Below are 72,089 nucleotides of genomic sequence, written 5' to 3'. Positions count from 1 at the left end.
CAGGAATCTTGCTAGATCTTGATTGAGAATTGGGGAATTCTGGGATCAATGCAGGAGCAGGGTCTAAATCCAAAACTCCTTTGTAAAATTCATGGTAGATAAGGAAAGATGACATTCCTGATTTAATTTCAATAGGTTTTAAAGTTTTAACACTAATATCCATGTTAATTATCATTACATAGTTCGAGTATTTCCTATTTTTATCACTAATATCTACAAATTTACCTAAGTGATTACCTATTTTCCTAATAATTTCGATGTCCATTAATTCTACCTGTAAGTTAGGGATCAAAACTCGTCTATCTATCTTAAAAGATTTTAAATTGTTAGGGTTAATATCTAAATGCCAATCTGAAAAACTAAAATCAAAACCTTTGAAAGTTGGAGATTTACCTATTAAGAATTCTTCCTTATGTCTTGAATTTCCACAATCAATGTACAGAAAGCCCTTAGTCAAGATATCTATACTTACTATCCATTTGAAGGAAGGCATAAACCAGTCTGCAATAATCTCTGATGGAATTCCAAGTCCCCACCATCTAGCAAAAATCCCAAAGGCTTTACAAGACTTTTGAATCCTCTTAACCAAGTTATCATTAATTTCTAAAACATTTGCCACATCTGAATTAGGGTTTCTATTTGTAACTTGCTCAACCATTGAGGTTTTAGGAGGCATCACAACTATCTTTCCCTTGCCTTCAGAAGCCCTAGGTTTTGGATTGAATATCAACTGACCTTCTGTGATTATTATTTATTCTTCTTCTAACATTATTGGAGTGAGAGTTGACCTAGGGAGCTGGTTTTATGAAGCCTTCCTCAATATTCTGCAACTGATAAAACCTATTAGAGATGGCTGACTTATTATTTCCTTGGCAGTCGTCATTGCCAGTCACAACCCTCGGAGAGTTTTTCATAGCTTCCCTGCGTGACCTATTAGGATTCCCATAGATATTGAGAGGGGAGGGTGAATCAGTATCTAACCGGTAATAAGATTTTCTTAACTTAAAACATGTAGAGCATATTAATACTGTGTACCGGTAAATAGAAAGTAATGCAATAAATAGAGATAAAAACAACCACATGAAAAACACACCATAACACAATATTTTAACAAGGAAACCTAGTGTGGGAAAAACCTCGGTGGGATTTGTAACCCACAATATTCACTTACTGGCCAATAAGTGAATATTACTGCTACAAGAGGGGCCTTGCACATGCAGGAAGTCCAAGTGCCTAGAGCTCACTACTCAAATACAAAGTAGGAAGTCTCACTGACTTACAAAATGGATTATATAAATCTAGTGTCTTATACTGCTTCAAAATAGCATCTATAATGCCAGATCCAGTACCGGTTTCTGCTCTGCTTCTTACATAAACCCTTAACCTATCATTCACATAATAGGTCTGCCCTTTTTTCACCTAATTACATTCCTCTATCCTTACATGATTGTTCTACAATGATCTCTCTTATATAAGAATCATTTTACAACTTGCCAAGTTGGCTTACAATGATTTTACAATAATAAACAAAATATATTAACAACAAAATTCCTATCGGCTTCTATGTCGGTATGCTTCCTTTTACTACCAGTGCCAGTGGTCTATGTGTCGGTGTAGAATGTAACTTTGCTAGTGCTGATGGATTGCCTTTCCGGTGACATAGGATTGTAAGGTTGCCATCAATGAAAAAACCTTCAATCACCTACAATGTCTCATTGGAGTGTGCATTTACCAGCAATCTCCCCCTTTGGCATTTATGGCAACACTCATGAGAAAATTTCAAAAAGTGTAGTCCAAAAATATGTTACCAAAAATGTGTGAACCAAAATGTGTGAGCTCCTCCTGAGCAGATGAGTCCTGATTATTTTGTGAACCAAAATGTGTGAACTTCCCCTGAGAAGATGAGTCCTGATTATTTTCTCATACCACTACTCCCCCTTTGGCATCAATGACAAAGGTTGTCAAAGTGTCAATAGAGTATGGTTTCTTGTCTCAACCTTGTAAGCAGGTGGTTACAATTTGAAAAAGATCCACCAAAACCAAATTTAGGCTTTCAAGAAACTTTTTACCATCTTTTATTGTTGCCTCTGTTCTTTGAATTGTATAGGTGAGGTGTTGCATTTGCTCTGCCGGTGTTTTCTGTCCTTGAACTAATGCATTAGAGATTTCTTTCCTTAAACATGCAAGGTGGTCCAACTTTGGACTTAATCTCCATTTCAGATCCTTAGCCTTTCTTTTTATTTTCTCCTTTTCTCTTTCTAGCTTTAGTAACTCTTCCTCAAAACCTGTTATCTTTTGCTTAAAAATTGATAATAATCAGATGAATTAATAAAATTGTTAGCTAGCTTATTAATTTCCTCCTGTATCTTGCTCATTTTCTTGTCTATGTCAACTGTCAAAAAGTTTGTCTTACAAATGTCTGTGTACAAAGTTTTGAACTCCTTAAGTGTGCTGCACAGTTCCGGTAGAAGTGTGTCAAACTGCCTTGTACACTTCTTTATTTGTTCTTCAAAGAATTTCTGTTTTTCTTTTTCTAACCTCTCTTTGAATGCTTCTTCCTTTATTTTCTCAACTGTCACTGTGTTGTCAATAATATATTTAGACAAAGTGTCAAGTTGACTTAAAGAATCCTTATTATCTACATTGCATTTTGGAGCTATCATCTTCAAAATTGGAATTGTGTCATCTATAGCTTTATATGCCTGTGAACTACAATCTGTTATTTTCTTTATAGAATCTAAAATAACTTCAGTTACATTTGTTGATTTAGATCCTATAGTTGAGGAGATAACATTCTGAATTTTACCAGAGGGAGCAATATCTTTGCTTATAGTGACCTCTGGTAGGTCAGTCTGTGTTTCCATTTCCTTAAGCAATGGTTTATTTTCTCAGTAGTTGCCGGTGGCACTGATTCTGTATTAACCCGTTCCTGTGCTAGAGCTTATTGCTCTACTTGTTGCTCTGTTTGTTGTTCTGTTTGCCCATCTACTGGTTTACCTTCAGTGTTATCTGTGTTGTTAGTTACTAGTGGCTCACTAGCCATATCTGTCTTATCGGTTGTGTCCTTATCTATCATAATGTTGACTTTCTGAGTATCAACATCAACTGTGTATAGTATCTCAGAATTAGGATTTGTATCGTCTTGTGATACATCCATACTCTCATCAGCTAGTTGATCTTTAGTTGTTGTTACCGGTGGAGTAACCTGGAGTGGTGGGGATAAATTATCTCTTATTTTGATGCTTGGAGGCCCAACAACTTTTCCTTTTCCCTTATCCTTGTCTTTCTGATATACCTTGATTGGTTGAGGGTTTCTATACTCTTCCTATTTTTCCTTCTCAACAAGGAATATATCCCATGCATTTTCAGCTTCCATTGCAACCTCATTTACTCTTCCAACCATTAGTGCAATACGTCGGTGTGCATTAGAGAATACTGTCCGGTTAGCCTCTACAATTAGATCATCTATTTCTTTCAGAGAGTTGACTAGGTAGACAACAAGTAGTTTCTCAATCTTTATTTTCTTGTCAAGCTCTATAACAACTTGCCTTTTAGCTTCAATTCTCTTAAATAGTTCTACCAGTACTTCATCTACTATTTGCATCAAAAATTTCTTGCAGATATCCAAGTGTAGAATTACACTATTTTCAACTTTCTCCTTGTCATCAACTGATAATGTATCATATAGTTTGTTAATGTTCTTAAGCTGTCCTTCCTCTATTATTTCATCCAACAGTTTGTCAATTAGAGCAATATTTTGTTGAGTCCTTTTCTTTGGTGTCAACTTTTTCTTCTTAGGAGTAGACTTCTTGACCAGGGGCCTCATTGCCTATTGTTTTTGCCTGGTTCTTCTAGGTGAAGGTATGGATACTGGTGAAGGTTCCCTTTGCCTTACAACTCTTTTAAATGGTGAAGGCATATCACTCTCTAAAGAAGTTGCTACCGGTGAAAGGTGAGTTTCTGGTTGTTGTGCTTGTAACTTATCTTCAGTGATACCAATTTGTTTCAGTACATCTTCTTTTATAGCCTTAGCCTGCCTTAAACCTCTCCTCACTGTTGCTTCTACTTTCTTCACTCTCTTCTTGGATTGAATTTGTTTTTCAATGGTTTCAGCACTACTGAATACCTCTTCCTTAGGTTCATTGGGTGCTTCCAGAAGGGCTTTAGCATATGTTTCAATGATGTGATCATCTTTCTCATAACCCATTTCAGTAACCCAAATTGTTCTTGGGATAACTGCTTCCATCCAGATCTCATACTTCTTAATCACAAAGCATATGTCATCCTTATATTTATATACAATTTCTTATGATAATCTTACTCTAGTGTTCATTCTGGCATTTAATGCTTGAAAGTATTCATTAATATTCTTTTCTTTGTTTTCACCCATGCTATTCAATAGGTCAGATAATTGTTTCCCTACCGATATGTCAAATCCAAGGTTCTTGTTTCCTATACCAGGCACCTATTTGGTTATATGTAGCATTAGCAAAACAAGTAAGTTACCAAATCTGAATGTCCCTTTTTTGTCCATCTTGATCTTTCCCAGATTATCAATAAGTTCATCCTTTAACCATTCACATACATCAATTTTTACATTCTCATTAACCATATCATGTGCACTTTTTATGCATAAGCTAGAAACTGAGTTAAGTCTATTTGCATGAGTTGTTTTGTATCCTAAAATCATGCTAATAAATCTCACATTTAGGTCAGTTACATCATTCACCCTTAAAGACCTTTTGTCAGATGTTGCACTTGTTAGGTTCATTACCAGGTCATTTGAGACTTTCTTTGTCTTGTCTGGTCTGTTACTGGTGGAAGGTAACCCTATTATAGCTTTCACAGCTTCCTTGGTAATTTTATGAACTGAATCTAGCCAAAAGAAAGAACCATGTACCCTTCTCAATACTATCCTAATAACTTCCTTAGGGAAATCTAGAATGCTGAGGATTTCAGTGATCCTACGGTTTCAATAATTTTGTGTTCAGGTTTCACATTACCAAAATCATTACATATGATAGTTTTGTACATGTTCTTGATTTCCTCATCTCCTAATTCTTCTATGTGGCAATGGATGTATATTCTAGGGTCTTCTGCAAACACAACTCCTTTGGGGATTTGGGAAAATACACCAATATTATCATCCTTTTTAGCTATCTTAGGAACTAGCTAAAATATGGGCCTAGGGCATTTGATTACCTCGACTATAGTAGGGTTTGCTATGAATTCAGGTACAGAAGAGGATGCCATGATTATAAATACCTTTTTCTGCCTTTGGAAAGATTGATTGTTGAAATGCTTTGCCTCTTTGCTCGAAATGCCTTAGCTCTGGAAATTTCGTGCTCTTCGAATGTTTGAATCCTCGGTGAAGTGAAATGGAGCCAAATACACTAATTTATAATATCAATCTGCCAACTACCACATTTAATGCTTGTCGGTTAAGTAATAACTTAACATATCTACCGGTATAGAAGTAATTTCAACTTCTTACCATCAACCGAGGGAGTAATAGCATATTTCTCATTTGATTGCAAAACCCTCAAAAGAATTTTCTTCAGTTAGATGAAGAGACTCCTGTCGGTGGAGTGTTACTCTGTTCTGTCGATGGAGTGTTGCTTGGTTCTACTGGTGGAGGAGTATTCCCAACTCCATTTAGGTCTGAATTTCTAATCCATTGTTTTGAGAATTCTTGCTTAACTTCTTCAACCTTTTCTTTTCCTTTCAAACTAGAACCTTTGTTGTCTGCCAATGGTGCCTTACTTCTGCAGAATTTTGCAATATGTCCATTCTTGTTACAAACATAACAAGTCATATTATTTTTCTGAATAGCCTTCCCATAACCTATGCTGGTTTGTGTTCTACATTAATTAGATAAGTGTCCAAATCTTCCACAAACATAACATCTTACATTCATTCTGCAATTTTCAGAGTTATGACCAATTTTGTTGCATTTTGAACATTGACCGGTGGCTGCATTGGTATTTTGATAATTTCTAGATCTAAATTGATTTTCTCTATGACCATACTTGTTGTTAGGTCCCAGAGACAATTGAGAGGGTGGGGGGGGGATTGAATCAGTTGTCTAATAAATTCAAACCAAAAACAACTTACTCAACTTAAAGCTTAATACCGGTAAACCAATTAAGTATGCCGGTAGACAGTGTTAACAGTTAATTGCTATACCAGTAAAGATTAATGCCTGAAACATAAACACAAAGTCATCCACAACACATAACACCAATATTTGTACGTGGAAACCCTATAAGGGGAAAAACCACGGTGGGAAACCTTACCCACAATCATATGATACTACTGCAGATAGTAAGTGTACATAAATAGGGTCTGCACATGAAGAAAGGCCAACAGCCTAGAGCTCACTACTCAATCATAAAAAGGGAGTCACACTGACTACAGTTCGATGGTTAAATCCAATAAGAATTTACTGCACAAAATAGCATCTTCATATGCTGGATTCAGTACCGATGTAATGCTGATATGCTTCCACAAAAACCTAGCTTCACCTTCAAATGATGTCTTCATGTATAGCTCTGCTTAATCTCACATATACGTTCTCATAATTTTTTTTCACATTCCACATTTGATCTTACAAATAAGATCTTACATTTATACCATAACCTAAGACCAATTTTAGTAGGTCGGCTCTACAAGATATTATAATAAAACATTTTACAAACAATATAATATCTGATGCAATAACCGATTAAACATGTTGGCTTAAAGAATTTACAACAATAATTAATCATCTCCATAGTGTGCCATGCTGATCTGGAAAAGATAAGCCTGTCGGTGTAACCCTAGGTAACCCTGGACCTATTTGTCGGTAAAAGAAAATATGAATATACCAATGATTAATTCTTCGAAACAAATTGTCCACATGATGTATTTGACATTACCAAGTGTCTTCCATATCATTCCAAGTGCCGGTGATCATTATATCGTACTGGTGAACCATATACCAGTAATTGTGCAATAGTTACTTGCTTGCCGGTGAATGCTGCTGGATCTCCAAAGTGCTAGTGTTTTAGTAGGTGTCGACATCAATGACAAAACCATACCAAAATACCAACAATTTCCCCCTTTGGCATTGATGGCAACACAAGATGGAAAAACCATCAAAGTGCCAAAACAAAAATGCCAAATACCAAAAACCAACAATCTCTCCTAAAAGATCATAACCAAAATACAGAGAGTAATAATCTCTCTCAAACAACAATCTCTCCCCCTGGGAGCAACATGTGTTATAAAAGTTCTCTTAAAAGATAATGTGTTTTTTCATAGATATCTCTCCCCCTTTGAAATCAAATGCCAAAGTTACAATAATAAAATCAAGTTCATATACAAAATACCAATCAATTCAATATACCAACTACTCCCCCTGAGAAGTAGCTTCCTCATAAAAGACCAGAGTAAAAGATTTCTCTGTAAATTCTGTCGGTTGATGACAATCATAAATTGTCTAAGTCTCTACCGGTGGTGGTATGACTCCAAGCTGATCTCTGAGATATTCAAAAGTCTCCTTAGGCATTGGTTTTGTGAAAATATCTGCAAGTTGTTCTTTAGTATTCACATAAACTAGTTTTATCTCTTTTTCTTCAACTTTTTCCCTTAGAAAATTCAGTTTGATAGAAACAAGTTTTTTTTAGAATGTAATACCGGATTCTTAGATATATCAATTGCTACAGTGTTATCACAATATATAGTAATAGGTTCCTTACATTTTACCTTTATGTCTTTCAACATTTGCTTAAGCCATAGTACCTGTGTACAGTTAGTTGCTGTTGCAGCATATTCTAATTCTGTTGTTGATAAAGATGTACAACTCTGTTTCTTACTACCCCAAGAAACTAATCTCTTTCCAAAAAAGAATGCTTCGCTGGTGGTGATTTTTCTATCCTCCACATCTCCTTTCCAATTTGCATCTATGTATGCACATAGATCAAAATTTTCATCTCTAGGATACCATAATCCAAGATTTGCAGTGCCTTGTAAGTACTGGAAAATCCTTTTTACTGCTGATTCATGATTTTCTCTAGGATTACTTTGAAATATAGAAACAATACATACTGGTTTGTGTCAAATACAGTAAACCTCCTATCATAGATTTGTATCTAGTTGGATTAATAGGTGTAGATTCATCCCTTTGAGATAATTTGTCATTTGTAGTCATAGGTGTGCTTACCAGTTTAGAGTTCTCCATCCCAAATTTCTTTAGTAACTCTTTCAAGTATTTGGATTGACTCAAGAATATACCTTTGTTAGTCTGTGAAATCTGCAATCCCAAAAAGAATTTTATTTCTCCAATCATAGACATTTCAAATTCTTGCTGCATTTTAATGGAAAATTCTTTACATAATCCATCTTCTCCTCCAATAATTATATCATCAATGAATACTTCTATAATCAAGATGTCATCATTAGTTATTTTGTAATATACATTGTTGTCTGCATTTCCTTTAGTAAAACCAATCTTTAAAAGATACTTATCCAATCTTGCATACCAAGCTCTTGGGGCTTGTTTCAATTCATACAGAGCTTTTCTTAACCTGCAAACCATATCATTGTCACCTGTCAAAGAAAATCCATCAGGTTGTTCAATGTATACTTCCTCTTCAAGATCTCCATTCAAAAATGCACATTTAATATCCATTTGATAAACTTTTAGTTCCTGTGAGCTGCAAAAGCCAAGAATAATCTGACTGCCTCAATTCTAGCTATCGATGCAAAGGTTTAATTGTAATCAACTCCTTCTTTCTGAGAATATCCCTTACACACTAGTCTTGCTTTATTTCTGACAACCTTACCATCTTCATTAAGTTTGTTTCTAAATACCCATTTGGTTCCAATTACATTTTTATCTCTAGGTTGTGGAACTAATGTCCAAGTATTATTTTTCTCAATTTGTTCTAATTCTTCTTCCATAGCTTTAATCCAAAATTTATCTTCACATGCTTCATTAAAAGATGATGGTTCAATTTGAGAAATAAGACATACCTCTTTGTTTGCCAATCTTCCTCTTGTCATAACTCCTTTTAATTTGTTTCCAATTATCTAATCTTCAAATTGATTAAATCTTACATACCAGGGTGTCCTAGTTTGCCGTTGTTCTTCAATTACTGTGGAATCCTCTGATGGTACTAGGTTAACTGGATCTTCATTCTATACTGGTGGATTTAGTGTAGGTTCATTTGTCACAATTTTTGTTGCCAGTTCATAGTCTATATACCTTGAAGTTCCTCTGAATTGTTCATAAATTTTTACATTTGTACTCTCAACAATTTTCTGCAATCTCCTGTTAAAACATCTATATGCATTTCTCTTAGATGAATAACCAAGAAAAATTCCTTCATCACTTTTAGGATCAAAATTACCAATATACTCATCTCTTCTAATATATCATTTACTTCCAAAAATTCTGAAATACTTAAGAGTAGGAGTGTTACCAAACCAGAGTTCATGAGGGGTCTTACCGGTTTCACCTTTGATGTGAACTTTGTTGAATGTATAGACTGATGTGCTAACTGCTTCTCTCCAATACACATGTGGTAAATTTTCTTCAGATAACATACTTCTTGTTGTATTCAAGATAGTTCTATTTTTCCTTTCAACAACTCCATTCCACTGTGGTGTCCGAGGTGCTGATAGCTGTCTTCTGATTCCATTCACTTCATACAATGTATTTAAGTCTTTAGATGTGAATTCACCTCCTTGATCTGATCTTAAACATTTGATTTTCTTACTGGTTTTATTTTCAACCATTGCTTTGAACAGTTTGAACTTTCCAAGTGCTTCTGATTTTTCTCTGAGAAAAGTAACCCTACACATTCTAGAATAATCATCAATAATTAGCATGAAATATCTATCACCTTGTAAGCTTTTAGTTCTAGCTGGACCACATAAATCAGTGTGAATAAAATCAAGAGCATTATTGGATTTTTCTGGAATACTTTTGAAACTAGCTCTAACTTGTTTTCCAAATTGACATTCCTTACAAATTGTATTCTGAGGTTTGACAATTTTAGGTAGATCTCTAACTACCTTAGAAGTACTAATCTTTACCATGCAATCAAAGTTTACATGACAGAGTCTCTTATGCCATAACCAACTTTCATCTATATGTGTAATCAAGCATGCCTTTTCACTGTTATTCAAGTGAAAGATATTACCTCTAGTTTGATTACCGGTTGCAATTTCTAAACCAGTTCTATTCATGATTTTGCATTTTCTATTCTTAAATTGTAATTGAAATCCTTTTTCAACCAATTGACCAACACTCAGAAGATTATGCTTGAATCCTTCAACATAGTAGACATTGTCAGTGTTATACTTACCATCAAGAGATATTGTACCCTTACCTTTGATGGAACAGGCTTTGTCATCTCCAAATCTTACTAAACCTCCATTGTATTCTTGAAAGTTCAAGAATTTACCTTTGTCTCCTGTCATATGATGTGAGCATCCTAAGTCAATGATCCATTCATCCTTTACTTCAACTTTAGCTGCTAGGGCTTGTTCTACCGGTTGAGCAGTAGTTGTTGTTGATCTTCTGTTATAGCAACAAAAACCCATCCATTGTCTGTTGGATCCTCATCAAAATCATCAGTCACACATTCATCAGCAATGTAACAAGAGTTGTCTTTGTTCTTCTTAAATCTATATCTCTAATATTCAGGATTAGGCTTGTATGTTCTTCTAGCATCTTCTCTAAGTCTGGCATGTCTATCAGGGCATCTCAAAGCCATATGACCAATCTTATTGCAGTTAAAACATTCAAAGGGTGCTTTACCTTCATACTTACTTCCAACTGGACCTTTAGGCATTTTCCTTGCAAATAGTGCTTCAAGTTCTTCAAGCTCTTCATTCTCCTTCCTATTTTCTTCAAGTTCTCTTGCATAAAAGGATTTCGAATCTGATTTGTCAAATGATGGTGCAGATGATGTTGATGCTTTAAAGGCCAAATCTATCTTTATAGTAGCAACAAGACCAAATTCTTTAATTTCAAAAGTTGAAAGTTTTCCAATCAATGAATCGCTAGTTACTGATGTATTAGGCATTGTTCTAAACTCATTTATAGCAGTAACCTTCATTTTATATGCTGGTGACAATCCTCTAAAAAATTTTAAAACAATTTCATCCTCACTCAAGGTTCCTCCACAACATTTAATACCCAAAACAATTTCATTTACTCTTTGGATAAAAGTAGAAATCCTTTCATCTTCTTCCATTTTCAGATGTTCATACCTGACTCAGAAGCTTTCAAGTTTTGCAATCTTGACTATGGAATCTCCTTCATTGAGTGTTTCCAAATGATCCCAAATAGCTTTAGCAGTAGACCTATCTGATAATCGTATGATTTGTTGATCTGATAATGCACTCAAAAGTGCTTCTCTTGCTTTGCAATCATTCTCCTCATCTTTAGCTAAGGTAGTTGGATTGGGCTGACCAACTACTGTAGCAGTATAGCCTTTCTTTGTAACTTCCTAGATGTCTTTACCAATGCAATTCAAATGTGTCTCCATTCTTATCTTCCATATCCCATAGTTGGTTCCATCAAGTTTAGGACTGTCCTTCCTGAAATAATTAGTAGACATTGGATCTCCTCAAGTTGTTAAACTTCTGCAAAAAGAGGACTAAGCTATGATACCAATTGTTAGGTCCCGAGACAATTGAGGGGGGGAGGGGTGAATCAGTTATCTAATAAATTCAAACAAAAGACAACTTACTCAACTTAATGCTTAATACTAGTAAACCAGTTAAGTATGTAATTAGATAGTGTTAACAGTTAATTGCTACACCGGTAAAGATTAATGAATGAAACATATGTTGTTCTCAAAATATGATTCACTTTAAAATCCTTGTAATGATATGATAACATTGTATGCAGAAGAGAGATTAAAGAGAAAGAAACCTTTAGGACAACATATGACAAGGTTTGATTAAGCTTCTACACTTCGAACTTATCCAAAGTTCAGGCGGGTATACCTTTGTGAACTGAATTCACACTTTTACAAGATAAATCCATAGCAAACCAATCCGAAAACCAGTGGATCTAATCACCTTAAAACTAATTGAAACAAAGGAATGAAAATTATACTCATGTTTAGTAAAGATCTACAAGATGCATAGAAGATAACCTTAATAGATATCAGTGCCTTATCCAAGATCACAGAGTCATCTAAGTTCAAACAATACTTCCACAATCAAACATCTCTACATATTCCATCAGTTTGGCTTCTGCAGATCCCTATATATGCCTGACACATATTATAATTTATTCATACTAGACTAAACTGTGTTCATCAAAATTCAAAGTATCCCAAAAAGAATTTACTGGTAAAAATGATTCCTACGTATTTAATTCCCCTTCTAAAGAGAAAATCTAAGAAACATATCTACTGAAAGTTGCCTTACAACCCATATTCAAATGAAATAACCCTAGATTACTCTGAATGAAATAGTAAACACTTGAAAACATACTTGAAGACAACACAAAGCTTAAAATCAAAACCAATGGTCTGTGTATTAATATTTCTTCTGAAAGTATTACAAAAACGTTCAAATATTCTCCATCAAAAGTTGAAAAAGCTCAGATAAATTTTCTGTAGTGTTTTCTTACAAATCCTTGTGATCCTTTTCCTACTAGTCCTGGTATCCATTTATAAAAATATGGATGCACATATAGCTTCGGACTTTCCTAGGAGAGTTTGTTACAATCAGTACTTCTTAAGAAGAAGTTACAAAACCTTTTACAAATGCGGTTACAAGTCTCTGTCAACATCTGCGGCTTCTTCCTCTTGTTGTTCTGTTGCAACATTTTCTAACTGCTCCACATCAAGCATTGCATAATTTCTTGTCCATTCCTGATACACCTCATCAGTAGGCCATGAGAAGTTAATCACTCTTGTTTTTGTCTTGGCTAATCTTTTCCAAGAATTCCTCATTTTATTGACCTCTGAATTCAGGAAACCATAATGAGATTTGGTTTTCTCAATCTCTTCAATTGTTTTGACAAATATGGAGGCATCCTCTGATTTAACAATTCATTTTCTTCTAAGTGACAATTTGGCTTCGAATTCCTTAAGCCATATTTGTTTGTCCTTTAATTGGGTTTTGCTGACAAAACCTCCTGGGAGTAATTCAAAAACTTGATCAGTGTACTCTTTCTTGTACAAGTTGATCTTTCTATCTACATTATCTACTCCTTCTGCCAACTTTACTAAATCCTTTGTCATATCATTTGTAGATTTAATAATAGGGTTAGCCCCTGCCTCATCATAGGATACACAAATCAGTTCTATATTCTTCTCTCTAGGTCTCCATTTATCAAAAATAGGCATTAAAACAACCTTGTCCCCATTTAACTCATTCCACATTTCCAAAATCTTACTCATGTTGTTATACATTAGTGAAGACCCTATAGTGTTAGCAAAACTTAAAATTGTAGCCTTTACTCTCTCTTCATATTTCTTTGCATATAGGGCCTGAGCCTATTTTAAATTCTCCAACTCATGGGGAGTGATCTCAATCAACTAAGAACTAGAAGGTGCTGGAGATGGTGGGAACTCAATAATGGGGTTAGTAGGTGGAGGTCTTGCTGGAGAAGAGGAGATCATCAATGTTGAGGATACACTTTGATGGTATACCCCTTACCTCTTCCTTGCCACTGTTGTAAGCTTTCGGAATTGTCTCCAACTTAACTTGGAGATCTGCCTTTTCCTTAGCCTCTCTTTTTGCTACTACAACACTAAACTTTGCAGTCTCTAGCACAATGCTAACAGCTTCCACTACCCCAGTGCTCTGCAATCTTTTTACTATCATTCCTCTAAGGTAACTTGACCCTGGGGTGTCCTTATTCCTCTTATTTTCATCTCTTTTAAGAGACCACATGACTAGTGAAACATTATCTCTGCTGAAAGTGACTCCCTCCATAGGTTTGGTCTCCTTTCTTACTGCCTCTAAAACTAAGGCTTTTGCTATGTCCCATTCAGGGAGAATGAGTACCCCAACTTGTGCTACCATGTCTCTTCCCTGCTCGGGAGTGATGGTCTTAAACTCATCAACCATTTCTTGCTTTATCTCTTCCTCCGACACAGCTGGATACTTGTGGGGCTGCTCACGTTTCCTCTTTTCACACCTAGCATTAAATTTATCAATATTCTGCTTCCACACAAATTGCATGAACGCTCCTGATGTGACAAAATTATTATCAGCCCAGAAATCCTCACTGGCTTGCTTGATCTCAGGATCCCACTCCTGGCCTTTGAACTCATTAGTAGTAATGTTCATTTCAGCAGTAAGGGGCTCTTCTCGCATTCCCTCTTCCACTTCATCATATGTGTATGCTATCTCTCCAAGACTACCTAACTGTAATAGTTACTCAGCTGCTGCCTGTTCATCTCCTATATGAATAGGGGATTGAGATGGGGAGTACAAAGGTTCATCAGATTGTATTTCCTTTCCCACTCTTTGTTTCTTTGGGCTATCTTGAATGTCAATTACATCCTATATCTTCCTCTTCCCTTTTGAGGTAGACGGCTCCCCTATTGTAGGCATCAACACAGTGTAGTTGGACTTCTTATGCAACATGTAATCACTAGGAGGGATTGCTCTAGCAGATGTAGACCTATTTAGAACCAGTCTTTCCTTTTCAGGGTTGTTCTTAATTACAACCTCCCTCTTTTCTTTCAATGTTTGCATCACATCCTCAAAACAAAGAATTAAGAACTTTATCTTCTCTTCAAAGCGGTGAAAGCTAGATAAAGGGTCATAGCTAGTGTCAAATAGGTGCACAAAGTCTAAAGCCTCTTTGTAGGCCACCCACTTTTCCTTCCTCAGCTCTTGCTCATCTAAGTCAAACTCATTCCTAATGAGGTCTTCAGGAAACTTGAATTGGTGGGGTCTACCTTTGCATGTTGTCCTCTTTCTGAACATGTCATTGAAGAAATCTTCAGGGTCAGCACACCAGGATACTACAGTTGACAAATGGTATGGTTGAAGGAAATATTCAAAACACTTCCAACCTCCTTTTATTATTACAAATTGATGTGCTATGGTAATTGTAGGGAAAATGGTCCCTTTACCTCTGCCTGTTAGCTCTGCCTCTTGCACACTACCAATCTGCCTGAGGATCTCTACAATTCCCACTTTAAGAGGGACCTGATAGGGCAACAAAAATGGAGTGCCTTTGAAAAAATATACTCTGAAATCTATGGAGACAGGGTATAAGTAGATATCACCCCAATTGTGGACAATTTTGATATTCTTGGCAAACTCTTTTGGCCTAATGAATTCCAAAAGAACCTTAGGGACTCTTGGATTCTCTGAATAGATAAGAGTCCTAATCTTAGATGCAAAACATTTATCAAACTTCAAGAAGCTTGCATCTTCTCTATCCCATGACAACACTGTACTCCATAACTGCACTGGCATCTTCTCTCCATCTTTGTATTTCACAATATCTATTCCACTTGCAAAATAGTCACCACCTTTGAACAAAAATAAATGGATAAGGAGGGAGTACCATCCAAAAGGCTGATCCACTTTCCCATTTTTTATTCCTATCAGTCCTTCATGGATGGCATCGGTGATATAGGAAGCATAGTCAAAGGTTATTGCCAAAGAAGGGTTCAAAATTTGAGCAATCAATAGCATGTAATAAGTTGGCATATTTCCCTCAGCATCTTCTCCTAGAATTTGTCGGAGTGACCATTATAATCCTTTGGCCCTAAGGGTAAATGGATTTAAAGAAAAAGGCTCCTCAGTGTTAGGTCCTACAACTGTTAACCCACCTGTCTTCATAACGAATTCTTTAAGAGGCCCATTTCTAAGGTGATTCCTCTGCACACTGTAAACTTAAGCTAGTGATTTAAAATTAATAGGCTCTAGAAAATTGGTAAACTCACTAAGCCCAAAAGCATTTTTGAACTCCTCATTATTTATTTTAATGAGAGTTTTCCCACTTATATCCTTAACACTTCTTGTGATTGGGTCATAATTGTGTGCAACCTGAGTTAGGAGATCCACATCCATGAATACTCTAGGGACCACCAATTCGCCTACATCCAACTCCCAGATACTGTTCATTTGGGCTAGAGAATTTCTCATACCAAATCCAACCTTAAATAATCCCAACCTAGACAACCCAATTTGAGGGTCTCTTATCCAGTTGCCCTTGGCATACAACCCTTCTCCTATTTTTAGGTGAGGAGCTCTTGGCACTAGTTCTTTTACCTTTGCTGCCACATTAGTTGACATTGTGAACTGGTCTAGTAAATCATCATAGATAGCCCTCTCCTGGTAATTAACCTTTCCTGAGAATTCTCTTTTAGGTGTCATCTTAAAAACTATGCAAGCAATTTAATTACTACCCCCAACTGTTCTGTGACAAATCAAGACCCCAATTAAAACACACTGTTAAGTAATTGCTAAATAGGAATACAAGAGAACCTATTTTTTCCTTGAAGAAATCCGCTCTACAACTGAAGAAATTTTCTTTGCAAGTGAAGAAATTTGCTCTGGAAGTGAAGAAATTTACTCTGCAACCGCTTCTCTGCAACAACTTTTCAAAATGATGCCTTCATTCATATGATCCGAGATCATATACAGTAGTCAGGCCCTTAACTGCAACATTGATAGCGCATGTTTTGGCCATCCTTTCATAATTGAATTCATAGAATAATTTGAAAATTTCACTCCAATGGGTCACAACATGCCTATATATTTTCTTTTCACTCTTTCACCATTTCGTAGAGCATAACATTCGAGCAATTTCGCCAAACAAAATCATGCTAGCTATCTGATCAAATGAGACTTGATCGGTCTTTACACTGTTTTAACCTCTTTGCCTGTGCATTAGGCCCTACCTCTTTTTTGCCATTTTGCAAGCTTTATCCCATGAGCACTTTCCTTTTGTGAAGCTATGCCAAGCGTTAGATGGAACTCTAACCGCCCGGCCTTTAACCCCTACTGGGACCGTCAACCTTTTCACTAACCGCACCTCATCTTGACAGCTAACGGTTTTTCTCTACTTTGCAGAGGTTAATTTGCTTACATCTTCAGGCCGCAAAACAATGCGAAGCATTGGATCAATCTTGAGATGACCATCCTTTAAGTGAGACCTTTATCCAAACATTGCTTACCCCGCTTATTCACTGGTTAAAAAATGCCACATGGCCCTAAGCCATTAGACCTACAAAACTCTTCAAGTTTAGTTCAAAGTCAATCACATGTTTTACTTCCTGCATAACCTCTAGTTACACCTTGGTGGGCCCTTAATCACCTTTTGAAAATTCGTGTCAATCGACACATCACCATCAAGCTTTACAAGAAGTAACAACTGTCACTCCATGCCATGCTGGGAAGAACCTCTCTTTCTCTTTCACCATTTTGTGGGCCTTAATCCTCGATTGATTTGCACCGATGAAGAAACGAGAACCCTTGGATCAAAATAGAGTTGATCCTCTTTTACCTTTATTCTTTATTTGTTCTTCAGGCCCACTAGCTCTTTCGCCATTTCGCAGACCTTAAAACACTAGCATCTTACCTTCGCGAACACACATGGACCATTAGATTATATCAAACTTGCTTGATGCTTAACAACCTACTTGAATCTGGCAGATGTGGGTTGTCTAACTTAGCTTTATCCACTTGCTATCTAGTCATTCCCAAACTGACTTGTCAACTTTTTATTCACCGAGAGAAAACGTCAGGATCCACCTCATACTTGCCACCTATATCTGCCAGGTCACTTCTTATCACACAACATGACTCATCTTCTTGGACCCACCCTTTAATCCTTAGATCCAATTCGCTAACCACTTTGATTTTCAGCCATGTGTTGTTATCTTACTTGCCATCTGAACCAGCTGGACTGCTTGCTTGGAACACCATGTCATTTCGCTATTTCACGAAAGCTATCTTTCAAGCATCTTTCTCCTGCGAAACTGCACTAGTTGTTAAATCTTTGAGAACCTGCACATCCGTTATGCTTCTTATAAACCTCTTTTTCCCAGGCCAAAAACCTTTCGTTGTTTCATAGGGCATAACATGTGAGCATCTATCAGCCACGAAACAACGTGAGCCGTTGATTTCTTTTGAACTTGATCACCTTTTAGCTGTGGAAAAGTCTTCACCACTGGGTCTCGCCAAACCTTTTTTGCCATTTCACGAAAGGTAATTTACTCAGTTGTTTTGGCTGCGAATCAATGCTAGCTGTTAGATCTTGAGCGAGATGGAGTCTCATTAAACTTGATCTAATGCACACAGTTGAACATGCTTTTCCTTTTTCTATTTTTCATAGCTTAACACACCCGCAACTTCACCTAACAAAATGGTGAAATTTGTAGATTCATCTGGAAGTTGCGCGACACTTACTAGACCCGACAACATTAGAAGGAAAAAGACATAAGGCATAGATATTTTATGATTATTTAACGACCGCCTAGGTAGATAACAAGGGGGGACACTTCACACAACCCCAAGACCCATTACTTAAGTGAATAAAGTAATGCAGGAATAGAAACTAGAGGGTTTTGATCAGACATTTGAGCGATTTAAAACTAAAACCCTTAACCCTTAAAGACCTAACACAGATTTGAAGCAGTTAAAAGCATACCTGACTCAAAATTTCAAAAACCTAGCCAATCATGGGAAAAGAAAACCCATTTCTTAAACACTGATAACAGTGGCTCTAACTAGGGATGGTTGATTGCAAGGTCAACACAAGAAACTTAGGAAACTCTGGAGAAACGGACCAAAAGATAGACCCAAACAAAAACAATAGGAAGCAAACAAAATATATACAATCAAAGGACCTACTGTGCATGGACCTCAAGAGAAATAATGTTTTAGGAATTGTCCATGCACTGGAAATTCCTATACTTCATCATTCATATTTTTCATAAAATAAGAATCATTTCCATTTAAATCACAGACCACAAAAGGGCCAATCCATAATGATTCAAATTTCTTGTGTTTTCCCTTGTCCTATCCTTTTGCATTCCACTGAAGAACAATATCATCGATTTGAAACTTCCTTAATGATGTCCTCTTATCAAAAAGGTACTTGGACTGTAGTTGGATCTTCAGATTTCTTTTATGAGCTAGAGCTCTGATGTCTTCCACTTCCACTATCTGAATCTTTCAGTTTTCCATAGGTTCAGATAGCTCCATATCTTCAACTTGCAAGAATTTATAAACTGGAAGAAGATTGTTTACTGGTAGTCTAGCTTGAGTACCATAAACTAGTTCAAAAGGTGACATTCCAATGGCCTTTTTGACTATTACTCTATCAACCCACAAGGCTAATTTCAACTTTTGGTCCCAAGACCTCTTGTTCTCTTCTAGGATTTTCTTGATGATGTTCAAGAGGCTTTTATTACTAGATTCAACTTGTCCATTTCCCTGAGGATGATAAGGTAAAGAGTAAGACATGATTATTCCATGATTGGTACAAAATCCAACAAACTCTTCTGACCTGAAACTCATGGCATTGTCCATTACTAATTTTGTAGGTATTCCAAATCTAGTTATAACATTGTTCATCAGGAAGTCAATGACAACTTTACTCCTAGCTCTTCTTGTGGGAATAGCTTCAATCCATTTAGTAAAATAATCAGTGGCTACTATGATCCATCTATGACCTCTTCCTGATCTCTCAACAATCTCTCCAATAAAATCAATGCCCCATTGGACAAAAGGGGCTTCCACTGTGACTGGATTTAGGGGTAAAGCTCCTTCATACTTCAATTTGGATGAAATTTTTTGACATGGGTCACATTTCCTGACATGTTCATGAGCATCCTTGAATAAGGTAGGCCAATAGTACCTAGCTCAGATTATCTTACCAACAGTTGTCTTAGTAGAGTAATGGCCTCCACATACTCCGTCATGCATCTCAATCAACACCCTTTTAGCCTAGAATTCATCCAAACACATTAGCAGTTCTCCATCTCTTTTTCTCCAAAACAGATCACCTTGAATGAAAACATATTTTTATGACTTGAGTTTTAGAGTCCTTCTTTGATTATGTGTCATTCCTTTTGAAAATGTAGCATCTCTTAAAAATTGGACTATCTCCGAATACCAAGGTTTCCTTTCAATACTAGTGATTGAAGTACTTTTGATTTCAACATTATGTATCTCAACATTCAGAAGATTAGATTCAGTCATGAGCTTGGCTAGACCTAAGCCTCTCACCAATTTGGTGATCTTTTTTTCCAAGTCAAATTCTTGGATTCTATTAATCTATCTGCACCTTTTTCCTATAACCTCATATTGGGATAAAGTATCCTTGACTGCAGCATGTGGGACATAAGTAGTGATTTTTGCATTTACAAGGTATGGCCTGAAAGTTTTGACAGCTTTAACTAAAGCATAAGCCTGCTTCTCCATGGTTTCATACTTCAATTCTGCTTCTTGCAAAGACTTTCTATAAAAGGCTATGGGATGTTCATATCCCTCATTATCTTTTTGTAACAACACTGCAACTACTGTATGGTATGCAACAAAAGAGAACAAAGAAAAGGGCTTACTGTAATTAGGAGATTTCAGCACTGGTGCTTCCTGAATGGCCTTTTTAATTTCAACAAAATCCTTTGAGGCTTCTTGATCCCAACAAAACTTGGTATCCTTCTTGAGCAACTTGACAATGGGCTTCACTATCTCTGCAAAGTTTGCAATGAATCTTCTAACAAAATTTACTTTGCCTAAAAAGGATTGAATACCTTTAACATTCTTCGGTTCAGGCACTTTGTTTATTGCTTCAATTATTTCAAGGTCTATTCTTACCCCTTCCTTGGAAACAATATGCCCCAATAATTTTCCTTTAGTGACCCCAAAATGACATTTCTTGGGATTTAATGATACACCAAATTCCAAGGCTTTATTGAACACCTTTTCCATCATCGGCCTTTTTAGAGAAGCAAGTTAAATCATCTTGATAAACCATCATGATGATATTGATGAATTATTTGAAGGCTACATCCATAGCTCTCTAAAATGTAGCTCCAATATTTTTTAATCCAAATGGCATTCTTACATAGACATATGTTCCCCATAGAGTAGTGAAAGTAGTTTTGAACTGTTTAGATTCCCTCACTAACACTTGATTGTATCCTGAAAAACCATCCATCATGGACAAAAAATCACAACCTGTTAGTCTCTACAGCATAGCTTCCATATTGGGGGAAGAGTAATTGTCTTTTAAAGAAGCAACATTCAAATTTCTAAAATCCACACACAATCTAATGTCTCCATTTTTCTTTCTTACTGGGACCAAATTGGAGACCCATGAAGAATGTCTTATAGGTTTAATAATCCCCCCTTCTCTTAACTTAGTCAATTCTTGCTGCATCTTAGTTTCTAATAGGGGATTAATAGGTCTCTGCTTCTGTCTGAAAGGCTTAGCATCTGGAAGTAAAGGAACTTCATGCTGAAAAAGGTCTTGTCTATATGCCTTTAGGTCTTCATAAGACCAAGCAAAAACATGTTTATATCTTTTCAATAAATTAATAAGATTAGTTCTGACATGAGGGGGTAATTTCTTCCCAATGTATAGTAACTTAGGGGATGATTCAGTCCCCAGGTTTATCTCCTCCAACTCTTCTAACTTGGTGGTAAATTGCTGATGTAAGTGACTGTCATTGTAACTGAACATGCTCTCTAGCTCTACCAACCCCTTAGGTATCTCATTTGTTTCCAACTAGACCAAGTCATTTCCAAACACTGTTTCCTTATTGTCAACCACCTCCACCAATGCATTGCAATCAATCTTTTGTCCATCATAATCATCAACACATTGAATGAACCTAAGAATATCTTCATCATCAGCAAAAACTTGCCAATTATACACATTATCAGGGATGGCAGGCCTATATTTTATTTCCACAGTGGAGATGTCAGTTAGTGTTGCATCATTATTTTTCAATGCAACATTAGCTAGAAAGTCTGCCATAATATTCTTTGATCTCTCTATCCAATTAATAGGAAATGCACTAAAATGCTCAATGACATCCCAAACTGCATGTTTATACCTCTTTAATCTATCATTTTTGGATGCATATTTGGATCATACCTGAGAGACAACCAATTCTAAGTCCCCTAAAACTTTCAACAGCTGGATTCCATGCCTTTTTGCAACTTCAAGCCCCAATAACAGGGCTTCATATTCTGCAGTATTATTTGTGCATTGGAAAGCCTATAAGAAAGAATACTTAAAAGTTATACCTAATGGAGATACAAAAAGAACCCCTGCTCCAGATCCTTCTTTGGAGCAAGCTCCATCAAAATACATCTACCATAAACCATGTTGTTGTGATTCTAGTTTGACCACAATGGGGTCAGTATTCTTCAACTGGGGTAAAATTGGTTGTAGTCTGAAATTATCAAGGTGGTCCACATCAATCATACAATTGAGCATACTAGGATCTACATTTTCAATTACCCTAGGAGCACGTGGTTCTCTATACAACTTGACTTGATTCCCATTGATTGGAATGGTGGCATACGATAAATCTAGTTGGACATTTCCTCCTACTACTGTTGCCCACTGCCTGGACAACAACATACCATAATGGGGTTTAGTGTCAATAACAATGACGTCCATTTTATAAGTTTCCTCAAGGAATGCTGCTATTTTTACTTCAACATCTCTCATTGTCCCTATCACAAGTACTTCCCTATTATCCATAGCATAGAATTTTCCATATACAGTGTTTACTGATAGTCCTAATTCTTTCATAACACCATAGGGCATTACATTAGAAACAGCTCCTGAATCTATCATTTAGTTTTTTATCAGCCGGCTATTTACTAACAAAGTAACATAAAAAGGATCTACATGTGAAGGCTCTTGAGTAATAGTGGTTCCAACATAAACCTCTAGGGTTTGGAGTTCATGATCCTTTCCATTTTTAGCTGAACCGGTGGGTAGGACTGTGTCACTATCAGATATACTAGAAAAGAAAGACAAAGTTGCATCCCTATGTTCTTTTATTTTCAGTAATTCTATTAATGGGACAGTAACTTTCATTTGTGTAAGAGCTTGAGCCATGTCAAATGTGGAACTACTTCTTAATCCAATATTAGCTCTAACTCTTTCTGCCTTAAGCTAACTTGCCTTTTTGCTATGGCAGCTCCTTGTATATCATTGGTATTTTTATCATCTGTACTCTTGGGTACATCTTTAACCTGTTCCTTCTTTTCTTGACCAATTTTAGGGAAAGTAGTAGCACTACTTGTTGCCCCCTTTTGAGTAACCTCTTTTATGAACATGGAACCAGGTTCACCCTCATCAGTGTCCTTCTTGGTGCTCCTTAACTTGTAATTGTGTTTTGCTTTAGCAATAGCAACTTTGGTGAGATTTTTAACTTCTTCCTCACTAGGCCTTCTAAGATGAACTTCTTCATCTTCAATTGTTACCTCATTCAAGGTAGGATGCCAATCTAGTGTTAGTTGTCCTTGAACAAACCTTTTATTATCCAACACATCACTACATTCACTTTGTACAGATTACTCATCACTTTCTATAATAGTCTCAAACATGTTAATGCCAGGCTCAGTTTCTTGACTCATGGACTCTTTAAGGGCTTGAGCTACTACACACTAATGAGGAGAATGTGGCCCATCACAAGCAATACACCAAGGAGTGTTTTCTATATTATGGACATTTTTCCCTTTTAAGGGATCTGGGGTATCCTAACTCTGAGCAATTTTAGGCTTCTCATTTTGGGGTTTTCCATCTTTCCAATTGGTATTATAAGGCATGTCATGCAGTCGAGGGGGTCTATCTTGCCAGTTATAATGAGGCTTATCATTTTGTTTCACCTTGGCAGTTAGATCCTTCATAGCAATAACCAACTTTTCTATCTTGTCTTCCTCCTTACCAGCTTTGCTAGGTTGTTGTTTTGTTTCCTGCCATAACCTACCATTTGTTATCCTTCCTAACTTCCCAGATGCCTTTCTATTGCTTTCCACATTAATGGAAATCCTAAATGCATCCCTCAGGTTATGTTGATTTTTATCCCTTAAGATATAGGCCATTTTAGAATCAAATGCATTATAATAGGTGTTCAAACACATGTTATCATCTAACCTCATCACCTGATACAATCTATGCATGGCCTTTTGAAATCTAGCATTGAAATCGGTGACCATTTCATTATCAGATTTTCTAATGTTATTAAATTCATTGAGCATGAAGCTCACATTTGTTTTATCACCGTATTGTTCTTGGAAACAATTCTTAAAGTCCTCCCATGACCCAAGGCTATTAACTGGAAGACCTCTATACCAATCTCTTGCGTCATCAACCAGGCACTAAACAAACAATTTCATTATAACATCTTCATCCACTATCTCATAATCATTTATTAGGTCCCCAAAAGATTTTAAATGTTCCTCAGCACTAATTGCATTATTTCCAACAAACTTATGGAGTTTGTCCCTTAACTCAGTAGGAACATGGTTGGGATATCCTAGGATCCCATCAAAAAGCAATTGTCTATACTGCTCCAAGTTGATAGGTCTCCTTTGAAAAAAGTTAGCAACATTATTGTTTCCCATGTTCATTCTGACTTTTGGAATTGGGGACTAAGATATTTGGCTATGTTGATTGTTCACAGGGATTTGACTAACTGTTGCTATATTAGTAGGCACAATAGGCTGAATTTTAACCGGGGGAAGGGAAATTTGCTGAGGATCAAGCTTACTAAGATCTTCTGATGGAAAAATGATAGGGGGAGCTTTTAGGTAACTAATTTTTCTTTTGACTTCCTAATTAGCTACTTCTAACTCAGCTTTCTCTAGCTCCATTTGTAGATCCTCCTTTTCCTTCCTCATTCTTTCCATCTCTCTCTCATGTGCTGATAGCTTATGAGAAATCTCCTCTGTATTTCTAGATCCAGTTCCATCATCCACCCATTTCTTCTTCCCTTTATCAACATTATTCCTAGGAGGCTGTGAATTACTAAGCATTTCCCTGTTTGGTTGGACTACTGACCTATATGTTGGCTTGGCCTTAGGGATTAGAATTTCTCTGATCATAGGGCCTTCCTCATCACTCTTTTCTTTTTCCTTAGGCAACACTTCAAGATTAGCTATCTGTCTAAGAAGCCTATCTCTCTCCATTAGTTTTGCTTTGACCTCCTTCTCTTTATTTGCTTCCTTTTGGGCTCTCAAGGAGATTAAGTGGTGAACCCTCCTATTTAAATCTTCTATTTCTTGTGACACTTTATCTTCATCAGGGAAATTCTCCTCAGAGTCAGATATATTGACTTGATCTATATCAATCAAGCTGATATTTCCATCAATTGTTCTAGGAATAGAATGTCTGATTGCATTTGAACTAGTCCTATCTCTCACAGACACACTAACATGAGATATATCTTGATTTAAAGCATGAGCATTATCTATATTTCCAAACAATCTAGAATGGAAACCTAATAGATCATGTTTAGATTCTCTGGAAGAAGAATTAGACTTTGCATAAATAGGTCGATCAGGTATCTTACCAGTATTATTATTCTTTTGCACCCAAGTAGCATTTGATGGTTCATGAAACACTGATATCTTCTGACCTCTTCATGACTGCTCTGGAAAAACTTCTTGCAAAGTTTCATGAGGATGCTTCTTCATGAATGATCTGGTGTTTTTTCCTTCTTGCATTATGCTTGTCTTCCTTTTAGAATTTTATGTATTTCACAAGGATAGGTTCCAAGATAACAGAGTCGCCACCCACAAGACTATGGGAATTATGAAAACAAGCTTAGAATAAAATGTTGCAAAACTTCAGACCAAATCAAATATCATCAGAAATTAGAGGGAACTTCCAAAAGGGACCTCTAGACACCACTGCTATATTCACCGAAGCACCAATTGATTCCACAAACACACAATGATTTTTCCTTATAAATCTAAGCACAAATATGTGTCTGGATCCTTATTGTGACTCTCCCCAGTAGAGTCGCCACTTTTGTTGTTCTCAAAATCTGATTCACTTTAAAATTCTTGTAATGATATGATAACTCTATATGCAGAAGATAGATTAAAGAGAAATAAACCTTTAGGACAACATATGACAAGGTTTGATTAACCTTCTACACTTCGAACTTATCCAAAGTTCAGGCGGGTATACCTTTGTGAACTGAATTCACACTTTTAAAAGATAAATCCACAGTAAACCAGTCCAAAAATCAGTGCATCTAATCAGCTTAAAACTAACTGAAACAAAGGAATGAAAATTGTACTCATGTTCAGTATTGATCTACAAGATGCATAGAAGATAACCTTAATAGATATCAGTGCCTTATCCAAGGTCACAGAGTCATCTAAGTTCAAACAATACTTCCACAATCAAACATCTCTACATATTCCATCAGTTTGGCTTCTGCAGATCCCTATATATGCCTGACACACATAAGAATTTATTCATACCAGACTAAATTGTGTTCATCAAAATTCAAAGTATCCCACAAAGAATTTACTGGTAAAAATGATTCCTGCGTATTTAATTCCTCTTCTGAAGAGAAAAGCTAAGAAACATATCTACTGAAAGTTGCCTTAAAACCCATATTCAAATGAAATAACCCTCGATTACTCTGAATGAAATAGTAAACACTTGAAAACATACTTGAAGATAACATAAAGCTTAAAATCAAAACCAATGGTCTGTGTATTAATATTTCTTCTGAAAGTATTACAAAAACGTTCAAATATTCTCCATCAAAACCTGAAAAAGCTCAGATAAATTTTCTGCAGCGTTTTCTTACAATTCCTTGTGATCCTTTTCCTACTAGTCCTGGTATCCATTTATAACAATATGGATGCACACATAGCTTCGGACTTTCCTAGGAGAGTTTTTCACAATCATTACTTCTTAAGAAGAAGTTACAAAACCTTTTACAAATGCGGTTACAAGTCTCTTTCAACATCCGCAACTTCTTCCTCTTGTTGTTCTGTTGCAACATTTTCTAACTGCTCCACATCAAGCACTACATACTTTCTTTTCCATTCTTGATACACCTCATCAGTAGGCCATGAGAAGTTAATCACTCTTGTTTTTGTCTTGGCTAATCTTTTCCAAGAATTCCTCATTTTATTGACCTCTGAATTTAGGAAACCATAATGAGATTTGATTTTCTCAATCTCTTCAATTGTTTTGACAAATATGGAGGCATCCTCTGATTTAATAATTCCTTCTATTCTTAGTGACAATTTGTCTTCCAATTCCTTAAGCCATATTTGTTTGTCCTTTAATTAGGTTGGGCTGACAAAACCTCCTGGGAGTAATTCAAAAACTTGATCAGTGTACTCTTTCTTATACAAGTTGATCTTTCTATCTGCATTATCTACTCCTTCTGCCAACTTTACTAAATCCTTTGTCATATCATTTATAGATTTAATAATAGGGTCAGCCCCTGCCTCATCATATGATACACAAATTAGTTCTATATCCTACTCTCTAGGTCTCCATTTATCAAAAATAGGCATTAAAATAGCCTTGTCCCCATTTAACTCATTCCACATTTTCAAAATCTTACTCATGTTGTTATACATTAGTGAAGGCCCTATAGTGTTAGCAAAACTTAAAATTGTAGCCTTTACTCTCTCTTCATATTTCTTTGCATATAGGGCCTGAGCCTATTTTAAATTCTCCAACTCATGGGGAGTGATCTCAATCAACTGAGAACTAGAAGGTGCTGGAGATGGTGGGAACTCAATAATGGGGCTGGTAGGTGGAGGTCTTGCAGGAGAAGAGAAGATCATCAATGTTGAGGATTCACCTTGATGGTATTGTCCTACGAACGGGCTTTGTAGCTTAGTGATGATGCTATTTGTACCCCTTACCTCTTCCTTGGCACTATTGTAAGCCTTCAGAATTGTCTTCAACTCAACTTGGAGATCTTCCTTTTCCTTTGCCTCTCTTTCTACTACTGCAACACTAAACTTTGCAGTCTTTAGCATAGTGCTAGTAACTTCCACTACCCCAGTGCTCTACACTCTTTTTACTATCATTCTTGCAAGGTAGCTTGACCCTGGGGTGTCCTTATTCCTCTTAATTTCATCTCTTTTAAGAGACCACATGACCAGTGCAGCATTATCTCTACTGAAAGTGACTCCCTCCATAGGTTTGGTCTCCTTTCTTACTACCTCTAAAACTAAGGCATCTGCTATGTCCCATTCGGGGAGAATGAGTACCCCAACTTGTGCTACCATGTCTCTTCCCTCCTTGGGAGTGATGGTCTTAAAATCATCAACCATTTCTTTCTTTATCTCTTCCTCCACCACAGCTAGATCCTTGTGGGGCTGCTCACCTTTCCTCTTGTCACACCTAGTATTAAATTTATCAGTATTCTGCTTCCACACAAATCGCATGAAAGCTCCTGATGTGACAAAATTATTATCAGCCCAGAAATCCTCACTAGCTTGCTTGATCTCAGGATCCCACTCCTGGCCTTTGAACTCATTAGTAGTAATGTTCATTTTAGTAGTAAGGAGCTCTTCTGGCATTCCCTCTTCCACTTCATCATATGTGTATGCTATCTCTCCAAGACTGCCTAACTGTAACTGTACGTTAGGAAATAGGGAATCATCACAAGCAAGATAAACATTAATCAATTAGCCTAATAACAAAAAGCTAGAATGCAATGAATCTATCCTAAACACACTCAATAGAGACATGAAATCAAATCATTCAAAATTAAAGACATATGCAAACCAATGGTAGACTTGAATGCTTCTTCATGCGGCTCCATTGTCCTTCTTTCTTCTCCAAATAGCCTTTGTTTGTGGATCTCACCTTCAAGTGCACAAACCTAATGTGAAAGCAAGATTGATATTGGCACAAGAGTACTAGAAGAAGTGATTATTTCTCATTATCTGATTCTATGATTATGTGATTGCAAAAGTGATTACCAATTAGCCTTGATTGATGAAGATCATCCAATTTATAGAAAAATTGGAGAAAAGACAAATTAGCATGAAATGGATATTGGAAGCAATTAATTTCAAAAATGGCACAATTGAGTGGAAAGAAGAAGGTTATGACACCTTCTATGTCATGAATTATGACATATTGCCAATGCAAAGCTTAGAGGACTAGAACCTTATGACATTTTGCTATGTCAAGAGTATGACGCATGAAGCACAAAAATAGGGAGCACTAAAGACAAGTTAATTAGGTGGAAATTAAAATTAGGAAATTAGAAAATAGGTAAATTAATTAATAATTTGTCATTTATTAATTAATTCACAAAGAGGAATAATTAGCCAATTAAATGAACATTTAATTGTAATGAGAAGACTTAGGATAAATAAACAATTTATTAATCCTAAAGGAAGAAATGACACACACAAGGTTAGATGATTAAATCACGAAACCCTAGAAGATGAATTAGGTCTTGAAAGATAATTAATTCAATTTGATTTGATTTTGGATTGATAAATGACCAATATGATAAATGATTTGGTTGATCAAATGCGCCAATTGATGAGGAACAATGACTAATTGGTCCAAATTGACATAATTGAGACAGACAACGATCGATGATAAATTTATCGCAAGATGACAAAATTGACAAGAGGACAAGGATTGATGACAAAATAGATTGCAAGACGACAAAAATGACCACAATTGATGACAAATCGATCACAAAATGACAAAATCGAACATGACAACGACCGATGACAAATCGATCGTCAAACGACAAGATTGAAAATGATAAGGATTGATGATAAATCGATCGCCAGAGGACAAGATTGACAAGAGGACAACGATCGATGACAAATCGATCGTAAGATTGACAGGAGGACAAAACCCTAATTAGGATTGACGATGTCCAAAATGATGACAAATAAGCACGCACATTGATGCAATAGGATAAGATTGATTAAAATCATGACTGGAGATTATTGTCGACAAGACCAAATTCGAGAGCGAGATAAAGGAAGAATGTAGAAGAAAGACTCGATGTTCACAAATGATAAAAACCAAGTATGAATCATAGGAGAAATGTTAATGCGACGCAAAAACCTAAAATGAGGCAATGCGCAAATGTTAAAGTATGACTCCGCAAGCATTGACCATTTTTAGGTGTCTACAGTAACAGTTGCTCAGTTGCTGCCTGTTCATCTCCTATATGAATAGGGGATTGAGATGGGGAGTACAAAGGTTCATCAGATTGTATTTCCTTTCCCACTCTTTGTTTCTTTGGGCTATATTGAATGTCAATGACATCCTGTATCTTCCTCTTCCCTTTTGAGGTAGAGGTCTCCCCTGTTGTAGGCATCAACACACTATAGTTGGACTCCTTATGCAACATGTAATCACCAGGAGGGATTGCTCTGGTAGATGCAGACCTATTTACAATGAGTCTTGCCTTTTCAGGGTTGTTCTTAATTACAACCTCCCTCTTTTCTTTCAATGTTTGCATCACATCCCCAAAACAAAGAATTAAGAACTTTATCTTCTCTTCAAAGGAGTGAAAGCTAGACAAAGGTTCATAGCTAGTGTCAAATTGGTGCACAAAGTCTAAAGCCTCTTTGTAGGCCACCCACTTTTCCTTCCTCAGCTCTTGCTCATCTAAGTCAAACTCATTCCTAATGAGGTCTTCAGGAAACTAGAATTGGTGGGGTCTACCTCTGCATATTGCTCTCTTTCTAAACATGTCATTGAAGAAGTCTTCAAGGTCAGCACACCAGGATACTACAGTTGACAAATGGTATGGTTGAAGGAAATCTTCAAAACACTTCCAACCTCCTTTTATTATTACAAATTGATGTGCTATGGTAATTATAGGGAAAATGGTCCCTTTACCTCTGCCTGTTAGCTCTGCCTCTTGCACGCTACCAATCTGCCTGAGGATCTCTGCAATTCCCACTTTAAGAGGGACCTAATAGGGTAACAACAATGGAGTGTCTTTGAAACCATATACTCTGAAAACTGTGGAGACAGGGTATAAGTAGATATCACCCCAATTGTGGACAATTTTGATATTCTCGACAAATTCTTTTGGCCTAATGAATTCCAAAAGAACCTTAGGGACTCTTGGATTCTCTGAATAGATAAGAGTCCTAAACTTAGATGCAAAATATTTATCAAAATTCAAGAAGCTTGCATCTTCTCTGTCCCACGACAACACTGTACTCCATAACTGCACTGGCATCTTCTCTCCATCTTTCTCTTTCACAATATCCATTCCACTTGTAAAATAGTCACCACCTTTGAACAAAAATAAATGCATAAGGAGGGAGTACCATCCAAAAGGCCTATCCACTTTCCCATTCTTTATTTCTATAAGTCCTTCATGGATGGCATCATTGATATAGGAACCATAGTCAAAGGTTACTGCCAAAGAAGTGTTCAAAATTTGAGCAATCATTAGCATGTAATGAGTTGGCATATTTGCCTCAGCATCTTCTCCTAGAATTTGGCAGAGTGACTAGTATAATCCTTTGGCCCTAAGTGTAAATAGATTTAAAGAAAAAGGTTCCTCAGTGTTAGGTCCTATAACTGTTAACTCGCCTATCTTCACAAAGAATTCTTTAAGAGGCTCATTTCTAAGGTGTTTCCTCTGCACACTATAAACCTGAGCTAGTGATTTAGAATTAATAGGCTCTAGAAAATTGGTAAACTCACTAAGCCCAAAAGCATTTCTGAAATCCTCATTATTTATTTCAATGAGAGTTTTCCCACTTATATCCTTAACACTTCTTGTGATTGGGTCATAATTGTGTGCAACCTGAGTTAGGAGATCCACATCCATGAATACTCCAGGGACTACCAATTTGCCTATAGCCAACTCCCAGATACTATTCATTGGGGCTGGAGAATTTCTCATACCAAATCCAACCTTAAATAATCCCAACCTAGACAACCCAATTTGAGGGTCTCTTAGCTAGTTGCCCTTGTCATACAACCCTTCTCCTATTTTTAGGCAAGGAGCTCTTGGCACTAGTTCTTTTACCTTTGCTGCCACATTAGTTGACATTGTCAACTATTCTGGGAGATCATCACAGATAGCCTTCTCTTGGTAATTAACCTTTCCTGAGAATTCTCTTTTAGGTTCCATCTTAAAAACTATGCAAGCAATTTAACTACTACCCCCAACTGTTCTGTGACAAATCAAGACCCTAATTAAAACCCACTGTTAAGTAATTGCCAAACAGGAGTACAAGAGAACCTTTTTTTGCTTGAGGGAATCTGCTCTGCAACTGAAGAAATTTTCTCTACAAGTGAAGAAATTTTCTCTACAACTGCTTCTCTGCAATAACTTTTCAAAATGATGCCTTCATTCAATTGACTTGAGATCATATACGGTAGTCGGGCCCTTAACTGCGACATTCATACTGCATGCTTTGGCCATCCTTTTAGAAATTAATTCATAGAAGAATTCAAAAATTTCACTCCAACGGGTCACAACATGCATGTATATTTTCTTTTCACTCTTTCGCCATTTTATAGAGCATAACATTCTATAAATTTTGCCAAATGAAATCATGCCAGCCGTCTGATCAAATGAGACTTGATTGGTCTTTACACTGTTATAACCTCTTTGCCGGTGCATCGGGACCTACCTCTTTTTTGCCATTTCGCAAGATTTATCCCGCAAGCACTTTCCTTTTGTGAAGCTACGCCAAGCATTAGATGGAACTCTAACCGCCCGACCTTCAACCCTTACTAGGACCATCAATCTTTTCACTAACCGCATCTCATCTTGATGGCTAATGGTTTTTCGCTATTTCATAGAGGTTAATCCACTTAAATCTTCAGGCCATGAAACAACGCAAAGCGTTGGATCATTGTCGAGATGACCATCCTTTAAGTGAGACCTTTATCCAGACATTGCTTACCCCACTTATTCACCGGTTAGCAAATGCCACATGGCACTTGACCATTAGCCCTGGAAAACTCTTCAGGTTTAGTTTAGAGTCAACCACGTGTCTTACTTCCTGCATAACCACTGGTTACAGCTTGGCGGGCCCTTAATCACCTTTTGAAAATACGTGTCAATCGACACATCACCATCAAGCTTTACAAGAAGTAATAGCTGTCATTCCACGTCATGCTGCGAAGAAACTCTCTTTCTCTTTTGCCATTTTGTGGGCCTTAATCTCAGTTGATTTGCAGCCATGAAGCAACGAGAACCCTTGGATCAAAATAGAGTTGATCCTCTTTTACCTTTATGCTTTATTTGTTCTTCGGGCCCACTATCTCTTTCGCCATTTCACAGACCATAAAACACTATCATCTTACCTTCGTGAACACACGTGGACCATTAGATTATATCAAACTTGCTTGATGCTTAACAACCTACTTGAATCTGGCAGACGTGGGTTGTTTGACTCAGCTTTATCCACTTGGTGTCTAGTCATTCCCAAACTGACATGTCAACTTTTTATTCGTCGAGAGAAAACATCGGGATCCACCTCATCCTTGCCACCTGTATCTGCCAGGTCACTTCTTATCCCGCAGCATGAATCTTCTTCTTGGACCCACCCTTTAATCCTTAGATCCAATTCGCTGACCACTTTGATTTTCGGCCATGTGTCATTATCTTACTTGCCATCTCAACCAACTGGACTGCTTGCTTGGAACACCATGTCATTTCGTTGTTTCGTGAAAGCTATCTTTCTGCTGCGAAACTACGCTAGCCATTAGATCTTTGAGAACCTGTGCATCCGTTATGCTTCTTATAAACCTCTTTTGCTCAAGCCAAAAACCTTTCGCTGTTTCACAGGGCATAACATGTGAGCATCTATCAGCCATGAAACAATGCGAGTCATCAATTTCTTTTGAACTTGATCACCTTTTAGCCATGGAAAAGTCTTCACCGCTGGGTCCCGCCAAACCTTTTCACCATTTCACGAAAGGTAATTCACTCGCTCTTTTCAGCTGCGAATCAATGCCAGCCATTAGATCTTGAGTGAGATGGAGTCTTGTTAAACTTGATCTAATGCACATAGTTGAACATGCTTTTCCTTTCACTATTTTGCATAGCTTAACACACCCACAACTTCGCCTAATGAAATGGCGAAAGTCATAGATTCATCTAGAAGTTACGCGACACTTACTAGACTCGACAACATTAGAAGGAAAAAGACATAAGGCATAGATTTTTTATGATTATTTAACGACCGCCTAGGTAGATAACAAGGGGGGACACTTCACACAACCCCAAGACCCATTACGTAAGTGAATAAAGTAACGCAAGAATAGAAACCAGAGGGTTTTGATCAGACATTTGAGTGATTTAAAACTAAAACCCTTAACCCTTAAAGACCTACAACTCTTCTTCCATAGCCTTCATCCTAGGTGAGGGTGTGGTTTCCGGTGTGGGATCTCTTTTCCTTACAACTCTCTTGAAAGTTGTAGGCATGTCATTCTTTGAAGATGTGCCTACTGGTGATAGGTGAGTTTCAGGTTGTGGAGCTGCTAACTCATCCTCTGTTATACCGGTTTGTTTCATTACTTTATCCTTGATTTCCTTTTCTTGCCTAGAACCTCTTCTTACAACTGCCTCAACCTTTTTCACTCTTTTATGGGATTGTATTTGGCTTTCAATAGTTTCTGCACTACCAAATACTTCTTTCTTAGGTTCTTTAGGGGCTTCCAGAAGTGTTTTAGCATAAGTTTCAATGATAAGGTCATCTATTTCATAGCCCATTTTTGTTACCCAAATTGTCCTAGGGATGACTGCTTCCATCCAGATCTCATCCTTTTTTATTACAAAGCATATTTCATCCTTATATTTGTCAACAATCTTTTGTGATAATCTAATTCTTTTCTTCATTTTGACCTTAAGTGCTTGAAAATAGTCTTGGATATTCTGATCCTTATCTTCTCCCATATTGTTGAATAATTCTGTTAGCTGTTTACCTACCGGTATATCATATCCAAGTTCTTTGTAGCCTATACTGGGAACCTTTTTGGTTATATGTAGCATCAGACATACTAGCAGATTTCCAAACCTGAAAGTTCCTTTCTTGTCCTTCTTAATCTTGCCTAAGTTGTCAATTAATTTGTCCTTCAACCACTCACATACATCAATCTTTGCATTATCTATGACCATGTCATAAGCACTCTTAATGCATAGACTTGACACTGAATTGAGTCTATTTGCATGAGTTGCCTTATATCCTAATATCATTCTAATAAATCTTACATTAATAACTTTTACATCATTGACTCTTAAGGGCCTTCTGTCAGATGTTGCACCAGTTAGGTTCATAACTAGGTCATTGGAAACCTTCTTAGTCTTGTCTAGCATTTTACCGGTGGTAAGTAACCCTGTGATAGCTTTCACAGCTTCCTTGGTGATTTTGTGAATTGCATCTAACCAGAAAAATTCACCATGTACCCTACTTAAGACTATCCTAATCACATCCTTGGGGAATTTAGGAATGCTAAGGATCTTTGTAAATCCTAGGGTTTCAATGATCTTATGTTCATCTTTTACATTACCGGATTCATCACATATGACATATTTAAACATGGTTTTAATCTCTTCATCTCCTAGTTCCTCAATGTTGTAGTGGATGTAAATTCTGGGGTCTTCAGCATAAACAACTCCTTTAGGAATTTGAGAAAAAGCACCTAAAGTATCATCTTTCTTTGCTACCTCGGGAACTAATTGAAATACGGGCCTAGGTCTTTTTACAACTTGAACAATAGTAGGGTTTGCTATATATTCAAGTGCAGAGGTGGATGCCATGATAAAATACCTTTTACTACCTTTAGGATGGATGATTGCTTGAAGTGTTCTTGCCTCTTGCTCGAAATGCCTTAGCTTGGAATCTTCATGCTCTTTGTAGGTTTTAAATCTTGATGAAATGAAATGGAGCCAAAACCACAAATTTATAGTGTTAATTTGCCATCTACCACATTAAATGCATGTTGGTTAAGTATTCACTTAACATTGTCTGTCGGTAATAAAGTAATTTCCAACTTCTCATCTCTAACCGAGGGAATAATAGCACATGTGTCATTAGATCGCCAAACCCTCAAGGAAACTTTCTTCAATTCGATGAAGAACTTCCTGTCGATGGAGCATCACTCTATCCCACCGGTGAAGCATTGACTGGTTCTATCGGTGCAGGTGTATTTCCAATATTTAGATCAACTTTTCTAATCCATTGTTTTGAGAATTCTTGCTTAACCTCTTCAACTTTTTCTTTACCTTTCAAGCTAGAACTTTTGTTGTCTACCAGTGATCCTTTACTTCTACAGAATTTTGCTATATGCCCAATCTTGTTACATGCATAATAAGTTACATTATTCTTCTGAATAGCTTTCCCATAACCTATGCCAGTTTGTGTTCTGCATTGATTAGATAAATGTCCAAATCTTCCACAAACATAACATCTCACATTCATTCTGCAATTCTCAGAATTGTGACCAACTTTGTTGCATTTAGAACATTGACCAGTGGGTGTGTTGATATTATGATAATTTCTAGATCTACATTCATTTTCTCTATGACCATACTTATTACAGTTAAAGCATTTTCCATTGAATTTATAAGCATTAGGTTGCCTTACCGGTTTGTTGTGATCTTGTGTGTTTGCAGTACCGAAGCTTTCACCAACTTCAAAGCCAATTCTAGAAGTGTCACCTTTAGGTTTTTGATTCTTCAGCAAGTTGCCAAGTTCCTCTAAGCTTTTCTTGAATTTTTCTTTATGTTGATTTGCAGTTTCTAGTTCTCTTTCCAAGACTTCTTTCTGCTTCATCAGTTCATTGGAGTCATTCTGAGTGTGCATCAGATCTATCTTCAATAAATCATTTTCATAGCTAAGTCTTGTGTTTTCATTTGTTGCATCACTTAGTCTTTTGGTCAATTCTTCTTCATTCTTCTTCCTATCTTCAATTTATTTACAAAATCTCATAGTCATATCCTGCATCTCATTCTTTGTTGTCATGTTCTCCAGTTTTAGCTTGCTTATCATATCATTAAGTGATTCCTTTTCATCATTCTCATTTTGCATATTTTCACAAAGTTCTCTTCTCTTATTTCTTGCAATAGTAAAATTCTCTTGATGTGCCTGAATGATATCCTGAGTTGCTTTTAGATCATCTTCTAGTTTGATATATTTCAATTTTTCTACATCATAGTCTAAGAGAGCTGCTTCAAGTTGCTTCATCAGATTTTCCATCTTTACCGGTGTCAAGATCTTCCTCAAGTTGTTAGGCTTCTGAAAATAGAGGACCAGGCTCTGATACCAATTTTTAGGAAACTCACAAATACTGAGAGGGGGGGGTGAATCAGTATCTAACCGGTAATTAGAATTTCTCAACTTAAAACATGTAGAACATATTGTAACAGTGTACCGGTATGCAAGAAATAATTCAATAAACAGGAAATGAAAGAAACCACATGAAAATCACACCATAACACAATGTTTTAATGAGGAAACCTGGTGTGAGAAAAACCTCAGTGGGATTTGTGACCCACAATATTCACTTACTGGCCAATAAGAGAATATTACTTACAATAGGGGCCTACACATGTAGGAAGGCCAATTGCCTAAAGCTCACTGCTCAAAAGGGAAGTCTCACTGACTTACAATGTGGATTATATAAATCCAATAACTTGTACTGCTTTACAATAGCATCTTTAATGCCAGATTCAGTACCAGTTTCTGCTCTGTTCTTTACATATACCCTTTAACCTATATTTTGCATAATAGGTCTGCCTAATCCTTTTCTCCTTACTTTTTCACCTACATCACTTCCTTAACTTGCTTACAAAATGTCTACAATGATCTCTTTTATATATAAGAGTCATTTTACAATGATATCAAGTTGGCTTACAAAGTTTTTCAAATAATAAAGAAAATATAATATAACAAAAATCCTGTTGGCCTCTATGCTGGTATGCTTCTTTTCTCTATGTCAGTGCCGGTGTTTTGAGTGCCAGTGTAGAGTGTGTTCTGCTAATGCTGGTGTAATGCCTTGCCGGTGCCATAGGATTGTTTCTGTTGATGTCGGTGAACTATCTTGTTGATGTAATGCGTTGCTGGTGTAATGCCTTGCCGGTACCATAGGATTGTAAGGTTGTCATCATGACAAAACCTTCAATCACATACAATGTCTCATTGGAGTGTGCATATGCCAACATATCCAACCAAATAAATTCACCATGAACTCTACTCAAGATATACCAGATCCATTCTTGTTCATAAAAAATCAGAAATCTAACGAACTGCGTAAAACCCTTACTTTCCAAATCTTGAAATTCTGGCTTTAATACTGAGCTCTTGTCTACTACCTAGTTATTGTAGAGAATCAGCATTTGTGTGCTACCCGATTCCTCAATGGGATAGTGCATATATACCCTATTATCCTCAATAGGAAGCATTTCATAGGGAATAGATGAAAATGTGCTCTCAGGATCATCTTCAATCGAAATGAATGGATGATTCTTGAAATTCAGACATGCATGCTCATTGATTTCCACAATCAAAGGAGTTGCAGTACTAGACGTAGCCATCTTATTGAATTCAAACTTCAAAATTCAACTGGAAAGGGGGTTTCACTGTTAAATACCTTTCAATTAGACTCAAGATCACACACCAAATCTGGATATCGCTTTGGAATCTCTGTAAATTCTCCTTTACTACACTCTACTTCTCTTATGCTTCAAATGCAAGGTGAGAAATGAATGATTAACTTTCCTTTTATCCTTTGTATACCTAAATTTTCACTGAAATGAATGCTCTTGCAGACCTATGTATTCTTCTAAAAATTCATCATAGATACTTGCAATAATCATATATACCTCTGTGATCTATTGGAATCAAGCACATATCTAAGACAAGGGGGTTTGAATTTTTTTCATGAAAGCTTCCCCCAAGACCAGATGCCTTAGCTTAGTTACCCAATGAGGTTCCAACACCTGAATCAGGTGTGGATCCATCTCCTACCTTAGAGTCACTCTTCTTGACCCATTTCTTCTTGTACTGCTCTCTGATTTCTTCAACTTTCACCTTCCCCTTATCATCAGATTTGTCTTTGTCTATCAGATCATTCTTCACATTCTTGCTTCTACAGTATTTTGTAAGCATAGCAAGTAATGTTGTTTATTTGATAAGGCCTAGAATTACTTTGATTTGCCATTGATATGCATTGGTTAGCAATATGTCCAAATCTTCCACAAGAATAGCATCTTGCATTCCTCCTAGTTACCATACTTCTGCATTCAACTCACTTATGACCATATTTATTGCAATTGAAATATTGACTGGTGAATGATGAATTATTCTTATTTGTTATATTTCTGCATTGACTTGACATATGACTAAACTTATTGCAAGAAAATCATTTACCATTGAATTTACAAGCATTAGGTTGTCTTACCAGAGGCCTCTTATTCTTCTACTAATCGCTTTGACCAGATTCAAAGCTTTCTACTTTTTCAAATCCAAGTCCTCCCATATCACCTTTACTCTTCTAAATTTGTAGCATTTCATCCAGCTTGGCTAAGCTAACATTGAATTTTCTTTTGTACTCATTAGCAATGGTAAGTTCATCTCTCAAAATTATGATTTTTCTTTGAAGATCTTGCTCATTATTTTTTAATTGCATCCATTCAAGCTTTAGCAGATCATTTTCATTATTTATTCTGCAACACTCATTAGATCTATCCTTTAGTAACTAAGTCAATCTTTCCTCATGATGAACTTTTAAGGCACTGAGAGGGGGGGTGAATCAGTGCAAGTAAAAACAATATAAATCTGATCACCACCTTTAGCAACTTAAAACTTATCAAGCATATAAGAAATATCACCACATAAGCTAATGCCCAATAAAAAAAATTTCACATAACACAAGAGATTATACATGGAAAACCCAAAAGGGAAAAACCATGGTGGGAGTTGGTACCCACAAGATTCACTATCTGCAGAATAGAAATATTGAGGTCGGTTAAGGTCTTACAACTATGTCCTGTTAGGAGCAGACCCGGTTAAGAGTCACCCAGTTAAGAGATTTGAATGATAAGTCCTATTAGGAGCAATGACCTGTTAGGATCAACCTCGCAAGAGGATTTGAGACTCTGATTCAAAGCTACCCTATTAGGGGATTTATAGATTAAGGTATGTTAGGACCTACCCAGTTAGGAGATTTTTTTGCTACAAACTATTAGGAAAACAACAGTGATAAGATCTTCAAGTAACACATTCTATGTTTGATAAGATTCACTTTCGTTCTTAAAACATCAACAACACTTCGTTACAAAACTTGCCTAAACACTGCACAATCACATTCACAATATTTGCTCATGAATTCTCTCTTCACACACATATATCAGCTTTATACCTCATCACACTTTTTATAAACATTTACATTTAGCTAGCTACAACCTTGGAACAATTTCCTAGGTTCAATGAATCTAGACAAATTTACATCACACACTTTACATATGTTGGCCACTGACATAACCAATTAAAACTTGTGTCGTGTTACCAATTTAAGTGTCTATATCACTACTGGTTAAGTGTTCTACTAGTTTGTCTATTTCGTAAATCAAATCTCGCTCATCCAGTTATATTTTACAATGTGGTTGAGTACATAGCTCCAAATACCTATCACCAACATCACTATAAAACCGCATTATCCAACTCTTCATGAATCGCCTATACCAGTTGTTGGAGCGCTACTCTGTCTCAGTTTACCGGTTGAGATCCTTATTACCAGTTCTCTGTAAAACTATCTTTTGTACCGGTTAACCCTTATCGATTGGCTTCTAAGACTTATATGACTACAAAAACATTGTTACAATCAATGACAACACAAAGCTTAGTCATCAAACATGAATATTAATTTCTTCATCACATTTACTAACTAATCATATAACACTTGCATAACAACAACAATCTTTACCATTTCAGTGAAATGGCAATAATTGTCCCCTTTGGAATTGATGGCAACACTTAGGAAAAAAAAATCAACTAAGTGTGCAAAACAAAATTGACTATATGATTGATACTCGCCCTTAGCAATTTTTATGCTATAACAAAATAAAATATACAATACTCATACAAAATTTTGACTCAACTCTTACTCCCCCTTTGACAACATTGCCAAATGAAATAAAAATACATGTGATATCGAAATTTGCATTAGAGAATGTTTATAGATATAAGAGTCATAAAGTCTTTACACACGAATTCTCAAAAAGCATCACTAAAATGAGACTTCAAATTTTTTAAGTCACTATGCAATGTCTCTAAAATTAAGCCTACGATCTCCACATGTCCTGATTTGTCAAGCTAGCTCCTCCATAACATCAACAGTGCTCAATTCTAGTGTAGCAAGAATGGCTTCACATTCCTTGTATGCTCTTTACAAAACTTTGACCTTCAGTATGAGTTGTGTTTGAAGTTCCTGCAGGAATCTGACTCTCTTCATCTGTTCTTGCTCATATACTTTCAGCTTTTGCTGAAGTTCTACAACTGATCTTCCAAAATAAATAGTAGAGTCATTAAGGGGCTTAAATGACTCACTTACAACCTCAAGTTCCTGCTCAGCTTCTTCCCTTTTCTTCTTCAAATCAACACAATCTAAAGAAAATGTTGAAATAGTAGAGATCATTTTACCTCTGGTTTCCAGTGCTTTCTTCAAATAATCCTTATTAATAGTAAGAGCCACTTTACCTTTATCAATTTCAGACATCAAGTTCTCTATCCTCTTCTTCTTGTAATTATTCCCCACATTGATATAAGCTTCATCCTCTAATGACTTCATCTGCTCTCTGAATTTAGAAACAAGTTGTCCAAGCTTGTTAATAGGTGTGGCAAAATTTCTTGTATCAGTCTTCGGTAGGAGACTAGACAAAATATATACTACATTCCTTATGGTCTTTGTCTCCTTCTGTTGTTCTTTCATTCTCTTATTTTTAGCTCAGGATTGCATGGCAGTTGCAATCTCCATTAAATTAGTAGAACTCAATTTATCCATGTCAAGAGGTCCTTCGATGGTTAATGCATCATCATCATATTCTTCATCAACACCTTTCTTTTTGGAATCAAAGGACAAAGGTGTCACTATGGGTTCAGTCTTTTCTACCTTATTCTCCACTATCCCCTCTTTTTTGTTAGTTTTCTCTTCTTCCTTTTCCTTACCGGTTTCTTCACTCTTCTCTTCTTGCTTATCTTCATTAATGTTCATTACCGGTGGTGGTTGAGTATCTACAGTCTGATTATCTACCGGTTGCTCCCCATCCTTCTTTTCTTCTTCATCTTTCTTTCCTCCTTATTCCTAATCCTGGTCATGTTGTTCAACCATCTGAACATCTACATCATACACATCTATATTATCACCATTATTATCACCATTATCACTATTATCATCATCAGGAATAAACACTGGTTATGTTTGTGTGTTCATCGATTGGTCATCGGGCTTAAAATCAATAGGTTTAATACCTTCTAGAAAAACTTCACCCTTAAGCTTTATAGGTTCAACATCCTTATCATATTCCTCTTTAGTAGGAATTAGACCCAAAGAATTCTTTAACAAAATTTCAGTCTCTTGCAAGATTGATTGAGTCTCACCAATTAACATCCTTGTCAGTCTTTTCTTAGATCTAAAGGAAGATTTTGCATTCAACAAAATATCATCTAATTCTTCCTTTGTGGCTTCTAGTTGAAGACTTTTGAGTTTATAATCAACAAATTCTTTGTCCTGCTTCATTGTAGACTGCCACCTTGCATCAATTTTGTTGTAGACTGAATTCGATATTTTCTCTTCCAGCTCAATAAGGGCTTTACTATATTTTTTCATCATATACACAACTGCATCTTCTATTAACCTTTGTTCATTCTCACCAAGATTATCATACAGTTTATTCAATCCCTTAAAAACACCATATTCCATAATACTTCTTAATAATTTATCAAGAGTAGTAGGTTTATTTTCCAGTTTCTCCAGAGATTTGACACTGGAGGTTCCAAAAACCTTATATTTCTTGCGACTAGTCCTTAGGACTTTCTTCTCTTTATCAGATTTAGTGTCTTCATCATCTGCATCTATTGGTGCTGGTTTCTAAGCTTGTTGCTTCTTTCTTTTACTAGTTTTAACCGGTTTAGTTGGCAGATCAACAACCTTTCCTCTTCTCTAGAACTGAATCTTTGAATATTTTACTACTAGTTTCTCTTTCTTTATAGCTGTTGGTTTCTCTTTTTTTGCAACTTTCCCTTTTCCAACTCTAGTTTGCATACTGGTGGAGGTGCCAGTTGGAGTACTAGATGTTCTATCCTATTGAGCAACATTCTTTTCTCTAGCTTCAACAATGGCTTCCTTTGTGAATCCATCTTGCTTAGCAAAGGCTTCAACTTCCTTTCTAATTTTCTTAGCTATCACCAGTTGGTTAAGTTTTGAGTACACTTGAAGGGATTTCTCCTTGTAAGTGCCAAAACATTCTGATGTTTAATCAACCAGTTTTCCAAGTAGATGGTCAGCATATGCAATCAACAATTTTTTATCAACTTCATACCCCATGGGCATTAGCCAAGTAGTCTAGGGTTATACAACTTCCATCATACAAGTATCTATGTCCACCATAAAATAAATTGTTTTCTCATACCGGTTAACTACCTTTGCCTGTATCCTTTCTCTTGCATGCATTTTCTTCTGAAAATATTTGAAGTATCCCCATGCAATCTTATCAAAATTATTACCAAGCATCCTAATGTTGTTCTTCATTTGCATTAAAATAGGTGTTCCTCCAATCCATTGAATATCTCCAATACCAAGAAAAGAATTTTGAAAATAAAAGAGTAGATGAAGAATGAGTTGACCAAATTTGAACCTCAATCTTTTATCCTTCTTAATAGCCTCCAAGTTCAGCATCAATTGACTTCTCAATGCTTTAGATAGATCATAATCAACATCTTCTATGATAATCTAGTATGCAGTATGAATAGCAGCTACCAATACACTATTCATTCTTCTTGAGTAGTATATCCTATAACCAATCACCATAGAAGCATATTTCACTTCCGGATCACTGATATTTTTCACTATCATAGCTCTGTTATCCCATTTGGATCCTATTATATTTTCTACATCATTCTTTGGAATGGATCTCAGTAAAGGGACTTCACCGGTTGCACACACTCTGGTAACTGCGTGAATAGATTACTTAGAAATTTCATGTGGTCGGTTGAGCCACATAAACTGGTCATGTATCCTTCTAAGCACATATCTAACATGCTCATCAACAAATTCATCAATGAAATTGAGTGCATGATGAAACCCTTTGTTGGTAACTCTCTTGTATTTTTCCTTTAAAATACCATTTTCATCACACAGTACTCTATATTGATAAAAAATAGCAACCATACCCAAATCTTCCAATTTACAATGGTAAAATGATCTAACATCTTCAACATGTAGTACATTGTAGGGTACTCTAGATAGGGCTTCAATGGGATGAGTTTCTTCATATTTTAAATGGATGTCTTTTAAATTCAGGTTGTGGCCTATTGGTAACATCAACTAGATGTGGTGTATCCATTCTTGACATATCAATCTTTAGAAATAGAGATCAAAATTTCTGAAAAATACCTTTTCTTGCTTCTACACTAGGCTTTTAGACATCGACGAAGTTCTCTAAATAGATTGCCAATCTCAAATCACACTAGATTACTTCGAATCATTGTCAAATAGGTTAGATGCTGCTAACACAAATTCAATTGTTCTCTCTTCACTCTCCAAGTGCTCATACAAATGCAATGTGACAAAAAAATTTTAAAAAGTTCCTTTTATTTGCCTATTAACTACCACATTAAATGCCATTACCAATAAAACCCTAAAATGTCTTATAACACTATACCAGTTCTCATAACACATCAAGCCTACCAATTTGATCACATAATTACTTCTCAACATCATATAATATCAAAGTATGCAGATTTCACATACCTCATGTTCCTTCAGGGGGTTCTGAAATAGATGTAAAATTAAGTTCCCCCTAAGCTGTATAAACAACTTAGTTTGTCAGTGAAGGGTTCTCCACACTAGGTAAAGAGATAGGATCTTTAGATTATTTTACTTCAGTTACCTCATTATCCTTCTTTTTCCAGATTCTATTCATTTCAGCTCTAGTCTCCTCCACATCAAATTTCATCTTCTCTTTCTGGTCACCTGATTGATTCACCAGTTTGTTTACTTTAGCTTTGCAGAACTTTGCCATATGCTTGGTTTATGACAATGATAACAAGCCATACTAGAAGATCTCCAAGGTCCAACATTGCCACTGCCAGACCTTCTTCTATAGTTCATAGCCACATGAGAAAAGTTATTACAGATTGTGCATACCACATTCATTCTCTTCTCCATCTCATAGGGACTAGACCAGTTAGAATGGGGTCTTTGCCAATTTTGAATTCTCCAGTCATTGAAATTCCTTCTCCAATCACCAATAGATATTTGATTCATGTGAGGAGTAGGATTATTTTCTCCATGCTTGCATTCAATAGATCTATTCCCATACATATTTCATGTGTAACAATAACCTTCAAATATTTTAGGCATATATCTCTGATTAGTATTAGGTCTATAACCAGTATTAACATCAGTTCTTCTACAAATATTAGTAGTATGTCCTAGCTTATGGAAATTGAAACATACAATTTTATAAGATTTCTTACCAGTGGTTTTCTGAATCTTAGGAGCAGGTTTACCTTCATACATGTTGACCTTAGTGCTGAAAGGTTCTCCTTTCTCAAATGTATTGTATCGTAACCCAGATGTATCACCATTCATCTGAGATTGGATCTGTTCATCCAACATGGTAGAACTCTTGTTAAATTTTGCAAGCTTCCCATTAGCTTCCACAAGCTTTTTAGTAAGATCTTCATTCTTCTTCATAAGATTCTCTCTAAGAGACATTTCCATATCAAGATCTACTTTGGTTTCATCTTTTTCTTTTTTCTCCTCATGCCAGTATGCATATAGAGTGCCATTTTCTTGATTTATCTTAAAGATCTCATGATCTTTCTCTTTGATCTTGTCTTGAGCTACCCTTCTTGCTTCAAGTTCTTGACTCATCCAAATTGTAAGGGCTCCAAGATCTCTCCTCAAGCTATTTTTCTCACCATTTAGTTTCTCCACTTCCTCAACCAATGCATCTATGTTGGCATATGCACACTCCAATGAGACATTGTAGGTGATTGAAGGTTTTGTCATTGATGGCAACCTTACAATCTTATGGCACCAACAATGCATTACACCGGCAAGGCATTTCACTGGCAAGATAGTTCACCAGCATCAACAGATCACATTCTACACCAGCACTTAGACCATCGGCACTGGCATAGAGAAAGGAAGCATACCAGCACAGAGGCCGATAGGATTTTTGATATATTATATTTTGTTTATTATTGTAAAAACTTTGTAAGCCGACTTGGCAAGTTGTCAAATGACTCTTATATATAAGAGAGATCATTGTAGACATTTAGTAAGTGAATGGAGCGAAAAAGAAGAAGATATTAGGTAGACCTATTATGCGAAATATAGGTTAAAGGTTTTATGTAAAGAACAGAGTAGAAACCGGTACTGGATCTAGCATTATTGATGCTATTGTAAAGCAGTACAAGATATTGGATTTGTATAATCCACATTGTAAGTCAATGAGACTTCCCATTGAGCAGTGAGCTCTAGGAAATTGGCCTTCTTGCGTGTGCAGGCCCCTCTTGTAAGTAATATTCTCTTATTGGCCAGTAAGTGAATATTGTGGGTCACAAATCCAACCAAGGTTTTTCCCACACTGGGTTTCCTCATTAAATCCTTGTGTCATGGTGTGTTTTTCATGTGGATGTTTTTAATTATGTTTATTGCATTATTTCTTGCATACCGGTATACTATTATAATATGTTCTACATGTTTTAAGTTAAGAAATTCAATACACTAGTTAGATACTGATTCACCCCCCCCCCCTTTTCAGTATCTGTGGGAATCCTAACAATTGGTATGAGAGCCTGGTCCTCTATTTTCAGAAGCCTAACAGCTTGAGGAAGATCTTGACACTAGTAGAGATGGAAAATCTGATGAAGCAACTTGAAGCAGCTCTCTCAGATTATGATACAGAGAAATTGAAAAATATCAAACTAGAAGATGATCTAAAAGTAGCTCAGGATATCATTCAAGCACTTCAAGAGAATCTTACTATTGCAAGAAATAAGAGAAGAGAACTTTATGAAAATATGCAAAATGAGAATGATGAAAAGGAATCACTTAATGATATGATAAGCAAGTTGAAACTGGAGAACATGACAACAAAGAATGAGATGCAAGATATGACTATGAGATTTTGTAAATAAATTGAAGATAGGAAGAAGAATGAAGAAGAATTGACCAGAAGACTAAGTGATGCAACAAATGAAAACACAAGACTTAGCTATGAAAATGATTTATTGAAGATAGATCTGATGCACACTCAAAATGACTCCAATGAACTGATGAAGCAAAAAGTAGTCTTGGAAGAGAACTAGAAACTGCAAATCAACATAAAGAAAAATTCAAGAAAAGATCAGAGGAACTTGGTAACTTGCTGAAGAATCAAAAACCTAAAGGTGACACTTCTAGAATTGGCTTTGAAGTTGGTGAAAGCTCTGTTACTGCAAACACATAAGATCATAGCAAACCGGTAAGGCAACCTAATGCTTATAAATTCAATGGAAAATGCTTTAACTGTAATAAGTATGGTCATAGAGAAAATGAATGCAGATCTAGAAATTATCAGAATATCAACACAGCCACCGATCAATGTTCAAAATGCAACAAAGTTGGTCACAACTCTGAAAATTGTAGAATGAATGTGAGATGTTATGTTTGTGGAAGATTTGGATATTTATCTAATCAATGCAGAACACAAACTAGCATAGGTTATGGGAAAGCTATTCAGAAGAATAATGTGACTTGTTATGCATGTAACAAGATTGGGCATATTGCAAAATTCTGTAGAAGTAAAGGATCACCGGCAGACAACAAAAGTTCTAGCTTGAAAGGTAAAGAAAAAGTTGAAGAGGTTAAGCAAGAATTCTCAAAACAATGGATTAGAAAAGCTGATCTAAATGTTGGGAATACTCCTCCACTGGTAGAACCAATCAATGCTTCATTGGTAGGATAGAGTGATGCTTCACTGGCAGGATAGAGTAGTGCTCCACCGGCAGGAAGTTCTTCATCAAATTGAAGAAAGTTTCCTTGAGGGTTTGGCAATCGAATGACACGTGTGCTATTATTCCCTCGGTTAGAAATGAGAAGTTGGAAATTACTTCATTACCGACAGACAATGTTAAGTGAATACTTAACCAACATGCATTACATGTGGTATATGGCAAATAAACACTATAAATTTGTGGTTTTGGCTCCATTTCGTTTCACCATGATTTCAAACATTCGTAGAGCGCAAAATTTGCATAGCTAAGGGACTTCAAGAAAAGAGGCGAAGCACTTCAAGCAATCAATCCATCCAAGATAGAAAAAGGTACTTATCATCATGGCATCCACCTCTGCACTTGAATATATAGCAAACCCTACTGTAGTCGAGGTTATAAAACACCCTAGGCCCGTATTTCAACTAGTTCCCAAGGTAGCAAAGAAAGATGACAATATAGGTTCTTTCTCTCAAATACCAAAAGGAGTTGTTTATGCTGAAGACCCCAGAATTTGCATTCACTGTAACATAGAGGAATTGGGAGATGAAGAGATCAAAACAGTTTATAAATCTATCATATGTGATAATTCCGAAAATGTGAAACCAGAACATAAAATCATTGAAACCCTAGGATTTTTTGAAATCCTTTGCATTCCTAAATTTCCCAAGGATGTGATTAGGATAGTCTTAAGTAGGGTACATGGTGAATTTTTCTGGTTAGATGCAATTCACAAAATCACCAAGGAAGATGTGAAAGTTGTCACAAGGTTACCATCCACCGGTAAAAGACCAGAAAAGACTAAAAAGGTCTCCAATGACCTAGTAACTAAACTAGCTGGTGCAACATCCGACAGAATGTCCTTGAGGGTAAATGATGTAACAGATATAAATGTGAGATTTGTTAGCATGATTTTAGGGTATAAAGCTACTCATGCAAATAGACTCAACTCAGTTTCAAGTTTACGCATTAAGAGTGCTTATGACATGATTACAGACAATGTGAAAATTGACATATGTGAATGGTTAAAAGATGAGTTAATTGACAACTTAGGCAAGATAAAGAAAGATAAGAAAGGAACTTTTAGGTTTGGTAATTTGCTTGTATGCTTGATGCTACACATAACCAAGCAGGTTCCCGGTATAGGCTATAAAGTACTTGGATTTGATATATCGGTAGGAAAACAATTGACATAACTATTCAACAACATGGGTGAAAACAAAGAAAAGAATATCCATGAATACTTTCAAGCACTTAAGGTCAAAATGAAGAAGAGAATCAGATTATCATAGAAGATTCTTGACAAGTACAAGGATGATATATGTTTTATAATAAAAAACGATGAGATTTGGATGGAAGCAGTCATCCGAAGAACAATTTGGGTAACAAAGATGGGTTATGAGACAGAGGATCATATAATTGAGACTTATGCTTAAAGGACTTTTGGAAGCTCCAAACGAACCAAAGGAAGAAGTATTTGGTAGTGTTGAGACAATAGAAAAACAAATTCAATCTAAGAAGAGAGTGAAAAAGGTTGAGGCAGTTGTGAGAAGAGGTTCTAGACAGGCAAAAGCTATTAAAGGAGATGTATTAAAGCAAACCAGTATCACTGAGGATGAGCTAGGAACTCTACAGCCTGAGACTCACCTATCATCGATAGGCACTTCTTCAGAGAGTGACATGCCTATAGCTTTCAAAAGAGTTGTAAGGAAAAGAGATCCTTCACTGGCAACCACACCCTCACCTAGGAGAACTAGACAAAAACAACAAGCAGTAAGATCTCTGGTTAAAAAGACTACACCAAAGAAGAAACTGACACCCAAGAAGAAGAAGAGAACAAAACAAAACTTGGCTCCTCTTGACATATTGCTAAATGAAATTACAGAGGAAGGGAAACTTAAAAACATAGGAAAGGTCTATGACACTTTGATAGCAGATGAAAAAGAACAAGTGGAAAACAGTGTTATTTTGCATATGGACATGTATAAGAAATTTTTGATGGAAGTTGTAGATGAAGTACCAGATGAATTGTTCAAAAGACTGGAAGCAGGAAGACAAGCTATTATAGAGCTTGATAAGAAAATCAAAATTGAAAATTTACTAGCTGCTTATCTAGTAAACTCACCTAAGGAGATAGATGACTTAATTGCTGAAGCTAACTGGTCAGTATTCTCTACTGCACACCGACATATTGCTTTAATGGTTGGAAGAGTTAATGAGGTAACTGAAGAAATAGAAAATGCATGGGACATATTTCTTGTTGAGAAAGAAAAATAGGAAGAATACAAGAACCCCAAACCAATAAAGGTATATCAGAAGGAGAGAAACAAAGGAAAAGGAAAGGTTGGTGGACCTCCGAGTATCAAAGTTAAAGATAACTTATCCCCACTGCCTCAAATTACATCACCGGTAACAACAACTAGAGAAGATCAACCGACAGTTGAAAGTATGGATGTAGAGGATGTCAATCGTAATCCTGAAGTCTTATACACAGTAGATGTTGATACACAAAAGATCAACATTGTGGTAGATAAAGGTACAACTAGTAAGACAGACATGGCTAGTGAGCCACCGGTAACTAAGCAAACTGATAAAAAACAAGAGAAACCGGCAGATGATAACACAAGAGAATAGACAGAGAAACAAGAAGAGCAAAAGGCTCCAGAATAGGAACAAGTACAAGAACAGAGTCATGAGGAAATAGTACAACCAGCAATAGGAGAAGTACATAAACCATTGCTTAAAGAAATGCAAACACAAACAGACCTACCAGAGGTCACAACAAGCTTGGTTACTTCCTCCACCGACAGAATTCAGTATGTTGGTTCCTCCTCAACAGGCCACAAATCAACAAATGTGACTGAAGTAATTTTGGATTCAATCAAAAGGATAACAAATTGTAGTTCACAGGCTTATAAAGCTATAGATGACACAATCCCAATTTTGAAGGTAATTGCTCCTAACTATAACATAGACAATAAAGATTCTTTAGGACAACTTGATACTTTGTGTAAATACATCACTGAGAACATAGTGACTATTGAGAAAATAAAGAGACTCTAAAGAATAAGGTAGAAATTGAAAAGAAAAAATTCTTTGAAGATCAGATAAAGAAGTGTACTAGAGAATTTGACACACTTCTACCAGAACTGTGTAACTTATTAAAGGAATACAAAACTCTGTACAAAGACACCTGCAAGACAAAATTTTTGATAGTAGACATAGATAAGAAGATGAGCAAGGTACAGGATGAAATAAATAAACTTGGAGATAATTTTGTTAACTCACCTGATACATTATCAGTTTTTGAGCAAAGGATAACAAATTTTGAGGAAGAATTACTTAAGTTAGAAAGAGAAAAGGAGAGAATAGTGGATAAGGAAAATAATTTGAGACTAAAACTGAGTCCAAGATTGGACTATCTAGCATCATTACAAAAGGAAATATCTGAGGCATGGATACGGGGACAGAAAACACTGGCAGAGCATATGCAGCACCTCACCGGTATAGTTAAAAGAACAAAGACAACAATCAGAGACAGTTAAAAGTTTATGGAGAGTATAAACTTGATTTTGGCAGATCTATTTCAAATTGTAACTACCCAGTTACAAGGTTGAAACTACAAACTCTACTGACATCTTGACAACCTTTGTCATTGATGCCAAAGGGGGAGTAGTGGTATGAGAAAATTCAATATCATAGGAATCATATGCTCAAGGGGAGCACACATTTTTGGTAACATTTTTGCACTTCACATTTTTGGATACACTTTTGAAATTTCTCATGAGTGTTGCCATCAATGCCAAAGGGGGAGATTATTGTCATATGCACACTCCAATGAGACATTGTTGGTGATTGAAGGTTTTGTCATTGATGGCAACCTTTTGAAGGTTTTGTCATTGATGGCAACCTTACAATCTTATGGCACTGGCAAGACATTACACTGGAAACGCATTTCACCGGCAAGATAGTTCACCGGCATCAACAGATCACACTCTACACTTGAACTCAGACCACCAGCACCAGCATAGAGAAAGGAAGCATACCGGCACAGAGGCCGACATGATTTTTGATATATTATATTTTGTTTATTATTGTAAAAACTTTGTAAGCCAACTTGGCAAGTTGTAAAATGACTATTATATATAAGAGAGATCATTGTAGACATTTAGTAAGTGAATGAAGTGAAAAAAAAGAAGATAAAGGTTTTATGTAAAGAACAGAGCATAAACCGGTACTGGATCTGGCATTATTGATGCTATTGTAAATCAGTACAAGATATTGGATTTGTATAATCCACATTGTAAGTCAGTGAGACTTCCCATTGAGCAATGAGCTCTAGGCAATTGGCCTTCCTGCATGTGCAGGCCCCTCTTGTAAGTAATATTCTCTTATTGGCCAGTAAGTGAATATTGTGGTTTACAAATCCCACTAAGGTTTTTCCCACACTGGTTTTCCTCATTAAATCCTTGTTTCATGGTTTGTTTTTCATGTGGATGCTTTTAATTTTGTTTATTGCATTATTTTTTGCATACCGGTATACTGTTATAATATGTTCTACATGTTTTAAGTTAAGAAATTCAATACACCGGTTAGATACTGATTCACCCCCCCCCCCTCTCAGTATCTATGGGAATCCTAACAATCTATGTTTTCTTCATTAGAAGAGTTGTTTTCAGAGACTTCCAACAGTTGTTCAGTAAGATCTTTCCTTTTAGCAAGTGAAGTTTAATACTTGCCTCTCAAAGTTTCTAGGGAACTCTCAGTTTCAGAAAGTTTAAGAGACATTTCTCTATAACTCATGTCCCCCATTTCTTCCCTAAGAATCCTTCTCACATGGTTAGGCCTCAAAGAAGGTTGGCTCTAATACCAATTGATGAACTTATAAGGAACTGAGAGGGGGGGTGAATCAGTGCAAGTAAAAACAATATAAATCTAATCACCAACTTTAGCAACTTATAACTTATCAAGCATATAAGAAATATAACCACATAAGCTAATGGCCAATAAAAAAAATTCCACATAACACAAGAGATTATATGTGGAAAAACCATGATGGGAGTTGGTACCCACAACATTCACTATCTACAGAATAGAAATCTTGACCAGTTAAGGTCTTACAACTATGCCCTGTTAGGAGAAGACCCGGTTAAGAGTCACCCAGTTAATGGATTTGAATGATAAACCCTATTATGGGAAGTGACCTATTAGGATCAACCTCACAAGAGGATTTGAGACTCTGATTTAGAGCTACCCTGTTAGGGGATTTACAGATTAAGGCATGTTAGGACCCACCCGGTTAGGGGATTTTGCTGCTGCAAACTATTAGGAAAATAATAGTGATAAGACCTTAAAGTAACACCTTCTGTTTCTAATAAGATCCACTTCCAATCCTTAAAACATCAACAATACTTCATTACAGAACTTCCCTAAATACCACATGATCACATTCACAATATTCACTCATGAATTATCTCTTCACACACATGTATCAACTTTATACCTCATCACACTTTTTATAAACATTTACATTTTGTCGGCTATAACCTTGGAACAATTTCCTAGGTTCATTGAATCTAGACAAACTTACATTGCACACTTTACATATGTCAGCCATCGACATAACCAATTAAAACTTGTGTTGTGTTACTGATTTAAGTGACTATATCACTACCGATTAAGTGTTCTACTAGTTTGTGTGTTCTGTAAATCAAATCTCGCTCATCCAATTGAATCTCCCAATACGGTTGAGAACATAGCTCCAAATGCCTATCACCAACATCATTGTAAAACTGCATTATCCAACTCTTCATGAATCACCTATACCAGTTGTTGAAATGCTACTTTGTCTTAGTTTACCAGTTGATATCCTTATTACCGATTCTCTGTAAAACTGTCTTTTGTATCAGTTAACCCTTACCAGTTGGCTTCTAAGACTTAGATGACTACAAAAACATAGTCATCAAACATTAATTTCAATCTCTTCATCACATTTACTAACTAATCATATATTGGTTGCATAACAACATCAATCTTTACCGGTTCAGTCAAATGACAACACCTCATTCTTATTCTGATTTTCAATCTCCTTTGCAAATTTAATCAGAATGGCTTCCATCTCATTCTTCTAAAGTGCATTAACTCTTGCAAGTCTGTCACATTCTTCTATCTTTTCTTTTAGGGCTTCTTAATCAATGCATTGACTTTCTTTCTCTTGAAGCTAATCAACAAGCTCTTTTCTCTTCTCCTTGGATTTATTCAGTTGCTCCTTCAATGTCTAAATGAAATTTTCAACATCCTTGAGATTTTTTGTTCAGTTCTGGTCTCTAGCTTTGGACTAATCAAGATCATCAAGGGAAACAAGAATCTACTGTCTCAGACCAATTGAATCAATTAAGACACCTTTCTAGATCTCCCTCAAACTGTTAGCTTCCTTCTGAGGAACTAGGCTCTGATACCAATTGTTGGAGTCAAGGGAACATTGAGAGGGGGGGTGAATCAATGTTCAACAAAATTGACTTCAATAACTAGATCATACAATGACATTATGAAAATGAAGTAAGGTAAATTCAAAACCACAAAGCCAAGATCATCAACACCATAACACCAAGACTTTTATGGGGAAACCCAGTTAAGGGAAAAACCATGGTAGGATTGAGACCCACAATATTATAATATTATGATTAGGAGTATAATAATATTACAAGAGAGAATGCACATGCATTCAGGCACACTGCATAGAGCTCTGCTCAATTACAAAAAAGGGCTACAACCTAAAGGAAGGCTCGCTACCTTACAAGTGATTAAAAATAAGAAGAAGAATGTTTGAACTGAATAGTAGCATCTAAAAATGCTAGAAAGAAGTTTCCATTAAGCGCAATTAGTCTTTTGCCACTAGTCTATCTCTCTACTTTGTTATGTTGCTCTGTCATATACTGGAGCACAAAACTTTCAATCACTCACACAAAACTTCACACAATAATTCATACAATCTTCCTCCATCATCACTCTCACACCAAATGATCATATCAATCAGACTAATATATTTGTACCATCAAATTAGATCAATTCAGTGTCGGCCTAAAAACTATATAACATGCAACATGAAACCTGTAATCCAAGTTAGGTCAATCCGATCCAAAAACAACTATCTAGACCAAAACAAGATTTCCACACACTTCCCATATGTCAGCTCATCAACCTCGAATGCACAAACAATCATCAAAATTACTCTACATGATCTGCACAAGAAATTTGTACACGTTACTACACCAAAACATTGTTATACCCAAAAAATAGTCTATCGGATCTTCTAACCAGCACCAAACTTAACATGAGAGGCCACAAACTTGGAATAAGGTGAGTTGCATATCCACAACACATCTCTCAGATCTGCAAGTTAAAATACTCAACCAAAATAATCCACTGACAACCAAAATGCACACTCTGCCGATTACACCATTCTTCTTACCAGACCTCACTTAACTTTTGTCAATCTTTTGGAATGAAGGAATCATGAACATCAGATTAGATATCTAACTCACCAGATTCCATTTTCCATAAATGACAACAACTAATCATCAATGCAGCATCTCATGCCAACAAGAACCCTATCCTATGTGGTTGATTATAGAAGCCTCTAATCAAACCTTGTTGGGTATCTTACTTATCCTTATGCTTGTCATGTTTCCTTGGTATTGGTGTTGTGTATGTGATTTGGCCTAGTTTTCTTGTGTCTGTCTCCTAAACACAGTGGGGTCCAGACCTAAGGTTTCCACATGGCTGGGTGGTTGTTGCCAGTCTCCATTGGGGACCGATGGACTTGTTCATGTCTATTGTTTGGATCTTTTACCTTCTTTCTAGTAGCTCCTTATTCATGATTCAAATTGATCAGTTATTCTATTAGTAGATTGTATGTATTATTGGAAATCATTGTAATTGTATTATCATTATTGTATTTTGGACACTCCTTAGGGATATTGATGTAATGTAATTAAATATAATAAAAAAGCATTGTAATCCTAGAGTATTATTAAAGTGGTTTTGTGTTGGTAGTAGCTACTCTTATATGAATGGATGTTTTATCATATCTGTTGTAAAAAGGTTATCATAGGAACACATCATTTGGTGTTTAAAATGAATCTAGTGATAGATGTCAATATTCTTATATTATGTAATGTTATTATTATTTGATTATGGTTTAATTTTCTTAGATCTTGTTAGGAGCGTATATTTACTAGAAACATTAGGGAACCCACAAGAGGACTTTGTTTATGTGAATATTTATCTTCTTATTGTGCATTTGATATAGTCAATATCATTATGAGTTTATGATTGTAATGTAACTTTTTATACAAAAAATATTACTACATATTTATTTGGTTAGTTAGTTGTTGTCCTTTGGGGTTCCTTTGTGGGGTGTTACACTAAGGGTTGGACATCTCTTATGGATCATAAATTAGCATAGATAACATAAAATAGATTGAATTAAAACTTCAACCTCATCAATTTTATATTATTTATAATAAAATTTTATGAAACCATCACCAAAATCAAGAGTTTATTTTTTCAATTTTTAGCCATATAATATTTTTGGTACTTGGAATGAGTTAAGGTTCTATAATGGATGGAAACAGGGTTCATAAGTTTAATTATGTAAATAACATATTTTACAAACATCAGATTAGAAGGAGAATTAATGATGCAGAGCCTCGGTATAGGTATAGGATAGGTTCCCCCAATCCAAGGATAAACCAAGGACTCTAGCAATTGCAAAAGACTCTTAGGGGTATAGAAGGATTAATTTGACAAGCCCCACATCCTTACCTTCCAAAAGGCTTCCTCACAAGGTCACTTACCTTGAGTTTTTCACAAGGTCTTCTAGTGATTCTTAAGGACCCTATAGCCCAACAATGGTTTGGTCCTCTCTCCAATTCAACAATTCTTATCTAGGGTTTGGTTTGAAGTCCCTTAGGTCAAGAAGACTCTCTTTAATCACCAATTCATGTTCCCTCTAATGGATTGTGCCAACTGCTACAATAAGGCCTACAAATCCTAGTAGCCCTACCAGACCTATTTTCCACCTTTCACTCCTTATTTCTCTGAAGGACCTAGATAAATAATTCCATATTTGGATACCCTTTAGGGAGTTACAAAGTATATACCAAGGGTTACGATAGTTTGGGAATGCAAGAGCCCAAACCCTATCTTGGTTAGGAGACCTAATAGCCCCAATTAGGCCTATTTTACAAAGGAGATGGTAGGCACAAACCCTATCTTGTCAAAAAAACACAAGTAACACTCTTAGGGAATAGTAAATCCACCAATTCTTGAGTTCTAGGTAATGATTAGACCCCTAACACTAGATGTGAGACCTATTTGCTTGCACTTGCACGATGGCCACATGGAGTTGCCCACCCTAATGCATCAAACCCTTGCCTCCAACCAATCCTAACCTACAAAAGGATTTAAAAATATTAAAATAAATTGGCCATACTTTCATCTCCTCCAGAGTCATGGGTCACCAATGAAGGATCAACAAGATGAGGTCATTTCTTTATGAAACCCTAGGTAAAACTGTCAAATCTAGACCTCTTCTAGAAAATGACCAGTTTCTCCCTTGTCCTAGTGAATAAAGACCTTATACTTGATGCATATGAAAGGTGATTGGACACTCTAATACATCCCACTACTTTCCTAATTTCAAAATGATCATACAGTACGGTATCCTGATCAGAACAACAAAATTGTAGGATATTCTCAGAATTTTATTGCTTCAATGATGCCAATTGTTTACAAAACTCCTCTCTCTCCCCAATGATGACTGGGATTGAAAATTGTATACCTTACTCAACAGTTATCAACCACCTTTTGAACTTTGGTGACCGTTGGAAATAATTTTCTCTTTGTAACCAAAAGTTGTTATCAAAAGTTGTCATGTTTGAACAACTTTGACACATGTTAAGTCCACAGTCCTAGAGTTGTTTCAACATGTCTTAAACCTTCCTAAGATATCTCCAACACATAAACACCTAGAAAATACTCAACTAAATACCCCTAGGCCCATATGCCCATGGTGGCTTATCAACTTGCCAAATCCATGTCATTGGGTAACAAAGTGGGTTTTATTACAAAATTCAAACAAAACTATCCTATTACATAGATTGAAAGGTCACATTCCCATGTGTGACCTTTAGGCATTCATTTCCCTAATTATCTTAGTCATGAGGTTCCCCTACACCATATTTCTAGGGTGAATGAATCTCAAGTCCACTTGAGATGAGGTCATGTAATGTAGTTGGATGCTTCTTGATTTGATCTTGATCCAACCAAATGGCTTCAGTGTCTAGTTTTCCTTTCCATTTGACCAAGTATTATTTGTACTCATTTCTCTTGGTCTTCTTGACAACTTTTGTGTCCAACACTTTCACAAGTTTAGGTGGCTCATGTTTGGGAAGATCTATATCTATTGCATCTTCTAGGACCTTCTTTGAGTTACCTGCATTAGAATCACCTTTAAAAGGAGTTAGATCACAAACATTAAAAATAGGAGATATTCCAAGGTATGGTGGTAATTGAATTTCATAATAATTTCTGCCAAACTTCTTCAAGATTTGACATGGTCCTACTTTCCTCTACATGAGCTTAGGTATTTTCCCTTGGGAAATCTTTCCTTCTTCAAATTTACCCAAACCAAATCTCCAATCTAAAATTGTACTTCTTTCCTTTTCTGATCTGCATGTTCTTTGTACTTGTTTGATGACTTTTGAAGTTGAATCTTGACCTGCTCATGGACTTCCTTTATGGCTTCAACAAACCTCTCCCCATATTCACTTATGGGGGTCTGTATGGTGTAGTTTTATCAACTCCAATACCCCTCTTGGATGTAACCCATACACAATCTGAAATGGTGACTTCCTTGTACTTCTATTTACAATGTCATTGTAGGCAAACTTAGCCTGAGATAAGACTGAATCCCACTTTTCACCATGTTGTCTTGTAAGGCATCTCAATAAGCTCCCTAATGATCTATTTACTACTTATGTCTGTCCATCTGTTTGTGGATGATAGGCTGATGAGAATGACAAATTGGTGCCAAGCTTCCTCCATAGAGTTCTCCAAAAATGGCCAACAAATTTGACATCCCTGTCAGACACTAAGCTCAATGGGAGACCATGGATCCTTGCCACTTCTTTGAAAAACAAATTTGCTATATAAGATTCATCACTAGTGGACTTACATGGCAAGAAATGTTCCATTTTACTAAACCTATCCACTACCACAAATACACTTTCAAACCCCTTTTGTGTTCTAGGTAAAACCATTACAAATTCCATTAACACGCTTTCCCAATGTCTTGAGGGAATGGGTAAGGGTTGATAGAGACCAACATTGGTGCTCCTTCCTTTTGCCTTTTGGAAAATGGTGCATGCATCTACAAACTTTCTTACATCAACCTACAATTTGGGCCAAAAGTAGTGCCTCCTTACAAGTTCAAGTGTTTTGTCCAAGCCAAAATGATCTACCATTTCCCCACTATGCCTTTCCTTCATGATATTAGTCCTCATAGAGCACCTTGGTATACACAATTGCCCACCTTTGAATACAGGTCCATCTTGGGTCACAAAATCAGAAAATTCCACATGATAGCTTTCATCAAATTCAGTACATACCTTCTATATCTCCTTGAAGTCCTCATCTGCAGCATACATATCCTTCAATGCATTAATCCCAATCCTTTCTAATTGGATTTCAGATATGGTTAGTACTCTTCTACTTAATGCATCAGCCACTTTTTTGGCTACTCCTTTCTTGTGCTTGATGGAGAAGGTGTAGGCTTGGAGGGATTGTACCCATTTCATATGCTTATGGCTTAACTTTTCTTGACTATTAATGACACTCAAAGCTTGGTTATCAGTATAGACCACAAATTCTTTTGGTAGTAGATAGTGCCTCCCTTTTTTCAAAGACTGAACTAATGCATACATTTCTAGGTCATAAGAAGAATATTTTCTCTTTGCCTCATTGAGATTTTCACTAAAGAATACTATAGGTCTACCTTCTTGGCTTTTGATTGCTCCTATGGCCACATGACTGGCATCACATTCAATCTGAAATACTTTATTAAAGTCAGGTAAGGCAAGTACCGGTTGTTGAGCTACCTTTTTCTTGAGACTTTCAATGCCTCATCTACCTCCTTTGTCCAAGAGAACCTGCACTTTTGATCACCTTTTATGGTTTCCAACATTGGAGCACATATCTGACTGAAACCTCTTATGAAATTTCTATAAAATGTGGCCCCTAGGATCAAGTCAATATAGTGACTTATCTCTCTCATTGGCAGAAAAATCCTTTGCACTGCATCTACAACTATTCCTTCGTATCTACCAATGATCTCCTTCACTTCTGAATTGAGATCCTTTTCCTTTCCTTCTATCTTGTCATCTGTAGCAGGCTTCTCCTTTGAGGTTGGTATTGGAAGAAAAGAAAAACATATTCCTTCTTCCATAATTATCTCCTCAAGGAATGATTTTCCTTCCATCATCATCACTTTGGACTCACTCTCTTTTTGTTCTTCTTGTTCTCAATCAGGGGCAGTAGTTCTATGACCTTGCCATTCTTTGCGATTGAGTAGGTATTCCTAAACCATCATGGTGTTCTTTGAGGTCATACTACCATGGTCTTCCAAACTTGAGGTGACAAGAATCCATGTAAACAACATCAAACAAAATCTTATCTTTATATGCACCTATATGGAATTCCACCCATGACTGCTCCTCTACAATTGTTTGTTGCCCCTTTGTGAGCCAAGACACCTTATAGGGGTATGGATGGGGTATCCTCCTAAATTTCAACTTCTCTACCATTTCTATTGACACAAAATTCTTAGTAGACCCTGAGTCAGTCAGAACTTTAAATACCTTTCCTCTTGATTGGAAAGTGGTGGGGAAGATAGACTTCCTTTGAGGTGGCTCCATAGGTGTTGGTACCTTCAAGAGGGTTCTCCTCAACATTAATGCCTCTCCTATCTCTAGATAACCATAAGAGTTAGGTTTACACACACCTTGGTAATCTGATTCTTGATTCAGGTTGGTTCTCCTTTCCCCTTCAGAACTAGATCCCATCTTCTCTGGGCATCTACTGGAAATGTGTCCCTCTTGGTTGTAGTTAAAACATTTTATTGGCCATGCTCCTCTTCCTGATGATCTACCTTTGAAATTAGGCCTTCTCCCTTTGAAGTTTCCTTTATTGTTGTTGTCATTCCTTGAGGAGTCTTGACTGCTCTCTCCTTGGAATTCAAAATTTGATCCTCTTCCTCTAAATTTGCTCCTTCCTCGAGATTGCTTACCCCTTCCTCTGCTGCTCTTCTCTTGTCTTGTTTTAAGCTTCTCCTCTACCTTCAGTGCTAGTTGATAGCATTTATGAATAGTTCCAGGGCACAAGAGATTCCACTCTTCTTGTATGTTCCACCTTAGGCCATTTAGATACCTTGCCACTCTTTCACTTTCATCTTAAATCTTCTTGGACTTTATACTAAATTTCTGAAATTTTGCAGTGTAGGAACACACATCCATCTCTTTCTTTCTAAGATTCTACCTTCTCTTATGCAATTGGACCTCATAGTCATCAAGTACATATACTTCCTTGATTTCTGCAATCATCTTCTTCCAAGAGGTGATCATTCCTCTTGCTTCTTTTATTGTTTCCCCTTGCACAAAATTCCACCATGTCAGGGTTGCTCCCTGCATTTTTGACTTGTAAATCTTCACCTTTTGATTGTCAGCAATGTCTTCACATTCAAAGAAGTTGTTCAAGGACTCTATCCAGTCCATCACTCCATCGACATCCATCTTCACACTGAAAATAGGGAGATTTGACTTCTAGTCCATGGTTCTCCTCTCCACACACTTCAAGACATTGACTAGATATGTATGCTCTGCAAGAACTTCCTCTTCTTCTTGCCCTTGTGGGTTCTCCTCTTATTCTCCCGCTTCCTCTAAGCCATCAGGTCCTCCTCTTTCTAGTTTGCTTTCCAAGTTTTCTATCAAACCTCTAAGCCTATAATTCTCTTCTTTGTTTTCTTGCACCATCCTGGAAAGTTCCACATTTGTCACCTTTGGAGGCATGCTTCTAGCCTCACCCTCTAATTCTTTTGCTAACATGTACTATCTTCCTTTCAAAGAGGATTCATCCTATTCTCTGATACCAATTTGATGCAGAGCCCAGGTATAGGTATAGGATATGTTCCCCCAATCCAAGGACAAACCAGGGACTCTAGCTATCACAAAATACTCTAAGGGGTATAGAAGGATCAATTTGACAAGCCCCACATCCTTACCTTCCAAAATGCTTCCTCACAAGGTCACTTACCTTGAGTGTTTCACAAGGTCTTCTAGTAATTCTTAAGGACCCTATACCCCATAAATGGTTTGGCCCTCTCTCCAATTCATCAATTCTTATCTAGTTTTTGGTTTGAAGTCCACTAGGTTAGGAAGACTCTTTTCAATCACCAATTTAGGTTCCCTCTAATGGATTGTGCCAACTGCTACAATAAGGCCTACAAATCCTAGTAGCCCTACTAGACCGGTTTTCCACCTTCCACTCTGTATTTCTCCAAAGGACCTAGACAACTAATTCCATATTTGGATACCCTTTATAGAGTTACAAAGTATATCCCAAGGGTTATGACGGTTTGGAAACACAAGAGCCCAAACCCTATCTTGGTTAGGAGACCTAATAGTCCCAATTAGGCCTATTTTACAAAGGAGATAGTAGGCACAAACCCTATCTTGTCAAAACAACACAAGGAACACTCTTTGGGAATGGTAAGTCCACCAATTCTTGAGTTCTAGGCAATGATCAGACCCCTAACACTAGATGTGAGACCTATTTGCTTGCACTTGCATGATGGCCACATGGAGTTGCCCACCCTAATGCACCAAACCCTTGCCTCCAACCAATCCTAACCTACAAAAGGATTTCAAAATATTTAAATTAATTGTCCATACTTGCATCTCCTCCAGAGTCATGGGTCACCAATGAAGGATCAACAAGATGAGGCCATTTCTTTGTGAAACCCTAGGTAAAACTGTCAAATCTAGGCCTCTTCAATAAAATGACCAGTTTCTCCCTTGTCCTAGTGGATTAAGACCTTATAATTGATGCATATTAAAGGTTATTGGCCACTCTAATATATCCCACTAGTTTACTAATTCCAAAATTATCGTACAGTACGATACCCCGATCAGAACAACAAAATTATAGGAAATTCTCATAATTTTATTGCTTCAATGATGCCAATTATTTACAAAACTCCTCTCTCTCCCTAATGATGATTGGGAATGAAATTTTTATACCTTACTCTATGGTTATCAACCACATTTTGAACTTTGGTGACCGTTGGAAAGAAGTTGCTCTTTGTAACCAAAAGTTGTCATCAAAAGTTGTCATGTTTGAGCAACTTTGACACATTTTAAGTCCGCAGTCCTAGAGTTGTTTCTAAATGTCTTAAACCTTCCTAAGACATCTCCAACACATAAACACCTAGAAAATACTCAATGAATTACCCCTAGTCCCATATGCCCATGGTGGCTTATCAACTTGCCAAATCCATGTCATTAGGTAACATAGTGGGGTTTATTACAAAAGTCAAACAAAACTATCCTATTACATAGATTGAAAGGTCACATTTCCATGTGTGACCTTTAGGCCTTCACCTACACCAATTAACTCAATAGATTCAACCTCAATTCTTTTAGGAAGAGGGTCGAATAGTAATTGGATTATATTCATTTTCATTGAAAATGAAATTGAAAGGATGTAATTTGAATGCTAGAATTGGGGAGAATGATACTAAATTAACATAAAATAACATGAATAGTAGGTTTTAGATGCAGTATGCATTCATAGAGCTAGATCAAAGAAGAAGGAACAAAGAGTAACCTATGTCAAGAAATATGGCCTGAAAGTATTGGACCAAGATGCTTGGAGCAACTTGGTCCTATGTGTGTCAAATACAAACAAATAGGAAACTTTCAAAATCAAACTATTGATCAGAATATTCTTTAGAAGTTTTCCAAAAATTCGTGAGACTAAGATGTCTAGGGTGATCTATTCCTCTACTTTTCACTCCTACAAAGGTTAGATCTGATATTTTTTGTCTCCTCTACTAGAATCTTTGTTCATAGCTTCTAAATTTGTCACATGCACACAAAAAGAGGAGAAGAGGTGTTGTTGATAGGGGTTTCTTTAGGTCAAACCATAGGTTTAGAATCAACCCTTAAATTGAATTGGAAATGCTTGAATTGAAATTACTGACTGAATTGATTATACCTTCAACTGATGAAGCAATTTCCTCGTGATAAGAACTCCATGTATTAATGCAAAAACATGATAAATCACAAAAAATCCATCCTAAAATCATAAGTCAAACATAAATTAAGATGCCTTGATATAGCTTGCTTCTCCTTAGACCCAAATATGTTCTTGAATTGAAATGATAACATAATGATGAGATACAATAATCATCTAATGATACATGATGAAATAAATTGAGAGGGGTGCCTTATATAAGGAATTCGTAACAAAATCACCTTTAGGTTGAATTAGAATTAAATTTTTTGCAGAAAGCTATATTTGAATAGGATAGGACCACCTTATTATCCTCCTAAAATTTGAAGAAAAAAACATTAGATTGTGATGCCTAGGGTGATTTGGTCCTTGATGAGGATGCTCAATATGACTCAGTCCCAATAATTTTAGATGGGTGATACTGAAAATAAGTTTATATGAAAATATTTAATGTTTAGATGGGGGAAACATGTCTTGATATTTGTAATGGGGCATGATTTATAATAAATCATAATAATAAAAGATAAAGCATAATCATAGAAATAAGGATCCAAATAAGAGTGTGATGATGTGTTAAAGTGGATTAAGACTTATAATATTGTATTAAATAATAATGTAAATCAATAAAGATACTATAATGCATAAAGGAATGGTAAATACTAAAATCAGTGCTAGAAGAGTGCACAAAATTAGCCACCCTAATTAAAGGTGTACAATTTACAATTCTACAGTTATCTCCCACTTTAGTGGAGTCTGATATTACATTCATACTCATGATAAAGTAGAAATGAAGAGATAGAGAATCTAAGAGAAAGATGAGCTAGGGATAGGACAACACTAAATTCAAGGGGTGATCAAGCCCCCAAGCATAGCACCCTATCAATCTATACAAGTAATCTTCAAGTATACACAAGAAAAAAAACATTAGTACTTATATTAAAGTTTCAATTCATCTAGTTGAAGAGAGATCAATAATAAAAATGTCTCATCCACTAATATCATTCTTGGCATGCTATTGCAAGTTGAATAAACCATGATCCAATGCTAGCAAAGTGTGTTATGCTATGGGTTCATGAGAGAGAAATAATGAACATAGAAAAGAGAAAAGAGAGTTAAAGGAACTTGTGTCATGCTAGTCAACTCATCTTAAAATTTGGTACAAATTTGAAAAAGAAGAGTTTTGGTTGACTCATCTTAAAATGTGATTCAAATTATAAAAGGAGAGGCATGGTTGAGTCTTCCTAAAATATTATTAAAATGGTAGAGTTTTGATCAACTCGTCCTAGAGTATGGTGCAAAAGGATAACCAACAAAGCAATGTCTATAAGGAAACCCACATAATTAAATAAGGAGGCCACATATATTTCCCCCCTTGAGATCTCAACATAACCTTATGCTGATATCCTAAGGTAGAAAGATTAAGTAATAAGAATACATGCCTTTATCACTTAGGAGATATCCTTTAAGTAACAATGTTCATGTAATCTATGATAAAGAGGCATAACTCTTATGGGAAAGGAAAATATAGTTGTAGAAGAAACATTTAGTGACAAGTGTAAAGGGATCCTTTCGATGGATGATTAACAAAGGAGAAAGAGATCTTTGCATAGAGATATCTACCTCCAAAAAGAGACGATATAATTAATAAATATGGTGTCCTTAAAAGGGGGAAGACGAATAAAAATACACACCTTCCCCATGTTGGCAAGAGACACTACATAGATGAACCAGTGTTGTCATTGATGGCAACTAATCTTAATGCACCCATCTGTGTAGCTGATTTTGTTCATACCGAAAGAGTGATTGATTTTGGTTAAGTCCAATAGATTGGAAAATAGAGTATTTGACATAGAATATATTGATCGATCTGTACTTCAATAAAAGTTTATATCTTCTATTGCGGATCTCAGGGAAGCATTATGGATGTGTTATCTACCATAGTCTAGGTTTGTGGCATCTGGTGTTGACTCATGGTTGAGTTAGATGATCCAGTGTGTTGGTTCTTAGTTTGATAGAGAATTTTAGCAGTATTGTATAAATAATCATTGTACAGATTATGTAGATTGATTTTGGTGCTCAGTTATGTGATCATGGGATGTTGTTAAACAATTTTGGTAGCATGTGGAAAATTATTTTTCATCCACATATGCATTAATTTCGAATTGAGCTGACTTGGTATACACATTTTATTATTTATAAAGTGTTCTTGAAGACATGTAGAAGATATCATTTTATGTTACGGATATAAAAGATCAATGGATATGATCACTTTTGATATTGGTGTGTGTGTGTGTGAAAAGGTTTTTGTGATTGAATGTGTGCAGTTTCACATGCATGAGTGAAATATTTATGCTATGGAATGAAGCAGAACAATAGAATAAAGCAGTCTAGCAGAGCAGCAAGAGAATAAGTGTTTTGTGCTTAACCAAAACTGTACCTTGGCATTTGTAGATGCTATTTTTCAGTTCAGACATTCCAATTATCTACTACCTTTCAGGGTTGTTTCCCTTATCTCCTTTAAGCAGTGAGCTCTAGATACTGCACTTAAATGCATGTGCATTCCCAATGTAATATTTTTATACTTCTACAAATTATACTTATTGTATACACCTAAAAATGGTCTGAAGATAATTAATTGAATAAGCAATTATTTAATTAATCCTCCTTCCCAATTTAATTTAATTCACTAAACAATTTGATTAAATTCCCCTTTTTCATCCACTTATTAATAAATCTAAGGATTTATTTAATAGGTTCATTTCAATAATCCCCTAATTAATTAAAACAAATCAAATTCATGAGTTGTTGAAATTAATTAGCCTTTTCCTATTATTTGAATTTTTAAAATTCAAATTCTCCTAACTTTTAACCACCTAACCTAACCTCTTCTAAACCTAACCCATTCCATTTACCCATGTCCTCTTTCCTTGAACACTCTACCCTCTCATAAGCAAAACCTTGTGGCACTTGTCACTAAGTGTCCCCTTTCATCTAACCTCTTCTAGAATCTTCTTGACACTTGCCACCATGGATATGACAATGTTCCCTTTCATTCAACCCCTTTTCCTACCTACCACCAATTGTCCCCTTTCATCCAACCTCTTCTCAACCCACCTCCAATTTAACCATTGATATCTTCAAATCAATCTTGACCCTTGATTCTTGCCACCTCACCCCTAGCCTTGGAAATCCTATAAATAGACCTCATTTTGGAGCACAAAGGGTCCCAATTTCATATCATTTTTGCATCTTGATTGATTCATCTCATTTGCATTCAAACATTGTTATTATAGGCATCTAGCTTCTAGTTTATCATTTCAAGCATTGTTATCATGTTCAAATCTTAGCTTAATTGCATCTTCATTCTAGCTTATTTTCTAGAATAATCATGAAATCATGTAGCTTAATCATGCTATCATTGCTATATCATGCATCTTCATCATTTAAATCCTCCATTTAAGTGTAGTCAAGTCACTAGAGTTTGCATACCAAGATCTGAGAGCAAAATTCATACTCGCATTTACTAGGAGGCGATAGATTGTTTAGCTATGGTTTTGTCTTTCTTTGATTTAATTCACTAACCATTGCTTTTAATGATTTAATGAGTGCATTGTGGTTGCAGGTATAGGTACACTTCACATAGCATGACATTTATATTGTAGGTCTCATCCCTACCGTGGTTATTCCCTTAACTGGGTTTTCCATGTGTATAAAATCTAGTGTTATGGTGTTGCTAATTACTTTGTGTTTCTACATCTTTCTTTTGTTCATTTGCATTAAGTGACTAAAAGAACAAGTTAATAAGGTTAAAAATTGTAGAACATTGATTCACCCCCCTCCCCCTTCTCAGTGTTCCTTGATTCCAACAATTGGTATCAGAGCCTAGTTCCTCTGAAGAATCCTAACTGCTTGAGGAAGATTCAAGAAATTGAATCAATGGATTCTAGTAGTCTTCAACATTAGCTTATTGTGGCACTTGAGGATCTTGATCAATCCCAAGAAAAGGTTCAACATATGAAAGAGAATCTTGGGGATGCTGAAAACTTCATCATGTCATTGAAAGATCAGTTGAACAAGTCAAGAGAGAAGAGAAAGGAACTTGTTGATAAGCTAAAGGAGAAAGAAAGCCAAAGCATGCATGACTAAGCCTTGAAATAAAAGATAGATTAATGTGAGAATCTTGGAGGAGAGAATGTAACCCTAAAACATGAGATGGAATCGATAGTGATGCCATTGATCGAGGAGATTGAGGAAAAAAAGAAGAATGAAGAGAATCTTAATCAGTTCCTAAAAGAAATCTCTGATGAATGCAACAGATTTGGTTGTTAGGTTGGCCAACTAGAGAATGATTTGCATGAAACCAAAGAAGAACTTGGAAAGTAAATTCTTCTTCTTAGATATAATCTTGAAGCTGAAAATGAGTACAAGGAGAAGTTTTGGATCAGTTGAACCAAACTTAATGAGATGCTTGAAAGTCAAAAGAGTAAAGACGACAAGTGAGGACTTGGATTTGAGAAAGGTAAAAGCTGCGGATCTTGTCAAAGAAATCCTAAGTCTCAACATCAGACGAATACAGCTAAAAGGTCTCTGGTAAGGAAACCTAATGCTCATAAGTTTAATGGTAACTACTGTGTCTATAATAAATTTGGTCATATGTTTAGACAATGTAGAAATAGAATGAACTAGGATAGTCCATCTTTCTCCAATCAATGTTTTAAATGGAACAAGTATGGTCATAAGTCAAATCATTGCAAAAGAATGATAAATAACTTTCCAAATAGAAGAATGTTAGATGTTATGCATGTGGTAGGTTTGGACATGTTTCTAATCAAAGAAGATGAAGAAGAAATCAAGTGTATTTCAGGCCTAGACAAGGAAATGTGGTATGCAACAATTGCAGAAAATCCGATCACATTTCAAGATTCTGCTGAAGAAAAAACATGAATAGAAATGGTCCCGTAGACAAGAATAGGAATGTGTAGTTATATGAAAAAGGGAAAGAGAAAGTGGAAGAGATTAGAGATTAGATGAAGAAGACATGGGTGAAGAAGAGCGATAATGATGCAAGGAGTGGGTCTGCACCTGATTTTGGTGTTGGAACTTCATCCGGTAACTAAGCTAAGGCATCTAGCCTTGGGAGAGTTTTCATGAAAATCTTATAAACCACTTGTTTGAGATCTATGCTTGACTCCAAAAAGTTTCAAAAGTTGTATTTGATGATTATTGATCTATTGAAAGCATTTCCGAAAGTGCTTAAGTAATGTTGAAGGTCTGTAGAAGATTTTTGTGGAGCAAGTCTGTGATACAGAGTATCCAGAGAACCTAAGTATATGTGCATTAATGACATTGAAAAGTTAAGTTTACAAATGATATAAGCCAATTTTATTCAGTCATTTCTCACTTTGCATTCAAAGTGACAGTGTTTGAGCGAGCTTTGAGAGAATATTTTAGTGAGTTCAAAGCGAGAAGGTGATTTGGCAAGGAACCCTAGTTCGGTGAACAAGGTATTTATCTAAGAAGCTTGAAACCCTAAAATTTATGAACATTGGCTACACCTTTGGTTGTGGATATTATAGAGATATCCCACCCAAATTTCAAGAGGCACCCTTCTAAATCAATAGAAACAGATCCTCTTGGTTCCTTTCTATCTGTTCTCTATGGTGTATTACATGTAGAAGACGTTAGAGCATATATCCACTTGAATATTAATGAAATCAATGGATTAGGGATCTTGAATATATATAACAACTAATTGCTTCATGAAAATTTCAAATTGAAACTTGAATTCATAGTGTTGAAGGAGAAGAAGTTCATTCAGGTGGTTAGGTTTCCAGTATTTGATGAAAATGATTGGGTTCAGTACGTGCTAAGCAGAATCCATGATGAATTCATTTTGTTGAACCACCTGCATAAGAATACCAAATAATCTATCTAGGTTGTGATAGGATTCAACTCAAATGGTGGATTACCCATGTTGAAGGCAATGAAGAACCAAATGGTGATAGATGCAACCAATTCGAAGTTTAACAAAAGAGCCATGACTATTAGTGACATATTGGAGCACGATGTAAGATTTGCATCGATGGTGATTGGATATTTCAAGAACTTCCAAGGCATTATACAATAAAGGGAAAGTATCTCTAAGGAGATTGTTGAGAAGTATAAGGATACCATATGCTTTATGGTTGATATTGACCAATGTGAGATGGAAGCGGTGGAACCAAGAACTATATGGATAATATCGATGGGGTATGAGGTAGAAGGTGTCATCCTTGAGCTATATACTCAAAATATTATGAGAAGACTAGTAGATCCATCTGAAGAAAGGTTTGGAACCTTTGTGGAGAAAGACCTACAACTCCACTCACAATTCAAGAAGTTGGAGATTTTGAGAAAGGTCCAGATTGAAGTTGAATCATATGTAAAAATAATTGGACTTACTATTGAGAAGGTTTGAAAGGAAAGGGAACAGACTGCACATGCTGAAGAAACAAAGAAAAGTGGTCCAAGAACTTCTTCCAAGCCAATCCAACCCAAAAGATTGACACCTCCATCTAGTCCAAAATCGGTGAGCAAAAAGAAGCCAGTAGGGGATCCATCTAGCAAGCCAGCCAAAAGACAGAAAGTACAAGTGATTAAAGAGAAAATCACTATGGAGGATGATGAGGAGACAGAATCCGATGATGCAGTTAAGGAGGTAAAGGCCAAAGTAGCTAAAGCTACTAAATTTGCTAAGGAGAAGCCATCTAGTGGAGTCAAACCAAGCATGAAACCAAAAGCCTCTGAAATAGACATGATAATTAAGCAAGTAAGATTCACAGTCAAACCTCCTATGTCATTAGATGAAATTGTGGATGAGGTTGTAAGGAATAGAAATTTGAAGCCAATGTCTGAATGGTATGAAAATTTTGATGATAATGGAAAAAGGACTTTAGAGGAAGCTATTGTTAAGTATTTGAATGTGTATAGTAGAGCTCTAGTAGAAATAATGTCTGAAATACCTAAGAGCTTGTATGATACTTTGGAGATGAGAAAGAAAACTACAAATAAGGAAGATAAAAGGTTAAGAGAGTATGTAATTGTGAATTTATGTCTGGTAATAGAAGTAAAAATGAACAGAATACTTCAAGAAGGTAAGCCACACTTTAGAAGAAAAGTTGGAGTCAATAAGCTTATGATAGGTCTAACTGATGAAGTAATGAAGGATACAGAGAAAATCCTCAAACCAATTTTATAGAAAAATCAGTATGATGTTGTATCATTAGTTCTGGAAGTGCAAAAATATCAAGTGTAGGATGCACGGGTTGATGTAAACGATTCCTCTATTTTGGAAGAGAAAGGTTCAGATAAAAGGGTGCATGATGAGAAGGTTAAGAAAGAAGATGAGATAGTTAAAGAAAGAAAAGTTTAGGATACAAAAAATCGTCATGCACAACCTCTAGTGACCAACATTCTAGCTAAGGGTGATGATGCTAAAGACACTAAAGTCACCAAGGCAATAGACACTATCGATGTAGTAAAGGAGTTATTAGAGAAGGATAAAGATATGTTGGATGATCCTGAACTCT

General features: G+C 36.2%; 1 protein-coding gene across 1 annotated transcript; it reads right to left on the bottom strand.

Moving 5' to 3' along the window:
- Nucleotides 1-20,265: 20,265 nt before the first annotated feature.
- On the bottom strand, nucleotides 20,266-41,899 carry LOC131860371 (uncharacterized). Its single transcript, XM_059214773.1, has 2 exons — nucleotides 41,611-41,899; nucleotides 20,266-20,510 (listed from the first exon to the last, which is right to left on the bottom strand). Exons 1-2 carry the CDS (start codon nucleotides 41,897-41,899, stop codon nucleotides 20,266-20,268), a joined length of 534 nt encoding a protein of 177 aa, XP_059070756.1.
- Between the last annotated feature and the right edge of the window lie 30,190 nt (nucleotides 41,900-72,089).

Source organism: Cryptomeria japonica, chromosome 11 (genome assembly GCF_030272615.1).
Source record: "Cryptomeria japonica chromosome 11, Sugi_1.0, whole genome shotgun sequence".
Lineage (NCBI taxonomy): Eukaryota > Viridiplantae > Streptophyta > Pinopsida > Cupressales > Cupressaceae > Cryptomeria > Cryptomeria japonica.
This window is presented reverse-complemented; position numbering and strand designations above follow the sequence as displayed.

Excerpts from the sequence above, each read along its gene's own strand:
- LOC131860371 (XM_059214773.1), bottom strand. The coding sequence starts at position 41,899 with ATGAAAGAACAACAGAAGGAGACAAAGACCATAAGGAATGTAGTATAT. Across the intron at positions 20,511-41,610 it reads GAAAGCACTGGAAACCAGAG|TAGTTGCAGTGTTGTTACAA; the intron begins GTAAAATGATCT and ends CATACCATACAG.